Here is a 72089-nt window from a genome sequence, read left to right as displayed (position 1 = left end):
TTGCCTGTTGTTAATGTGCGGCAAGGAAAGCGGAATTGCGTAATATAAAATATATGTTCCATAATATTTTACCGAAATTCAATGACACCCCGACCTTCCTATGGAATTGATGATGACAAACTCTATACTAGGTGAAAGATTTATTTTTACACAATAGTCTGACACCTAAATCTTGCTTCTACATTAATAAACGGCTGAGCTATGTCATTCCGAACATATGCATGTTTCCAGGAAGTACGTTCCATTTCGCATATAAGGTTGAAAAAAAAATGACGATCACAATAAAACCTTGCCTCGTGGAAATATTATATTATTATTATTATTATTATTATTATTATTATTATTATTATTATTATTATTATTATTATTATTATTATTATTATTATTATTATTATTATTATTATTCAGAATGAAAAGATACTTAGACTTGGTAACTTTGTGAAAGAACTTTTTTTCTCTATTTTTTATGAACCAGTGTAATTAAACACATATTTCAGCATTTTTAGATGTTTAACCTAGATGGGAAGAAAAAGGGGCGGATGTACTTCCCTAAGATGCCCATGCGAGACCTTCGAATTTTGTGCGAAACTTCGACTTCAAAACGAATTCTATCTGCAAGGTGTAGAATGAAGAACGCCAAAATAACGCCCACAACATCACGTGGGGACATTTGGTAATAATCGCAAACGTATTAAGGAGTGTAACAGACTAACCCTATCATAGAAGTTAATCTTTAATGTCGGTTTTTGAAATCATGAAACAAAAATGAACTGCAAACCAAACCAAAGATCATCAAACAGTAAATAGAAAGACGTGTACCGGTGTTCAACCATGCTAAATGGAAATTTAAAAAGCTTAAAAGCAATCTTCTGTTAAGTTACGTCAGAGTTCATATTTACTTTTATGAGTTCATTCTTCCTTGTGGGATGATGATGTTCGGTTATCTATGAATGTCACTCTTCGAAACAGCTTACACAACGGTTTCCCAAGGGTGACTTTTTTTTTCTTTCTTTCTATAATAATAGTATAAACATTAAAAAAATATATATCCATTAAAATAACTGTTCTTGTCTTTTCAGAGGTAGCAAGAACTGAGTTCCGTAATCTTTTACCGCAAAAGAAACCATTGTAAGTTAAGTACTTTACAGAATCAAGTTAACTACGCTTTCCATAACCATACCATATTAAATATATTGGACTGCTAGCTGGTTACTGTATATATTGGAATACTAAGCACTTTCTAAATCAGTCTTAAAAGGCTATTATTTTGCATTTATAAGTGAAACCTTAAAAATGCATCAACCTGAACCGTTTTAACTCTTTATGGGTTATCACAGATTAATCCATTACAATTAACTTTAAAATCCTTTAAATAATAATAGAAAAGAAAATAACATCGAAAACATTTGAAGGTCATTTTAAGCGTTTTTATTCTTGGAACCTTAAATGCATAATCAGCAACATTGGACCCGCGGACAGAGTTAGCAGTTGACCTTTTACATTATTTTGTGACGAATATACAGTGTGGGCTAAAAATAAATAATCTGATGAAAAATATTATTATTATTATTATTATTATTATTATTATTATTATTATTATTATTATTATTATTATTATTATTATTATTATTATTATTATTATTATTATTATTATTGTAAAAATACTTGTATTAATGATTTTTCATGAAAACTGTGTTTTAATTCTTATTCGTAGAATTTTAACTATTATTATTTAAGAGTGGAAGAATGTAACTGAAAATGATGCAAAATCCCAACTCTGCATGACCATAGTAATGCTCACCAGACGAGAAATGACGTTTCCTCGTCTCATTTCGTAAATTTTGGTACAACTATCGTTTCGTATGTAGGTCCGAAGAATTCTTTCTCGTCTTGTTTATATTCTCGGAAAGCTTTTCTCGCCTCATTTTGAATTTTTTCTTGTCCCGTTTTGTGAAAATCTTTCTTAATTTCATCTAGGGGTTATCAGAATCCTTCCGCGTCAAGAGAGGACAGCGTCAAAGGGTGTTATATAACAACATTTAACTCTTTTAAATTATGATGGCACAACACCTGTGCCATGGCGTCGACCTTCGGAATTTGGTTTATAAGTCTCTAGTAAAGCTTTTTAGACCGAGTTTTTTTTGCATTCATTTAAATATGGAAGCATCATAGAACGTATTTTATGGGCATTTTGCAGCCTCGCGTGTTCTGTCTGGGGGCTGTGACGTCACAAACATGGACGATGCGTTTTAAAAAAGGGTATATTTGAGAAGTTTTTTCAAAAAATCCCTGACACATTACTATTTACCCTAGAATCATGATTTGTACCTCGTTGGTTTCGTTATGAGACAGGTTTTCGAAATGTACCACTCAAATTTCCCTATCGTGTACCAGAAGTGGGAAAATCTCGTCCAAAAGAGGATTTTTAAAAGAAAAAATTTCCCTTTTCCCCATTTTTTTCGTCACAGGTACACGATAGCGAAAGTTGAGTGGTACTATTTGAAAAGCTGCCTTACGCTGAAGAAAATGAGATATGACTCCTGTTGCTAGAGTAAACAGACGTGTGTCAAAAAAATCTCGATTTCTTTCTTTTTTTTTTCATTTTTTACACATTTTTAGTCAATTACTTTAGTAAAGTATCTACAGTATTATCACTATTTATTCTAAAGTCATGATACGTACCTCGTTTTCTTTGGCATGAACAAGTCTTTCAAATGGAACTACTCGCATGTCTCTAGCATGTACCATAGTGGAGGGACCCAAAATCGGAGGAAAAGGAATTTTTGACAAAAATTTCCCTTTTTCGCGAATTTTCTCCACTATGGTACATGCTAGAGACATGCAAATGGTACCGTTTGAAAGATTGGTTTTGGCCAAACAAAACGATGTATCCATCATGTATCTATGATAATTAAGGCTGAGTCAGGAAATTTTTATATAAAAATGGGTTATCCATTGCTCACATAGGAGAAAGCTGATACTGTTTGCACATGGGGCATATTTTTTTCCTCCCTTATTTTTTCAAGATATAACATTGAAACTTCGTACAATTATTACACATAGAATGTAGTATGTTTGAGATTTTTTGGGGCTCTGTAGGTTGACACAGGGGCCGGCCAGAGGGGCCCAAAATCGGGGGAAAATTGATTTTTTGAGAAAAATTTCCCTTTTCTGCTAAATTTCTCCAGTATGGTACATGCTAGAGACATGCGAGTGGTACCGTTTGAAAGACTAGTTTATGGCAAAGAAAACGAGATACAATTTATGTTCCCACAATGAACAGTCTTGATGATGATGATGATTGTATAGAAATTCACTAAAAGTTATTATCAAGGGAAAATATGTAAATCGGCTGTAGCATTAAAACTATTGATCCCAGGGCCACTCTTTGTATCTCATTCTCTTCACCATAAAGCAAAGTTTTTTTTAGTAGCATTCGCATGATCGTATCCTATACCAAAGGGGAGATATTCGCGATAAAAAAGGGATTTTCAATAAAAGAAAATTCCTTTTTCCCACTTTGAGCGGAAATTTCCCGCATTTGGTACACTTTAGGGAAATTTTACGGACGCAGTTGGAAACACTGTCTTACTAGAAACAAAACGGGATATGAACCATGATCCTACGATAAATAGTCTTGACGCAATAGATGATTGAGTGAAAGTCTACAAAATACCTCAAAAAAGCCATAATTTAAAAGGGTTAAAGCATATGTGTATTTTGTAATGACTTCGCGTCTCTTTAAATGTTGATGTCTTTATTATGTTCGTGTAATTGCTTTAACCATTGATAGCTTTTACACTATGAATCATGCAACATTAAAACTAAGGCTCAGGTAAATTAGTATTAACCTACGAGGCTTGACAAATTTTTCGTCTTATGGCCAATACTTTGCATATGTGAGCTCATCTGGCTTACTCGTTACGATATATGACGTTTAATGGTGCAGGTGCAAAGATGGTAGCAAAGCATGTTATGGACCTGGCATCCAAGGGCTATTGAGATAACCAGTGTTCGAAGTGGAGAAAAAAGAAGAGGCTGTATTTTTCATTACGATTTTGACTTTACATACCGACTATCTAAATACTGAAATACAGTGAGGGCATACTGCTTAAAAATTGCATTTCTATTTACACAATTGCTCAAAAGCATGGGAGAGCTTCTCCGTACTTACGGGGGGGGGAGCATGGAGACGCTTTGTTCTCCGCACCGAACTCTGAGATTAAAAAAAAAAAGATCCCCTTACGTTGTATTGTAGATAATTATACACGAAAATGCTCAAAAACCTACTTTTTACATGAACAATTTTTCGAAGAACTCTCGAACCCCCTACTCGACTGAGAGGTATTCCAGACCCCCGGAAGGTCCACCCCTCATATCAGACAACCTCTAAATCCGACCATGCTCAAAACATGGCATTTATATGCATTAAGGCAAGAAGACATACACATACATAAGACAGAAACAGGTGAGTGTGACATAACAAAATATATACTAGGTGGACTTCTTTGTAGACACCTTATTTGAAAAACGAAAGGTAGGAAAAAGATAATAAAAATATTGGAGTTGCCGACTTAGAAATTATTTCTACATAAAAATTTTAAAAATTTTCATGCGAAGCTATTCGTCAATTACTGTGTATATTAGTTTTATTGAAGATATATTAGCATCCATTTTTCAGTGACGGCATGTGTTGATTACTGAAAAACCAAACCTGGTATGTCTTCATCAATGAAAAACCAGAGGCAGTATGGCATACCATCGCATACCGCCTCACTTCGACCCCTGCAAAACTATTCCAAACTTAGGAAAATAAAGTATATGATTAGATAACATCGTCAAATCGATTCATGCAATGTTTATATAAAGTTCTAATTACACTCTTTGCTACTTGTTTGTCAGATATGTCCAAATTCTCTAGCCTTGCTCTGGAGCTCAATAAATGAGCATGAGGCCGTGGGAACACGAATCCTCCTATGTGAGTAACGAGCCCTAGCGCTAGGGGTTGCAAGCCTGAATAAGGCTAATGAGCGTGAGTAAGAGCCTCATTAAGGATAGCGCGAAGCCGAGCTCTAATGAGTGCGACTTTGAGTTAGCTTTAGCCGTAAGCCTCATGAAGATTAATGAGTCGAGTCCCTTTGCGAATAGTCAGTCGAGTTTCTGAGCCTGCGCGAGCCTAAATGAGCTCTAGTTGCAAGATAATCATTTCTGCTTCTTTCTATGGGGCTGGTATTAGGGCTATAGTCGTTAGCGTATACCTTCTGCTTCAAGGCGTGTAAGACTTTTGTTTCTTTTATATTTGTTTCTTTATTTACTTAATCAGGTCATGACTGCAGTGTTTAAGTAAATATATCACTTTCTTTTCTACCCTATTTTTGGACGTTATTCAAGTATATCGATCATACGAAGAAACCGTTTTTCCTCAGTGCTCTGCGATCATAAAAGAGATTAGACAGATAGGATTAGAGTTTAGTGTCTTTTCCAGCTTCAAGGAACTGTATGAGACGTCGACCCGCAGGGCGTCGGGCGTCACTTTGGTAGAGGACGGAGAGTAATTGCCCCTTCCTGAGATGTAATATTTTAACTACTAGTATAGTAATATACTAAAGAAAAACGTGAAATTCCATTATAACGGTAGAAAACCTGAAATAACGCTACTAGGTAGAAATGCACAATGGGAGAAATATGGAAGATGGACTCAGTCATCATCGTCATCATAGGTATTCTGTCATTATTGGCAGGTCACTTCCCGCAGCTGAGAAACTTCCATGCTCCACGGTCTTCCGCTAGCCTCTTCGTTTTCACGTACGATTTTTCTGTTTTGATATTGTCCATTAATTGTGGTCTCCTTTCGCCCTCTCCCTCTCTTTCCTGCCAACATACCCTGTAATACGTCCATTATGATACAGTTCCTTCGTAGCCAATGTCCCAACCTGTTTCTCTTAAGGCAGGGCGTAAATCAAACTTATGGTCAATCCGATTTGTGCTCGTAAGATTTCCGGAAATGGTAAAACCTCCTTTTCAGCATTTCTGTCAGTCGTGTCATTATTCTTCGAGATAATGAAGACGTTATTCTTAATCTTGTTACGTAATGCAAATGCAGCTCTTTATAACATTTACTTCCACAAACAAAAGTTTACTGTTGCTTTTCATAAAACATATTTGGTTGGTAAATTTTTGTTTATTTCTTAATTGGACTTTCAAAAGAGCGTATTATCTTGAGACTTAGAGTAGAAAACAATAGAATAGTGAACCTACTCTTATTGCTTAAAATATATTTTTTCAGTACGAAGTTAATATTTGTTAATGTATTTCTCTCGATCAGTCAAGGGTCAATTTAACATTTATGCTAAGTTATCGAAATGAAGTTTGCTCAAGCAGATAATACACAGTTGGCTGAGATACATTAATTGTGTGCCCAAAATAAACAATCCTTAAGCTATGATTTCCACATGTTGTATTGTAATATACTGTAGGTTAAGTACTATACAATAATTTCTTTCGTTGTACAAAAAATATCTGTCACCCCCCCCCCCCAAAAAAAAAAAAGTATCTGCCCCTTCCAAGAAATTAAAGCTGGCGTCGTCACTGATGTAGAGGGAAGTTATGTGGAAAATAGTTGCCATACAAGCACTTCTCTGTAGCCACTTGTAACTTATTATTTTCAAATTCGGGTTTTCGTGTTGCACCCAGTGGATTGTATATACGAACTGCAAAGTGTTTTACAACGTTGTTATTTTATTTTTAGTAACGTAACGTTATACGTAAAAGAGAAGGTACACATTCCCATTTGTAATAGGCTAATGCCCTTCCTCCCCCAACAGCACACTTAGATGACCCTACGTACCTAATGGTATGGCATAACTTGAAAAACGTCAGGCGCGGCTCGTAACGGAAGTCACATTAGTAAAAGTTAAAGTTATATCACTTAGAACTGAGGATATAAGGAAATCTAACGTATTAATTTTTATATACAATAATTATTGCATTAAGAAAAGTTCACTTCTTTTACTTTCAAGCGGAAAAAAATACCGGTGACTTTCTTCAGGAGCTGGCTCTGAAATTGAGAATTACAAAAATAAAGTTAAAAAATGTTTGGTTCAACGTAGTTCAAAGTGTATGTGGGCCAATAAAATATTTGCCGACATTTATCCAACAGTTTAGTCGTCGTACAATCACAATTTTACTTCTTTCGTAGGGACTACGTTGGCAATTGTTTGGGATAGCGGCTACTTACGACGTATGGCACCGTTGACAGTTAGGTAGCCTACCGGTGCCGGTTCCTATACGGCTAGGGCCATGAACAGTGTAAAATAAGGCTTCAAATTTTCATTACTTCTCTCACAAAGAAGGTGATCTGGTCAGCACGATACTTCGGCTGCTGTTATCCTCCAGGTTTCCCCAATTATCAATTTGGCTGAAGCCTGGGTAAATCTACAGGGTGCCCAGAAAGTCCCTTTACACCTACACTTATTTCATTTCTATAATAATAATACTTGAAGTTATTTGTCCAAAACTTCCGTGTCATCCTTGCATTTGAAAGAGCAAATGTGAGGGTGCACATAGCCACGGTAACACATGTAGCGCATGGTGTCAGTAACGTGGTTTTAAAAAGAAGGGTAAAAGCGTTACATTCTAACGTATACTCGTATTAAAATTGATTAGTTACTAAGGATGACCTCACATACAGGCTGTACCGATAGGTATGATTAGAATGGAATGATTATTTTCTGTTATTTACTGTACCTCAGTCCTTCAGCCAACTCGCGATAGTCCAACGCCCTCTTCAGCCACAATGATATATAATGGTACAATATCCACAATTCATCACATCATTCAATAATTCAATAGTACACTATTCCAAATTACATTCGATGCATTTCATCCACTGGAAAAATAGTATGCTTCCATGGATAACTTCCTTCTTCTCTTTGGTTCTTCCTTGTGATTGACAAAAGAAAGAAAGAGTCCATACCTTGTTCTTTGCTTGAACACCTTCAGGAATTCCCTACTGCCACCTGAAGCAATGCGCGATAGGAACTTCCAAAAAATCAGAAAGGGTGGCTAATGTAATGGTGCAGCCTACTACATATGATGCTCCGGTAAGAGTGGATGGTTACGAATTCATGAGTGCTGATGACAAAGTTCCCACAGTTATACTGAAATACGCAGGAACATATAAAAATTAAGAAACTAGTCACCAATAACACTTGTAAGCAAATATGAATAAGAACTATTAAGTAGTTCTACTTTTATGAGTCCACTGCCTTATTCGTTTAGTGTCTTGTGACTGTTTTCAGTAGAAAACATTTCGAGGGTCTTTTACGTATACATTCACATTTTTTTGTTTTGTAGAAGGAATATTTCAGGAACCAGTTTCGTACATATTCATTCTTGCAAACACAATTACAGTTGCAAAGTACTTCCAGTTGATGTACTGAGCAGGGGCGGATCCAGGACGGACTTCTGGGGGGGGGGGCGGTCGGCGGTAATACTGCTACTTTTAAGAGCTCCAAACTTGTTATGGATGGGTTTATTTATATATAAAATAAGAAAGTTTCCTCTTGTGGGGGGGGGGGCGATCGCCCCGATCGCCCCTCTCTGGATCCACCCCTGGTACTGAGTCAGGTACACACGCAAAGGGTAAATAAAATGTAAGATAGTTATTAGCTTCCTTAATAGGGTTATGGCCTATTGAAGGGTTTTTCCTTTTTTAACAGGCTCATACATAGTTCATGCCGGAAATCCACTTAGGAAGGGACTACAGTTCAAACACGCAATCAGGAATCTTCAAAGGATACTAATTGCGACTTATTGTAGTTTTTAACACTAATAAATATTCGTCATTTTCTTTTGAGGTGCACTACTTACAGATTCGGGCGACTCCTGCGAGTGTCATTTTTGTGTGGATTCAGGGCTAAAATATTTGGAAAAATCTAGAACAAAGGAGAACAGGAAGGTGCATCATCTACAGTGGCATCCGTTATCTTGAGTTGTTCTTTTAATTTGTTAGTATCCTCTTCACTGAGATGACAAAATAGCAATTTCCAACCAAATTGCTTTAGTCTGTGGAGTTAGCAGCCATTAATTTTAGATTCTTAATTGAATGAATAGTAATCGACTTTCCGAGCAATGGATCTCGAAGTTCAAATGCCTTTTGTCCTACTGGTCTCGTATAAATGTATGGTCCCCGATATAATTCAAAAAATTGGAAATCCGGTTGTCCACAAACTTATTAATGCGGTGCTGCCTAAGATCAGATCGTAAGTTTCTATAAATTTGCTTCTTGCTAACGTCCTCATTGAATCAATCAACTCTACGTCTCAGTATTTGCTTTCTGAGCAAATCCGCCATTATGAGTTTTCTTTCCCAGTCTTACAACTCATCTCAGAATTTTCCTCTAATAAATGAATACCAAAATTTTTCTTTATATTAGCACTCAGATCAATATTTAGATGAAGTTCTGTGAGAGCTAACAAGAACGAAGCTGAAAAGATTGGTTGAGTAACGTTTATGCAATGTTTTTTGAATAAGATTAGATGAATTTGAAATCTATTTTTCTCTATTCAATTTTCTACTGCTAGGTGGGAAAATAATGCCAGAATTGTTAATTTGACTATCATCATTAAAGTATCTTTCTAGATACTAAATAACCAAAGAGAACTGTGGATATAACCGTTGTTGTTTTGCGAATTCCTGTACTGAAATATCAACTATATCTACACGCAAAGTATGCGATGCCTGAGTACGCACAACTTTGTGCTCAGGGGACGGTAAAACACGCGTCAAATCATTAGAACTTTTATTCTCTGATCCAGGAATAAATTCAATTTTGTAGTCAAAGCGCTGTAACTGTAGGGACCAGCGTAAGAACTTTTTATTGTAATGGCATATCTTCTGCAGATAGACAAGACTCTTATGATCACATCTAATGGCAAATGACTGACCTAAATACATTTCCCATTTTTTTTAACAGCATATGCTATACTAAGACACTCAAGTTCAGTAATTGTATAGTGAGATTCACAATCTGATAGCATTCGACTTACGTATTCTATTACACGCTTTTCCTACTCATTATATTGATAAAGGACAGCTCCAATTGCCCGTGGATTTGCATCAAAGTATACATAGAAACGTAAGAAAACTCAGGAAAGAATAACATCACGTCCTTGATAGCTTCCTTCTTGAGAGTCGAAAACGAAGATAATGTTCATGTGTCCATTGTCACTTGCATCAAGCTTTCAATAACTGGAACAATGGTGAAGGTATGATGGAAAATTTGTCAATGAACTTCCGGTAGTGAGAAGAAATTCCTAAAGTATGCTTGAGCTCCTTTATGTTTGCTGGAGAGGGCAAATTGGTGATGGTCTGCACATTCTTCGGATCCTTGCGAAAGCACATTATTGAAATTATAAATCCCAAAAATTTTGTTTCTGTAACAAAACGTGAACATTTCGACAAGTTAAGTGCCATGCCTGAAAGCTTTAGTCTTTCTAACAGCACGTCTAAATTAAGTAAAAGTTCTTCAGCATCTCTATCAGTAAGACATAGATCGCCAATGTATCTCACTATATATGTCAATAAATCAGATTTCAGTACTTTCTGAAAGCAACTATTTAAAGCACCCAATCCATTTTATGCATAATGTAGAAGTTCCCCTTGGAACAAAATGCTGTGAATTGACGTGAAGATTCCAGTAAAGAAACTTGGAGCTACGAATTAGAAAAATCGACAGAATTAAAGAAACGGTTAACATAGAAACGTGTAAGTAATTCTTCCATCTTCTCGGAACGTACATACTGAAGCAGCGTAGCCTACCGCTACCATTTTCTGTATTGCTAGGGACATGTAAGGTCTCAAATTTTCGTTACCTCTTACATAGAGGAGGTGATCTGGTCAGTACGACGCTTCGGCCGCTGTTAACCTCCAGGTTTCCATAGTTAAATTTATCCATTTGACGGAAGCCTACGTAAACTACGGGTGTCCATAAAGTTCCTTACACTTACACTTACTTCATTCCTATATTATTAGACCTAATATTTGCAGTTATTTGTCCAAAACGATAATGTCACCATCACATTTGCCCAAGAAGAAATTTGAGGGTGCACGTAGCTACAGTAACACATGTGATGCATGGTGTCAGTAAAGTGATTTCAAGAAAAAGGAAAGGTAAACATGTTAGCTTGTAATGCATATTAAAATTGATTAGTTACAAAGGATGACCTCATACAGACTGTACAGAGGTATAATTAGAATGGTATTATTATTTTCTGTTTACTTATCTCAGTCCCTCAGCCAACTCGCGATGGTCCAACACCCTCTTCAGCCACAATGATATCGTATAATGGCACAACGCCCACAATTGCTCACATCATTCAATAATTCAATAGTACACTATTCCAAGTTACATTCGATGCATTTTATCCACTGGGAAAGTGTTGTGCTTCCATGGGTAGACTTTTTTCTCCTTTTCGGTTCTTCCGTTTGATGGCCAAAAAAAAAAAAAAAAAAAAGAGAGAGAGAGAGTCCACATCCTGTTCCTTCCTTAAATACCCTTTGGTATTCACTCTTGCCACCTGCCGAAATTCCTGATAGGAATTTCCAAAGATATTGGAGAAGAGTGGTTAATGTGGTATCGCTGCTACCACATCCGTATATGCACCTTCATTATCCCTGCAAAGCTTGATACGCCTCCAGATCCTCATCATCGGTTAGTTCTTTGATGGCTATTAGCCAAAATACGGGCAGGCCTAAGTCCATTTTCATGAGTAGCTGCATTGTGCTTCTTGCCATTCCAAGTTCTACAGAACGCTTGCTGGTCGACTTCTAGCGTGAACATGTTACTAACGCACTAATTTCTGTGCATGTTCCCTTTCGGGTTGATGAACAACCAGAACGAGAGGCATCCAAAACACTACCCAGTCTAAAAGTTTTCTTCTCCCACGTGATCACAATCTGAGGACTTGGTATGTCCTTACCGAACTGTTCACGAAACCTATCCATCACCTGTGGCATATTTTTGTTGTGCTTCCGTTCATGGCCTCACACACTTGCCACTAGTGCTCCTCCAAGGTGAAGTCACTGGTATCTGCCATTGTTGTTTATCAAACACAGAAAAGTGAAACAATGAACTAGTCAATACAAAGACTTTATTCTCCTTCCTCCGCTCGGGCAGTAACATAGCAATTTACGTGAGGAACACTGCGGCCATATCAATGATCGGGATGAAAGGTCCCTAACTTAATATTTTACATTGTTAATGCATTTAGTTCGGGTCTAAAGGGACCTTCTGGCCATACTGTACTAAACCACTTATAAACAAGAATAGAACGAGAGACCCCATGGGTCAGCATGACCACCGATCCTGAGGGCCGATGTGCCCAGGCTCCCATGAAATTTACTTGGGCCTACGCAGTTGTAATAGAATCTTCATTGGTATCTTCCCCATGCCGTAAATGTCGGTGGACCACCGATGGTCAACTAGCGACATCTCGTCAAAAATTGGCGGCTCCGCAGCGACGATCCACGGTCGCCCCAATACCATTTTGAAAACTATACCACCAGCGGCAGAGACGCGACAAAACGCCAATGAATTACAAAATTACTCCCCCAAAATATGTTAAATCGCTTATATGTATGATCTGTTTACATTAAGGTGAATCAAAAAACACTTGAAAAAAGTATCCCGGGTGGGCGCGAACCATCAACTTCACGATTACTAGGCGCGTGTTCTTTCGACTTCGCCACAGAGATGATGAAGAAAACCTCTCTTGTAGAGGGATAAATCGTTGATTTCTTTTTAATTTGGTCAATTAGAGTGCTCTTTTAGCTGTGTATATCTTACGATAACCGTTTGAGATCAGATAAAAGGCGTTCACCTGTAATTTTATAACAAAATGACGAACGTTTATTTACTTTATTTTATAGTTCTCCCATATTCACTTTCTAATGATTGGCAACAGTTGCCATCTAAATTCATACTTTTATACGCACTTATCTCAAGGTTTTTCACTTCACGATGTAGAGGCAGAGGTTATTCTTGACCTCTGGAGTTCACTTTAGGAACAATTCTTCAGGAATAAATAATATATAATAATAAGTGCATGCACATGACTGGTGAGAGTTTTTTTTGGTCCCTTCGCGATTCTCTGCGACGAATTGAAGTAGAGCGGACCAAAATGAAGTTCTCGCTGCTACGCGGTGGTAACTTCAACACCCCCACACTAGATATCTGTTTCGATTCTACGAAACCCTGCCGCCAGTGGCACACCAGCGGCAATCTTTGGAAGCGTAGCTATTTAGACGATCAGCGACGCAAATCTGTCTTCAACATTGGGGGGGGGGGGGAGTAAGTCTGTTCCCATAATCTTTTTCTTTTTTTCTTTTATTTTTTTAGCCATGTTCAAAATATTTATGAAGTTTAAAAAGAATGCTGTGGAGAATCAGGGGAGCAGAGTTGTCTTCAATATTGGGAGGCGGGCAGATTTGAGGCTTATTCTAGGGAACATCAATTTCATCTAACTTTCCTTTGTGACAATCGCACACAAATCATCACATTTCTCCCCCAAAAAACACATTTCAAATCGGATTATTGGGGGGCAGTCCCATCCCGTTTCAAGATTGGAGGGGACATGTCCCCCTTATCCCCCCCCTGGGATTTGCGCCAGTGTCGACGATCGAAATTTACCGGCAAGTGGACCAATAGGTGTTGGCGACGTTTATGGTATGAAGTTGTTAGATGACGTGAAAAACCTGAATGAATCCTCCTATAAGTTATACAGAAATTGGTGTCACTGCCGGGTGATCTGATTGGTAGATAAACACCTAACATATTTCGTACCTATTTAGAAATTCATATTATGAAATCTTTCAGGATTTTCAATGTTCCAGAATACTTTTCATTTTTGTCCTTAAACTAGCAGTGGCTTCCATGTCCAATTTTATTCTGAAGTCTGAAATCCAGTAAACATAAATTTTAAAAAAATGCATTAGCGATGGACAATTACGGATCGAGAAATGTAGTCTTTTCTGAAATGAAATGAAATGAAATCTTTGTTTTACGTCCCACGGTTATGCCGGTTAGGCTAAAGGAGACGGTGATGATGACTAATGAATGAAATGGTGGAATGAAGAAAGTGGGAGGAAACGGGAGAACCCCGAGAAAACCCACGCACACGGTGTTTGTCCACCACAAAGTTCACTTGGCGGTGGCTGGGTTTTCTGAAATGTTTATGTATATAAGCAAATATATAATACCTTGAAATCTGAAGTTAATCCTGTTTAAATTACAAGAAACCCATAATAGAAACACAATTAATTATTTTAAGAGTAAATACACTTGAATTTAAGGGAAAAGTAATATCTATTTTAATAAACATGAGCCCGAGCACTGGGAAAATGTATGCACAAACACACTCGAACAGCGTGATGGGCTTTCGGATTCCAAAACAGCATTCGAATTTCGGGACAAAATTCGCTCGAATTTTTCGTTCGGATTCGAAGTTGTTCAAGTTGTGGAGAGTTCGAACTCAGTAGCGTCATTTCCCAGGGAGAAGGCAAAATTGTCCACCGACATAGGAGTTTCATTATTTTTATTAATCAATTTATTAAAAAGCATGCGTTTCTCAAACTCAGAAGGAGCGATTGAACCTTGCCCTCCTCAAATGACGCCCCTGTTCGAATCCAGGAAACAGTACTATATTTTCGGACATCTTCGTTGAAATAATTTCTAATTCCAATCGAATGTGAGGGAGTTGTGAGTTGGATCTTTTTAAGTTTTCTGCTCTGTTTCACCACCAATGCTATACGAGAAGAGCACCTATAGAGTGACATGAGATCCGAATACCCAATTATTCAATTTCGATATTCGAAGATGTATTTGTTATCAGAATTCGCTGTTAGAACTCATATAGTTCGGATTAGTGCTGTTAAAATTCGAATATTCCGTTATTCTAATGAAGTTCGAATAGTGGATTCTTGGAACAAAATCCGTTATCGGAATAATTATTAATTATCTGAATAACTAATCTAACAATTATCGAAATTTATTCTAATGATCGAAGAATCCATTATTCGAGGTTTTTTTTTTTTACAACATTATGGATTATTCGAATTTTAACAGCATTAACCTGAACTAGATAAACTTTTACACCGAATTGAAACAAGATATAAAAATAGAATCATTTATAGCCACGTTCTATCCCCCTTTTTTTGTATTGTTAGTTTTCTTAGGGTTTAACGTTTCGTACATCATGGCACACTCCTTTTGGTTGGCACACTCCTTTTGGTTGGCACATTCCTTTGAGATATGGGAGGTTCAATCACTCCATTCCAAAAACAAAGTTATCTGATAATTACAACTATTTTTCATCATTATTCTATAAATCTAACACTTACTGCCATTACAAATTATAACTCCTGGTTAAGATCCTGACATACTAAAAATAATACAAAAAATTACCATTTTTCTTTTGCTTGTTTTTCATAAGTAAAAGAATATAATGAAATGCAACTTACTACAATCATAGATAATGTTATTCTGAAACAGAAAATATGAACCTGAAGAATTTTCAGTGTTGCTATCCATAGAAATTACAGTGTTGCCAGAATAACATTTCCCCCAGAATCTAAGTTAAGGCACCGACTAGAGAAACGAACTCAACTGCATTTGATTACATACCATGTTGCCTTGAAATCCTGTGAACTACTTTTTAAATAATAGTTGTATTTAGTTTGTAATAAACAAAAGAGTTTTAGCATGCAGTTATTAAAATTAAATTATAATGTTATTTTAAAAGTAGTTTACAGAATACCAAAACAACATGATACATAATCAAATGCAGTTGAGTTCGTTCCTCTAGTCGCTGCCTTAACTTAGATTTTTGGGAAATTATTATTCTGGCAACACTGGAATTTCTATGGATGGCAACATTGAAAATTCTTCAGGTTTATATTTTCTGTTGTAGAATAACATTATCTATGATTGCGGTAAGTTGCATTTCATTATCTCCTTTCACTTATGAAAAACAAGCAAAAGAAGAAATGGTAAATTTTGTATTATTTTTAGTATATCGGGCTCTTAAGCTCACTTCTTTCAATTTTAGTGAATTTAAAAAGACAATGAAGAATATTAGAAACGTAAAAAGTATGCCAGGTAGTATCTACAAAATGTTTTACATGAACTAATAATTATTTTCAAGAGCTTTCCTATAGAGTAGAAATGTGGCTGGCTAACAACTATGACGTCAGAAACAACTCATTCAAATTTCTGGTCCGTAAGAAAAGGTTTCCAAACGGTTATAGTTTATACCTATTTCATTAAAAAATCAACTTTCTTCTTTTCCATTAAAAGTGCCTTAGTGTACTAGCTAGAGGTCAAACCCATCTGTCAGTGACACTTGACAGCAGTAGTGTTGCCAGCGTGGTTTATATTATTGTAAAAACAAGGATTTGTGAATAGCTCAATAATACACGTGTGCAATGTTTGTAAGGCTTCATCAACGTACTTTTTCTGTCAAATTCAATATATGGTAATCCAGATTGTTTGGTAGTATTGAGAAATGTTGAAAAATTTTGCGAGTATGGCTCCTGTGATTCAGCATAATTGGTTTGCAATTTTTTTTCCGACTCTGGCAACATTTTTAATGTTTATTATTAAATCATGCATGGGTTTAAATTTTCTCAATATTTCTGTTTCTAAGAGCGTTCCTTCTCATTTTTTTTTTTTTTTTTTTTAGTTATACGGTCTTAAACATCGGGTTCGGTGACTTTTGGGACACCCTGTATCTGGCTAACTTTCTATATTCGTATTAATGTTCCTCATTTGTCTTTTCAGTTATTCACTAAAATAATAAACAAGCAAACAAATAAATAAATAAAAAGTTGGGATAGCCTTAGAGAGGAGCTTTAAGTTCCAGTAGTAACATTAAAACTGTTCAAACAGACTGCAGAAGTAAATTTGGTTGTTTGTTTGGATTGGAGTTTAATTTCCTTTGCAGCACCAAGGCTATATGAGACGTAGACCTACAAGTTTAAGATGGAATCCGAACCATCATGATGTAATATATTCAAATTTCGAAGCTCTCCCACCGGTAATCGAACCTGGGTCCCCCGTACACCAAAAGCATGCGCGCTAGCTACTTGACCAGAGGGGAGGCAAGTTTTACTAAAGAAGTAAGTTTTATTCAGTGATTATGTGTATGGAATTCTGTCTGCGTTCCTACTGTAAGAAGGAAGTATCAGTATCAAGAATTCAATGTAGGAATTATGCACACGGAAGAGTTTTCTTTCTTTCTTTCTTTCTTTCTTTCTAATTGTAAAACAGACTGTAAATATTCAAACTTGGTTGCATAAACGTGCCGGTGTACTTTCTCAGATCACGAATTCACTTCAAAGAAAGCGCGAAATTCCCTCTCACTTTGAAATAAAGACAGGGTGCTGGGAATCAAATCTACGGTCCATTGCTTATGAGAAATTATGCATTCTAGAGCAGCCAAACTCATGTGATAAGATCACGTGATTTCTATAAGAAAATATTGTTATAGTAAATATATAGAACACAAATAATTTTTCCAAAATTTCAAGGTCAAAGCCATCATTTTCCCTTGATACATAAAGTGCATGATTAACATTTTTTTTTTTTTAATTTCATTGCATTTACAGTTCACATTCACATTGTGTCCGTCCCTCACGTCTTCCGTGACACAATTTTTTTTGGAGTGCCCACCACTAACCGGTACTGTAAGACCTGACCAACACAATCATTGGATGACGTAAATGCTCACCTAAACACCACCTCCTCCTTTAGCTTTGTGTTGAAGAGTTCAAGTTCCGTTAGAAATCCTTTTGGGTTTAAATTTCAATGCCAACGAAAAAGATGAGCCAGTGTCTGTATGTAAAATGCTGCTTCTAACATTGCTACTAGCTGCGTTAAGAGGTAAGTGACCGCCTCACTGGAATTTTTACCTTCTTTCAATGCAAGCTTCGTGTTGATTAGGGCAATTGCCTGTTTAGATTACGCAACTTTTCTCTGGTTCAAGGTGAAGGAAGAATATATTGATGCTTCTATACGTGCTTCCATTTTTTTTCTTGTCGAAGATTCTAATTAAGTAATAATATTGTAATAAAATGGGAAAAAATGTCACGAAGTTGCCAAGCTTTTTATAAGAGCTATGTCAGATATTTCACGCAAATCTGGTTTAGCCAAAACGAAAATCAGTGCAACTGGAAAAATATGTCAGTATTGTCCCGTTGAGATCAACATTTCGTTGTTTATATCCTGTAGGCTAATAGAAACGAATAAACACAATTAAATGATTTTGAAAAGAATTTGTGGGAAACTGAGAGAAATGAAAATATTTCTGGGACGCAGAGAAAGCTCACTGAGGTGATATTGTCCACCTTAAATTTGTGTTCTCAATGGTAGAGCGTTCATCTCTGGTGCAGGGGGTCCTTGGTTCGACTCCAGTCCGCGCCAAGTGAGCTTTTGTGGTGGGCAAACACCATGTGTGGGAGTTTATCGGGGTTCTCCCACTTCCTTCATTCCATCATTTCGTTCATTTCTCATCATCACTGTCTCCTTTAGCCTAGCCGGCATAACCGTGGGAAGTAACACTTAAAGATTTCATTTCATTTAATTTGAAATCGAACTGAAATACAATAGGACTTTTTTTTGTTTTTTATGTCCTTTATGCAACACCAAGCTTATAAAAGATTGTACCTATCATTAGGTGCTACGAACTATAGGAGCCTTGAATCCGATACAATTGACGGATACACAGAGACCGTCATGCAGGATCAACTCACACAAATGAAATGAAATGAAATCTTTAAGTTTTACGTCCTACGGATATGCCGGTTAGGCTAAAGGAGACGGTGAAGATGAGAAATGAATGAAATGATGGAACGAAATAAGTGGGAGGAAACGGGAAAATCCCGAGTAAACCCACGAGCACGATTTTTGTCCACCACAAAGTCCACACGGTGCGAGCTGAGATCGAACGAGGGACCCCAAGCACCGGAGTTGAACGCTCTACCACTGAGCCATCGCGCCCCCCTCAACTCACACAGTATAGGTCGTTCCCCTCTATATTATCTCTCCTCCATGTATTGGCGGATCTGGGCCGGGGCTAGGGAGGGCATAGGCCAGTTTTTTGAGTGACAAAAATAATTGAATTTATTATTTATATACTTTTGAAAGTTTATAGTAAACTCATGATATACTTATCAAAGTCTGGGTTCTGGCTGGCCCCTCGGTTTTACCTTCTAGATCCACCACTGCCTCCATACAAGCTGGATTACGGGACCACACCACTAACCCCCCAACCAAATACAATAGTGAAGCCTACAATAAGTACACAGCGGGTCAGAGATCTAGAAGGTAAAAACTGGGACCTACAGATCTTGCATTCATTTAAATGTGTACTGCAAATTAGTATATTTAGCGAATTCTGGTCAATTCAGTAAAAATATCATTTTTCTCATCATTTGTGGAATACAATGATGCAACAAACAAATCTAAAATATTAAGTAATGTAATAATCTGCAACATTCACTAACAATTTTACATACTCGAATACTGCAATAAGTTGTTGCAATAAAATCTCTACATAAAACAAGAAGTCTGACTAACTGATCAACGCCCAGGTCAGATAGAAATTTGAACTTTGATCAGTCCATAGGATTTGTTCATAAGTTACCCCTTAGAGATGATTTTTTTTTTTAATTCGACGCGACAGGGAATGACGTGTCCAAATTTCTGAATCCATTAAGGTTAGAGACATGAAATTTTATATTTGGATTTTTCACTTAAAATAATTAAATACATGTCACAGCATTTACAAAAAATTGACGTAGAGTGGAAGAAAAAAGGTGGGAGTTTCAGTTGATGTCTAGATCTTGGAATTTCTTAATTTAGAGACACAATTTTGAATTTCAGCTTTTCATTTAAAATTAGACACTTGTTTCAGCGTTTATAAATATTTTACCTTTATAAGATTTCCAAACTTTGCTGTGCATAAGTGTCGAAAGAATTATACAGGGTGTTTCAAAACAACACCAACAACGTTTGGGAGGTGATTCCTAACACCAAGATAAGATAAAAACTATAGATCAACCTGGATGCACAAATGCTTCCTTTCGGAGTTATACGCTGCCGAAAATATGAACATGTCTCCAAAACTATGGGACCTACCATAGTCGAGTCAAGACTTTATTTAGGAACTAGTATGTGCCCTAACCAAATATCCATATTTCAGAATCCTGTGGTATTTCAGCAACAATTTATAGAGGTAGTTGGTGAGTACTCCGGATTATATGCCCGTTGCCAAACTCCCTCTATAAAAATTGTTATGGAAGTACCGCAGGATTCTGAAACATGCATTTTTGGATACCGCAAATATTAGCTCCTAAGTAAAGTCTTGACCAGACCTACGGTAGGTCCCATAGTTTTGGAGCTATGGACCTTTGAAGTTCATTTTTCATGTTTTAGACAGTCTATAACTCCAAAAGGAAGCATTTGTACACCCAGGTTGGTCTATACTTTTTGTCTTATCTTGGTGTTAGGAATCCCCTCCCAAACGTTGTCGGTGTTGTTTTCAAACACCCTATATAAATAGAATGGGCTTGTCTATACGTTCGTTTGTCTTTCAACAGATACTAGAGCAAAATCGGCAAAATACATCGAGAAGAGTTCTTTTGTGATTTATTCAATGTCCCAAGGACAGGTTCCATCTCCTTCGTTAACCAGCTATTCAAACTGAAAGTGGTAGAAATCAATCGATTCTTGTTACGATTTTAATAGCCATAGAATAAAAAACTATATATAAAAAAGGATAGAGACAAGCGTTTTTTTTTTAACCAATTCAACATCTTAAGAAAGATTACCATTTCCACCGCTATTACTTTACTAAAGCCAGAAGTGGTCAAATTTACTAGTACTTCCACTTTCAACGTTAATCGCCACACAAAAACGGTAATTGATAGCGACTAGATGTTTCATGAAATCAATTGAGTGTCTCAAGCAAACATATCGGAATAGAATAGTAAAGGTAAAACGGAAACAAAAAAGATCGTGTTTATCATTGAAACGAAGCCATGAAATCAAGGTTCCTAACAAGACACTTACTCGAGATGAGACTGAAATCGATTCGAAACGAGACCAATCAGTCTTGAAAATTTTGATCTGATGATATCGAATGATGACAAAAAAAAAAAAAAAAATACTAAAAAAGAAAAAAAACTTTACTCAAATCCTTGCGATGTTAAGTTCTACGTAAAATAGTGGAACGATTGCTCTTGGATGGTCGCATTCATGGGGGGGGGGGGGAGATCAAATGCCAGCTCTGATTACTTGTTATATCGAAAGTGATCCGATTGAAAGAGAAACAACACACAATTTTCGATTTAGATTCAAAATGTTTTATCCTCTTAAGCCTACTAATAATTTCAGTTACTCAAAGAGCATGCTATTCAACCTGTTCCGAAACTTAATTTTGTTAAAGCAAACACGTAAGCTTACTATTATTTTCACACAATTCAAGAATTCTACAGAAATAGATTTTCTTGTTCGTATAAAGCGATTCTACCGACTTTCCTTTGAAATTGAGGTGAAATTTTCAGATTGGAAAAGAGTATGAATAGAATAGAGAAGATCATGGACATGTGAAGAAACACCAAATTAAACTAGAAAATTATATAGAAGTGCCAAGATGCCAAAATTTTAAGAATAAAAACGGGTTTATAAAATGCATATTAATATTTCTAATAAACATTCTTACTATCAAATAAAAGTGCTTTTAAAATTCTCTCTGTGTTTCTCTCTACACGGACTGCAATTTGAGATATAATCTAAAGATTTGTAGTAAAATTAGGACTACTGTGTTAGAATCCTCGAACTCTTTTACTACACAGTATGGTAATTTTCATCAAGTATGACTCTGGTTGCCCCACTCAGAGACGACAGCTGTAGCCTTCTAACATATTTCTTTGTTTAAAATTTATTTATTTACCTAAATGTTTAAGATAAAATGCCTGTATGCTAATAAAATGGGGCACTCTGATTCGTAACATTTTCAAGGTGGATGCCAAAATTTCCCTACAATTATAAATTTATTTTCATAATTGTAGAATTTAAAAGGTGAATTTAATTTTTCCAAAATTAACTGTGTAAAAAAAATTAAATTATTACTTAATTATAGTGTTGCCCACGATGAAATGAAATCTTTAACGTCCCACGGTAATGCCGGTTAGGCTAAAGGAGACGGTGATAATGAGAAATGAGTGAAATGAAGAAAGTGGGAGGAAACGGGAGAACCCCGAGAAAACCGACGAGCACGGTGTTTGTCCATCACAAAGTCCACACGGCGCAGGCTGGGATCGAACCAGGGACCCTAAGCACCGGAGGTGAACGCTCTACCACTGAGCAACCGCGCCCCCGGTGTTGCCCACGATGTGAGACGAGACGAGAACTAATATTTTCAAGTATCATCTCGTAACTTTTGTAAAAGTCTCGTTTCATCTCGACTCTCTGGGAAAAACTTTTCTCATTTCGTCTTGAAAATGTCATGTTTTGTAAATTTATATGTACACGCATGTCCAAAATTATTGTCGTATATCTATAACTGTCTTCTTGTACGAATATAATTTGATAATGATTTTGCAGGGTACTTTTAATACTGATACTATGTGTATAATCGGAAAATATATAATTGTGGTAAATTTCATAGGAAAAGAATTATAAATGCGAAAAATTGAATGAGTAAAACAAAATGTTGCTAAATAGACAAAAAAAAGTTTTATTTTCGTTTTATTGTTCTTATTTACTGCTCTTTTGACTTGAAATTTGCCAGATACATGCCTTTGCCGATTATACACATACTAACATTATAAGAAATACCGGGCAAATTCGTTATCAAATTATAGAACAATATATTTATAGACATGCGACAATAATTTTGGACATGAGTGTATAGTACAAAATGTATTACCTTATTTTTCTTAATTTGATGTATACAAGTTATTCTTCCGCGTTACGAGGGGTCTGTAAAGGGTGTGATTAACAAATCTAAATTAATTCACTTCATCAATTTATAGTTTTGAACTCCCTCATAGCTAAGCGGTTAGCGTATGCGCCTTCCGAGTCTGAGACCTGGGTTCGATTCTCAGCGGAAATTCTAGAATCCCACATTAAGCTGTAGGCTCACGCTTCTCATAGTTTCGCTGCTGAAAGGGATATAGTTTTTATACTATGAGTCATGTCATACTAAAACAATGTCTGAGATCTAAGACTTGGGTGAACTATCGGACTGTACCGAACGTACCAATCTCGGGACTCAAACCACGGTTCACGCGCACTGGAGGTGAGCCTCATAGCCGCCTTTCACGCAAGGAAGGAGCATATCGTGCATATGTAAGTAAATTGTTTGTGTGTTGTAGAACTCCACTACCATATCAAACCCACTTTATATCAAAAATTAAACATGTTCAGACATACGAGTGTACTATGTCTGTTTGTTATTCATTCTTTCAGTCAACATTCACATTAAGTAACGTTTGCGCAGCGAAGAAAGAAAGCCGAAATCGGAAATCGGTTTTGAAAACTGAAAACCGAAAATCAATTTTGAAAACTGGAAACCGAAAATCGATTTTGAAAACAGGTTATGAAAAGTGATTCTGCGTTATCTAGTATTTGATATTCAATAACACTAATTCAATTAAACTTAAAGTTTTTTTTTCTTATCTGATTTCGTTTTAGTGTAGCGTTTCTTTCAGCAGCGCGGCTATATGAGATCCGGACCTATAGCTTAATGTGGGATCCAAACCACATGAGCTTTCATCGGGTCTCCTACACCAAAAGCGCATGCGCTCACCTGTTAGCCACGAGGGACCCCTAAACTTGAAGTTAATTCATTAGAAATTAATGTTCCTTTTCAGCACCGAGACTAATGTTCCTTTTCAGAACTGAAGGGATACACGTCCTACATCTGTTGACGGCGACAAAACCGAGATGGAAACAAGTATTCTCTACCAGAGATCAAGATAATTATTTTCTACTAGAGACGAGATAAGAAACATCGTAGTCTAGTGGCTAGAACATTGCATTCATGTCCGCGTGGTTCTGGGTTCTGTTCCCGGCCGATACTTCCCGGGGAATTTTCGACGAACATCCAGAGTCGTGGAGTCACATTAATAAAAGATGTGACAGTCACTAGGGTTAGAAAGCGAACGATATGCTGGTTAGAGAAATAGGGTGACACGGTGCGCTGAGCACGCGTTCGTCGCTAGGCTGGACGTAATGAAACCAATTGCTGTTAAGTCCTAGGCTAGTCGAGAAAGTGTTACCCCCTGTAGCGAACGCGGCCAAAGTGGCTATTCAGTAATTTTACTTTCACCGGATGTGTAAATCATACTGTGAGCCAGTCAGGGTTTCCAGGTCTTTTTGCCAGGTCCAGGTGTGTAATAGCAGAGTTCCAATACTCTACACAAACCATCTTCCAAGTCTTTCCTTTTTTTCCCCCTTCCTTTTGAAATCTTTTAAACAGCAGCCGGTCTATTGTTCCGACCCGCACCAAATACGCTCGAGCTGACGTTTTCTCAGCGATTTTATTACTTTCGCGTTTATGATTAGCTATCTACACTTAAATACATGGTCAGCGTATTCCAAGAGTACGCGTGAGCAATAAATACGCTTTGCGATCGCCTCAAATAGCCGGGTACTAACAGATGACATGGAGTGGCTCAGGCCCACAAATCGGGCCGTTAAGCCAAGTGGTTTGGTTTGGTTTGGTTTACTAGAGACGAGATGCAAGACTCAAACTGCTATTTGTCTGGTGAGACAAAAACCGAGACAGTATAAAATCTCATCTCGATTTCGTTCTTTAGTTCCTAAGGCGGAAAAATGAACAAATAAATAATAAATATCCATTTTTGCAGTGGCATCGAAACTGATTTTTGCCGCCTCCCACAAAACAAAAAAAAGCCGAAATTCGTAACTTGATGGATCCCTAAAGTTTAGGACCCCACCGGCACTGGATATTATCGTCCGCACTGCACTTTTGGTTAAACACTCACATACAATATTACTTGAATGTTAAAGTTATTATTTTACACCATTACTACTTTCACTTACGGTTAAATATACAGGACTTTTTAAGGAGAATGGATGAACAGAATATTTTGAACAGGATTAACATCATTAATATATCAGAAATATCAAACTTTCGATTTTGTTTCACTTCACAATTTTTCAGTTTAGCTTTAAAATAATCCTCTTTATTTCCTTTTTAAATTTTTCGTATTTACTTAATGAATAACAAGAAGTTGATTTTACTCATCCTTAAATTATTTACAACAATGGCAATTGTAACTTTCTCCTTTTACATATTTGTCATTTCAACCGTCCATTATAAGGGTTTGCATTAACAGGTTTCCATTAACAGGTGATCCACGTCACCGGGAAGTTTGATAACCATTACTCCATATAATGTAGTTTACGCATTCATATCTATAAACATAGTCCATAGCATGAGTGTGCAAACACTATGTTATTTATGACAGAGTTTTTTCTTCTTTATTTCTCTTTTATGTTGCTGATAACAGGAAATTTTGCTATCTCATTCACAGAGTTAATTTGTTAAACGAAGTTGGTCAAGGACATGCAAGAATTGATGTATCATGCATGAAAGCAGCAATATAGTCATTGAAAAGTAAATAAAATATAAACTAGTTTTCTGTGAAGTTGTTTTTGTATCGCGCAACTTGAAATCATGATTAGCTTGTAGGTTATCCGAATTTTGCTGGATTTTTTGATATAAGCAGTGACGACGCTAGAGGAAGGGAAAGGGGGCGAGCAATCCTCTGGTGATATCGCCTGTCCCCACAGACATGTTATAAAATAGATCAAGTTATATAGGACTATTATTTTCGGTATACAAAAAATACCTACTCCCCCAACAAATGAAAGCTGGGGTCTCACTGACAGTGAGAACAAGGAAGTCAAAATTAAAAGTCGAAGTCTAGTTCCCTGAGTCAACTTAGTGATACTCATGAAAAAACAATTCAGATGGAGGAAAAGTTTATATATTCTATTAGAGTAATCCAAAGAAGGAGTCATGACGAACAGCGCGTCACTGAAATTTTAAGTTGTAAAAAATTAGTAGAATAATTAAAAAAAATAATTAATTAATAAGGTTAACAAGAATTTTAGGAATGATCCACGAAAATACATCAAGAGATTGCAATCTTGGCCAATAATTAGTTTTGTAACAGAGGCCACAACATTTTTGAACGACCCTAAATCGAGATTTTTTTTTTTTTTTTGTTTGAAATAAGCATATCATACTGAGTTAAGTGGCAGATTGAGTTTGTCTACACTATATGCAGTTCTCCAGATATAAGGCGTACTACAAAATTTTAGATTGAAATATGAAATATGTCGAGAAGTTTTAGTTTAAAATTTTTGAACGGCTATTAAATCGATGCAGTTCTCCAGATATAAGGCGTACAACAAAACTTTGCCTGAAATATATTGGAGTTTCAGGGTAAGGGGCCACAAAATTTTTGAACAGACACACACACACACACACACACACACATATATATATATATATATATATATATATATATATATATATATATATATATATATATATATATATATATATATATATATATATATATATATATATATAAGTTTAAGGAATTTTGAAATATAGACATCGCATTAAACTTGGGTTTAAATATTATCGGGATTGTCGCCAACCACCTTAGCGACATCGAAAACTACAGTAAATTCAGTCATTTTGGATATTTTATTTTTCACCCCTTTCTTCTTATAGCGATAGGGGCTGAAATTGGACTTAAACGGCATCGGGTGTGTCACTATTCATCTCAGCGACCACGAAAACTATGGATTCGGCACTAATATCAGTCGTTTTCTATTATTTTAACATGTCACCGCTTTCCTACCACCTTAGGGTACGAAAAGTATCTTATTCACACAGTACTTTTTTTTCAGATTGTAAGTCATCAAGTTTAGTTGAAATTGCTCCAGGTATTCCAAAGTTATGCGCAACACCACTGGCGCAAATCCCGGGGGGGACGAGGGGGACATGTCCCCCAATGTTGGACCTGGGGGGGACAGTCCCCCCAATAATCTGACTTAAAAAGTGCTTTTTGGGATAGCTTGATGATTTGTGTCCGACTGCCACAAAGGAATGTAAGATGAAATTGATTTATCTTGGCTTTTCCATTTTTAAAAAAGAATCGTAATCTGTAGTATTTCAAACTGAACTTCGTGCTGTAGTGCGTTTAGTAGTCTCATCAATATGTATTAATTCCACTTCCACTCCTTGGGCACAAATTGCAATAAATGCCAGACACTAGCGTGCGCAGGACATTGGGAATGTGGGTGCCAGATCTAAAGTACCACCATATGGAATGTCGTCCTCTCCCCCTTTCCCCTAAGAAAAGATACCATCATTGCATCTGACGCTGCGTCGGCGACGCACGGCACACATGCAGTCGGGAAATAATTCACACGTAATCTTTTCTCAGTTTGTAATAATTCTACATAAAAAAAGTTTGTCTAATGGGGGTGCCAAGGCACGCATGGCACCCACGTTGCGCACGCCTGTGATGCCAGGGGAGGATATACCCCTCTCCTCAAGTTGTCTCAGCTGTAGGTACGGGCACAAATTGCAGGAAAATGGGGATACATGTCCCCCCCCCCCAACATTGGAATTGGAGGCTCTCCCAATAATCCGATTTGAAAAGTGCTTTTTGCAGAATGTGTCCGATTGCCACAAAGGAAAGTGAGATGAAATTTGTTTCTCTTGGCTTTTTCATTTTTAATAAAAATTAAGGCGTGCGACTGTGCGTGACGTAACCTGATATGAAATCTTCTCTCCTTTTCTCCCCTAGGCCCGAGCACACGAAGAATATATAGACTATCCACTGTCAGTAGAACCCATCTTTTCAGTAAGTGGGAATTTAACCTATTTGTAGTATCAGCCTAGGCATCTACTCATGCTTCGTAAGCTAACTAACTCTATAGCCTATGGAACCCGGAGGTTCAATGCCGCACACAAAAGGTCACAAAAGCTCTTCACTGACTTCTATCCTTAGCCAACTGGATCCAGTTTTTACTTTGTATTCCTATTTCCTATTTTTGCGAGATCATCTTAATATTGTCTTCCCATCTGCGCCTAGGTCTTCCTAATGGTCGTTTTGCGATTGGTCTTACCGCTAACACTTTGAAAGCGATCCTACTTTCTTCCATCCTGGCTACATGACCTGCCCACCTAAGCCTCCTAGACTTGATGACCCTAACAATGTTTGGTAAATCGTATAAATTATGTAGTTCCTCGTTATAAAGTTCCGCCATTCTCCATTCCCTTTCCTCTTGGGTCCGAATATTCGTTTCACGATCTTGTTCTCAAATACTTTCAGTCTATGTTCTTCCTTTAGAGTAAGCGACCATGTTTCGCAACCATACAGAACAACAGGTATGATTATAGTTTTATATATTTTAGGCTTCAAATTCCTCGACAGAATTTGCGACGACATGCGATTTGAACCGAATAGTAACACGAATTCCCTGCTTTTAGTCGACATTTAATTTCTTCGTGAATATGATTTTCGTCTGTTAACATTGATCCTAGATATTTGAAAGTATCCACTTTATCAAAATAATTATTTAATATTTTAACGCATCCATAATTTATCGTATTACGGTCCCGACGCACTTCCATGTATTTAGTTTTATCTGCATTCTAAACCCATGTCCCTGCAAGCGTTTAATAAGATCTCTGCATTTCTTTCTATTATTCTCCTGTGATCCCCTATTAAATTTACATCAGCATATGCCATAACCTGGTGAATACCGTTCAATTCTAGGCCCTGGTTGCTATCTTTGATTTTCCTTATAGCGTATTCCAGCACAAAATTAAATAATAATGGAGACAACGCATCTCCTTGTTTCAGGCCATTCTCGACGGGAAAGCTCGTGGCCAAAAATTTTCCTACCCGGACTTTACTTTGGGATTCATTTAAACATGCCTTAATAGATCTAATTAGCTTTTTCGGTATTCCAAATTCTGTAAGAACGTTGTACAATGTTTCTCTCCTAACCGAGTCGTAAGCCTTTCTAAAATCAATAAATAGTTGATGTACCGGGGTATTGTATTCCCACTTCTTTTCGAGTATTTGGCGAATGGTAAATATTTGATCGATAGTTGATCGATTTCGTCTAAATCCACACTGATAATCTCCAATCATTTCATCTGCGTATGGGGTCAATCTTGCTAATAGAATGTTTGAAAGGATTTTATAGGATGTTGACAGAAGAGAGATGTCTCGATAAGTCAGTTTTGTCGCCTTTCTTGTGGATTGGAACAATGATTGATTCTTTCCACTCTTGTGGCAATTCTTCCTTGTTGTAGATAAGGAGAATGAGTTTGTGTATCTTGTTCCAGAATTTTTCGCCTCCAGCTAAAATTAACTCAGCCGGAATTTCGTTTACACCCGAATATTTGTGTTTCTTTCATTTCTTTATAGCGATTTCTACTTCTATTCGGTTGGGTTCTGGAATATACGTTTCTGTGGTGTGTATCTCCCTTTCTCCACGCACATTAGTTTTTGCTGCGTGTTAAGCAAATCGTTAAAGAAATCTTTCCATCTTTTTACAACACTATCTGTATCAGTGAGAACTGTTCCATCAGCTTTCTTTAATATAAGCACGAGGTTGATAGCCTTTCTTAAATTCGTTGATCCCTTTATACATGTCCAGAATGTTTTTATTTTTACTATTATCTTCAAGTTCCTAAATTTTAGCTTTCAAAAAATTGCGTTTCTTTGTTCTAAAAGTTTTGGAAGTTTCCCGCCTGATGTCTACGAAATTTTGTGTGGTTATTTCATTCGGATTTTGTAGCCAACGTAATTTTGCTTGCTTTCTCTTTTCTGCTCGTTCGAACCATGGTTTGTTGCTACGTATTTCCGCGTGTCCCAATTTTTCTTTTGAGAGAGGATGCTTCGTAAGCAAAGAAAAGAATTCAATTACTGGAATATTTTTCTCCAGAATCTTAAGGTTACATCTGTTAACTAAAGAGTATATGACATGCGTTAGATTTCTGAAACGATTTCTTTAATGTTATTGAGATCAAGGGGGCCGATCCTGGGAAGTCGGAGGCCCCCCCCCAAAGCTCACGTGGACCCTCTGTATTTTTATCAATATGTATTTTTATATGTATTTTCTCTTGTTATATGTATTGTTTCATGCATTTTTTTATGAATGCCCCCCCCCCAAAGTTACAGAGAAATCGGCGTCCTTGATGGAAATTATCATCACTTTGCTCAAAGAGTATTGTTGCGTCATACATAATTGATATTCTTTCTTCATAGTTTTGGTGAAGTCATTATTTATATTATTATAAAACAATTTTAACGTGGATCGTTGTGGATGCCTAATTAGAAACATGCAAATTATAAAGATGCATGTATTCAGATTTCAGGATGTGTTCACGGTAGTGATTTGTATTTTTTCTAATACTGATATGTACTACTACTTCATCTACATCGCCTAATATATAATATACTTTACAACAGTTGATCAGATTCATCTACCGTAATATGAGTTTCATCTCCCTTCTCTAGAATAAGCCTCAAATGTGCCCACCTCCCAATGTTGAAGACAGCCAATGGCGTATTTAGGATTTTGTTTCGAGGGGCTATGCCCAACACAAGGAAGGAAGTGGGCAATTGCCCACCTGAGTTTGAGAATTAAATATATTTTAATTTATGCATAAATTGAAGTTATAATGGCAAGAATTGCAGACCGATAAATCCTATGTGATATGATACAAAAATTTAGGAGTGAATCTAACCCTTTATTCTATTCATACAAGAAAAAGAAAGCATCCTCTTGGCCTTCCAAATTTCCCGGGTTAATTATTCCCCCGTTTTGATTTTTTTAAAATTCAAACATTTCCTTCTTTTAAAAATAACTAAACGATGTAATTTTTCCTTTGTTATAATAACTAAAGTCCTGTCATGTTGATATCCGCGCAAGTTGATGTGGAACACCAGTTTCGCTTATCAACTCCTCTTAGTTTTGGTGTTACTGATGACGCCCGACTTGAATCAGAACTGACAATGGTCGATAAAGTATGATAGACGAAATGAAAGAAAGTAACGTCAAGAAAAAGAAACAGAAAAGTAGAAAGGACGAAAGAAAGAACAAAAGGACGCAGTTCTTACATGGAATGAAATTTGGCAAATACAGTATTATTTCTGAACAAATAGCATAAGAAAATGGAAAGTCAATGACATTCTTAGAAATGGTTAGAAGAATTATTGTTGTACTTGGAATGCGAAAAACTAACAAATTTATTTCAGGGGGAGCTTGATCCCGATAGCCTCCTAAATACGCCATTGAAGACAATTCTGTCCCCTGATTCTTCACAGCATTGTTTTTCAACTTCATACATATTTTGAACATCGCTTACACACACATACACACACACACACACACACACACACACACACACATATATATATATATATATATATATATATATATATAGATAGATAGATAGATAGATAGATAGATAGATAGATAGATAGATAGATAGATATAGATATAGATATATATATATATATAGATATAGATATATATATGGGAGCGGTCTTACCCGTCCCTAGGGATGCATTCGAGTCGAGTCGAGTCGAGATTTAAGCCTGTCTCGACTCGTCTCGAGAAAATGTTGTCTCGACTCGAAAATATGTTTCTGTCTCGACTCGTGTCTCGACTCGACAGTCTCTGTCTCGACTCGACTCGAATTCGAGACGAGACGTCTCGAAATTCGAGTCGAGACAAAATGTATGAGTTAAAATATACGCACACATCAGCCAGACCATCATGACTACCTACCTAATTGTCAGTATGTCGACTTTTGGCATGGATAAAAACGGCGACACGTCTTGGCATACACGCAATGATCCTTGATAGCTCGCTGGAGAGAGCTGGCACCACATGTGCTCACTCAGGTCACCTAATTCCCGTAAATTCCGGGAAGGGGGGGCGATGTGTTCTGACGTCACGTTCAATCACATCCCACAAGGGACATCACTCAAATGTACGGCTCCAATTTCAATGAAACTTTTTTTTTTGCTGATAGAAGGCATGTATGCATCATTACTTGTGATGACAAATTTTTGCCATGGTGCATGTTTTCTATTTTTTTTTTAAAATAACTTTTAAGAGTTGTGATGTGGTTATTAGAGATTACTACAGAAGTCCCTTACTACCCTTTGTAAACGGAGCGTTAATGAAGAAAAGTGAAGAAAAACCATGTGGATACATATAAGTCCTGGGGGGGAAGTCGTATGGTAGATATGTCCTTGATGGCAGCCATCTTGAAATCCGCCATTTTGAATTAAGGTCAAGTTTTCAAAATGGGAATAGGGTAATATGATACATAATTTCGGGCTAGAATTTAATTAGAAAAATAATGGTGAGGTTAGTTTTAAGATACACCCATTTGGGGGAAAGTTACAGGCATACTGTGTGCGTAAGGCCCTTCTTACTTTCGTCTCAAGACCTGTAAATCGATCGCAACGGCAGAGCCCGGTTTCGCACTAGTGTTTAGAAATCTTTAAACTCACTTGAGGCAATATTTGTGGATTATTGTATTGTATTTTGCCTTTAATTAAATTTGAACCCACTTCATGATCTTGTGTAAAGTATCGTTAAAAGATAATTTCTATTTTTATGGAGAACGTAAGCATAGCAATTATAAAAGGTGAGTAAGGTGCGTATGTATTTATAAGAAAGTTTATTTTACGAGTCCTTTGTGGTTCCGCCAACCTATTCTTTAGTTTTTTTTTTTTTAAATACTCATATCTCATAAATAAAAGAGCTATTATAAAATCTCTTACCACTATTCTTTAATACTTATAAAATTTTATTTATTGTAAAAGCACTGGCGAAATATTTCTTATCGCCCACTAAAATTATGGTGGAGCTCCTTCGTGGCTAACGGTTAGTATACTTGCCTTTGGCGTGGGAAACCTGGGCTTGATTCCCGGTGGGAGTTCATGTGGTTCGGATTCCACGTTAATCAGTAGGTCCACGTCTCACATAGCCTCGCTGCTGAACGGGACGTTACATTGACTACATTATAAAATTGTAATTTGTGACGACTAAAATATCAGAAATTAAAGATTATTCTTTGGGTTTTGGAACATTTTGAAAAACGTGAAAAACTGGTACTGCACCAATACAACACACCTTTTGGATTTGTCATTGTGTAAAGTGATACAAACTAAAGAAGAATTACAACTTTATGAAATTGTATTAGGACTTATTTAGAAATAAACACCAAATAAGTGTAATAGTTCATATCCGTATCAAATACCAAGTTTATGATGAATCAACTACACAAAGTAGGATCCAAAAACGCTCATTGCAATTTGTTCCATCCTTCAGTCGAACCAGGAACTGAAACATAAAGAGTGACATTTTCTTTTTAAAGATACTTTGTCCAGCTAAGTATTGTGAAGGTTTATGTCAGTAGAAGGAATTGCATTCCATTATACAAGCGCAATTTCACAACTTTATGTACACATTACTAAATATCGAACACCCTTGTCCATATGACTAGCGTACGCGTCTTTGGTGCGGGAGACCTAGGTTCGATTTCCGATGGGAACTCCTATGGTTCTGAACCCACGTTAATTTGTAAGTTCACGTCTCATATAGCCTTGATGCTGAAAGGGACATTAAACTCTAATCTAATACTAAATACAAATATTTAAAGAAAAATGATGACGAACCAAGATGACGTGAATTTGGCTATCAAATCCATTTTATGTTTTCAGTTATTTTCTAGTAGTATTTTTTCTAGGCATCCTTTCAAAAGACAGTGATGCAAATTTCGTAACTGCGAATTCCTGTTAGAAGCCATGAAATTATCCGATTAGATGCAAAATTTCCCGTCCACTAAAATAGATACCGTAAATTTACAATATCTAACAATAAATAATTTTGAAAGATATCGCTTTCGAGGGAAAAAATGAAGTGAAATCTTTGAGTTTTACGTCCCACGGTTATGCCGGTTAGGCTAAAGGAGAGGGGTGATGATGAGAAATTAGTGAAATCGTGGAATGAAGAAAGTGGGAGGAACGGAAGAACCCCGAGGAAACCCACGCACACGGTGTTTGTCCACCACAAAGTTCACTTGGTGCGAGCTGGGATCGAACCAGGGTCCCCAAGCACCAGAGGTGAACGATCTACCACTGAGCCACCGCGGCCCCGCTTTAGAAGGGCCACGACGTATAGTTGAACTCATTCTCGTAGTATGAAAGGCATTATTTATAATTATGCATGATAGGATCACAAACAAAATTTAAAAATATTATGTGCACTTTCTTTTAACAAACATTATATTGTCTTTTATGGTGTGGAAGGGAATGTTATGTTCGAAAAAAAAGTCCTTAACACGATTCTTGTTGCTACACACTGCATGTTCCTAGCCACAGAAAAGATGCAGCGATAGGTAGGCTATTTTTCAATTGCTTTGCATTAGCTTGATGTTTCAAGTCTTTTGTGTGTTTCTGAAGTTCACTTTTACCACAAAATAGCTCAATATTGACATGTCTTACATAGCTTTGGTTCGATTCTCAACACGCACTGCAACTACCCGTTAAATTGTGCATCCGAAAGGCACTCTTTGTTAAACCTCGCTTATCACCGCTCATCTTAATAATATATATAACTTCACCGCGAAGCAAATGTTGCATTTCTCTCTTTCATCCTAACACAAAACAAAACTAACCACAGCTGTGACACGAAGGAGCTATTTCGAAAAGAAACAAGCTGTGCTTCATAGAGATGTGTACCAAATGATAGAAGTATAAAGTATTGTTTTCTTTCCTGTTTATTGATATTAGTTGGTGTTCTTAATGAGTTTACTCATTAGTTTAGAAATAGTATATATGGAATTTGGACATATGTTGTACGTATTTTCCTGAGAAATTGATGAGACCAGAAAAATTATAAGGACAGATGGAATAGGTTTAAGCGCATCTACGTGACTTTATCAAATATTTATTCTCCATAATGGTACCACGCGGAAAACTTGGTATACTATAATCTTTGCCTCCCTCTGTTAGCTGTTTCGTATCATATATATTGGATGGTTTTGATATTTCTTCTAATCATTAAAATATAGCAATGGTACCTGTGTGCGTGCAGAAATGCAAAAGCACAAGGTAACTTCCTATTTGTTTTGGAAACAACAACACCCATTTCACGTATGCGAGAGAAATTGAGCACAGCGAGATCGGGTGTTTATGTTTACTCACGGTCAGTTCGCAGCAGGAGTCCATGGTAAAAGATTTGGCTAACTATCTCTTCATATTGACGTGAAAACACTCGCAAAACCCTACAAATACAAAAGAATGCGCTTCAAAGAAAGTTTAGACACAGATGTTTCAATTTTCTCTTAGCATCTTTCTTCAGCAAAAGAGTCGGTTCATTGTATTCGAAAAAGGGAAGGGAGAAAGGGTAAATTTATATTTTATGGGGGGTAACATTGTAAGTAGTATAAACAATACATACCGCTTCCGACTCGACCCTCATCCTACCTCAAGTTGTAAAGTAGAAACTACTAGAAAGGGTCAGAAGTATTCAACATGACTGCGACTTGAGTTTCAGTTCACAATACTAAAACCAGTGAGCAAGTAAACAGTCTTTTGTAGGATCGTGTTTTACTTCTTGAATTTATTTTTGAACATTTCTGTGAATTCAACAACAGAACGCAGTAGAAATGCGGACTAGTTTTTACTCCAAGCATTACTTTCGCTCCAACCCAGGGATGCCACATTTATGATTTCGTATAATACTAGATTTAGTGATTTTACTATTGAACTAGTGATCTAGTACGTACTTTGGGTAAATAGGCACATTCTAGTGATTTTTTTTGCATTTTTTTCTGATGCAGACAAATGACAAGGAAATGGTTCTTAAAATAAAAGGAAGAAGTATATTGCAGTTCAAAACAAATGTAGAAACTTTAAATTATTTTTTTTCTCTCTGACTGAGTGAAACCCCTGCTGTGTAACGGCCTTAGGTAAACAACGGCTATCTTTGGTCCGCTACCTCCTTTTGTTAGCCGACATGAGATGGGTTACTTTTTTTTTTTTTTTTTTTGAAGAAAGTGAAGAAATAATTATCCAGTACATTTACGTTTTGTCAGGCACACAGGCGCAGTCTGTACTTGTTTCCTAACGAATTTTAGCAACATAAATGAAACATGTGTACCAGAAAATAGAGGCAGTACAAACGGACATTTTCATCTGTGACACATTTGATGAGAAATATAGTTAGATGTCACGTGCAAGCACTCTAAACATGTCCTATCCTTTAATTCTATTCGTATGTTTATGTAGGTGAGACTGAGAAATCAAGAAACAATAATAACTGGTTTTCTTCCAGGGCAAAAATCTAAATGTGAAGGGGTGTTACACTGGGACTTTAATTGCGTCCTTTGTACAAGATTGACAAGTAATCGCAATTTTACAAGATTAACAAGTAATCGCAATTTTTTAATTTATTAGTTCTTGGGGAGAGGAAGATGGAAGCGAACCCTCGTAAGGACCTCTGCAAGAAAACATGAATACTATCCGCCACTGTTTGTTACATTACACAAAATAGTTATATATATACAGGGGCGGATCCAGGATATGATCAAGGGAGGGGCTAGACCATATTTTTCCGTTTTATCCAGTGTAAAGCAGGATTGAAGTCCATTTTATTCTGTGTATACCCGAGCGTCAAGGGGGGGGCTATAGCCCCTATAGCCCCCCCTTAGATCCGCCACTGTATATATATATATATATATATATATATATATATATATATATATATATATATATATATATATATATATATAATATTGAGTTTTAGTCAGGGTTTTCATTCTGCAGGAGAGGGGAGGATAGTAATACCTGGCGAACATTTTCTATTCTCAGAGTGTTGCAAATGATAGCATTTCCTTCATTATAGCTTGGCCAAGTTAGTTGCATTATATATAAGGATTAAGTTAGCCTAAAAAGCTTAAATTTTTATGGCAGTTTTACTCTGTAGCCATGTTTCTCATTTTCGGTCTACGGGACTCTGTGTCCGGAAATTTTCGATGGCTTCCAAGTCGGAAAATAAGTGTATCAAAGACATATATATTATATATATGGTTATATGAGGCATGAATCTACAGTTTAAAGTGGGATACCGGTAACAACTTCATGAGCTTCCACCGTAAATCGAACCAGAGTCCCCCGCGATCAAGGTGTATGTGTTAACCATACAGCCACGAGGAAATTCACATAAGCACACACACATATATATTGTTGAGTTGATTTTGACTTTACCGTCTCTTTCAGCAGCGAGGATATATGAAGTGTAGACCTACTGATTAACGTGGAATCCGAACTACATGAGCTCGCGCCGGGAATTGAACCCGAGTCTTCCACGACAAAGACGCGTACACTAGCCACGGAGTTCACACACACACACACAGATAAAGAGTCCTCAAACACCAAGGGTGAAAGCTGTGCCACTGAGTCACAGCAGCCACGAGGCTAGGTCGAGTCCACTTTACGTTCATAGTTTCTTAGTACATAAATGTTACGATTATGAAATAGATTTTCCTTAATGAGCTGCATATAAACAAAAGCTTTCGAAATGTATTAAACAATTAGCTCGATTTGAGTGTGAACTTAAAATTATATCAGAGTGTAAATACGGATACGCACCAAAGCTCGAAAACTTAATACACTATTTCTCCTATATAGTCAGCATGTACCAAGCAATCATTCAGCATTCATTTGAGAGGATGGAAATCGAAGGCTCCTGAACAACTATGTTACTAATGTGCGGAATGTATTTATCTTACAGTGAACTGCTTCGATGCCAAGTGGCCTAACTCCAAAATTGAAATTTTCCAGGAGTGAAAGTTGAAGTTCAATATCTCATGAACAATTCATATTTCTTTTATGTTGGGAACCAAAACCATAACTACTGTATGTAGTTCATTGTTTTATAATTTAGTGTTTACAAAAATCCTTAAAAAAAATACCTATTCACAGAAGTGAAAGGTACTTATCTGTACTAGTTCTTGGCATCCAAGCAGTCCATTTATTGTAATACTAGCTTAATATACCCATTCTTCGCATGGGGGCTGTATTTGGAAGTCAACACCTGTGGAAGTATCACCATTCATTTCAGCGACCGCGAAAACTATGGATTTGACACTAGTATCAATCAATATGGGCTATTTATACATGTCTCGGTATTCCTCACCCTCTGACACCCGGCCCGCATACAGTGGTAGCTGAATTTGCAAGTCATCGCTGATGGAAGTGTCACCATTGATCTCAGCGACCGTGAAAACTATGGATTTGACACTAATGTCGATCAATTTGGATTACTTTTACTACATGTCTCGGTAAACGCCCCCCTGAGACCCCCCTGGTTACAATTTTGACAAAAACGCTTCGCCTTAGACTGGGACCTGGACCAAGGTATCCGTGACCAAAATTTGGTAACTCTCGGTCAACTTGTCTGGTCCCCAGGTCGGTCCCAGTAAACGTCCCCTCCGAGACCCCCCTGGTTCGAAATTTAAAAATAAACGCTTCGTCTTGATCTGGGACCTGGACCAAGGTACCCGTGACCAAATTTTGGGAACTCTCGGTCCACTCGTCTGGTCCCCAGGTCGCACACAAACAGACAGACAAACTCACAAACAAACTCTTTATTTTATTTATCTTATATATAAAAGAGAACGTACAAATCCTTTGTTCCCTCATCACGCTAATACGGCTGAACCAATTTCTTTCATTTTTGGGGGGTTATTAGGATTTGGACCCTAGATGGTTTTTATCATATCACTTTAATTTTCAATTACCAGTGTCTTGAGATAATTGACCATTCAAGTGTCCATAACGTACAAATCCTTTGTTAGTTCATCATAGGTAAAAATAAACGTATTTATATGCAACCCGCATGACCGTGTCACTCGGCGGGTTAACATAAATGACAGGCGATATAATGTTAACATTTACTGCAATTCATATCACTTGAAAGCGAAAAAGTAAAAATTATCTAAGTAACAAAGTTTATTGCGTTCCGGGGTGACCGCAGCGAAGCGGGGCGGGTTAACATAAATGACAGGCGATATAATGTTAACATTTACTGTAATCTTCTATGGTTTTTATCATATCACTTGAAAGCGAAAAAGTAAAAATTATCTAAGTAACAAAGTTTATTGCGTTCCGGGGTGACCGCAGCGAAGCGGGGTGAACGCTGCTAGTATTAGATAAGATATACTATGTGAAATAGTCTCGTATCACAATATGTGATGTACAACAAATGTTTCATTATATATTATCCGTAGTTCTTGATATGCTGCAACATATTAAAGCCTCAAAATAGTTGGGCAAGCGAATAATCCAGAAGTTACGTAACCCTATTGCGTTCATGGGAACAAAAACAATAATTATAACTATGCTAAATTACTATAGACTATCAACTGCTCATTCAGAGAATTTATGAAGTTCACTTTATCGCAATAGTTTTATACAAACTAGATTTAAACTACGGATAATAGTTTTATACAAACTAGATAATCAATTATTATTATTATCATTATATTTGCAGTACAACCAAATACAACAACATTAACTATTAGTTCTAATTAACTGAATTGAGCTGAAAATTAAATCTTGATCTTTAAAGATTAACTATTAATTTTATGCGTTCTGTACCTTTCTGAAGGAATAAAAGCTGGAATTAGTTTCAAGGCTGTTTCTGAGTGAATACTTTCTTCAAAATAATATTAAAAATTATAGAAAAATTTTCGAGACATTCGAGTCGAGTCGAGATTTTTAAGAGCCGTCTCGACTCGACTCGTGTCTCGACTCGAAAATTCGAGTCGAGAAATACGTTTGTCTCGACTCGTCTCGAATTTTACAAAGTGTGTCTCGACTCGAATCTCGACTCGAATTCGAGTCGAGTCGAGTCGAGATTCGAGACATGTCTCGACTCGAGCGCATCCCTACCCGTCCCCCCCAATGTTGAAGACAGATTTGCGCCGATGCGCAACACATAATACATAATGCATTTTTATTTGCAGTGATATAGATTATTAGCTTCTAGAGTTCACTTTAAACGCAGCCATTGTGTTACAAACTAACTATAAGTTTACTTGGTACATGATATTAACAATAATGAGCTAGACAATTTTGCTTAATTTCTGAAAGTAATGCAGAAAACATTATTATGGACAGGAATTATTTAGAATTTTATCATAAAGTTAATTAAAATGGCTTCGTAGAGTACGGTATTGCTAAATGTAATTCCATATTTTCAAGATGCTAATAAGAAAACAACTACTGTATAATACTAACAAAATAGTTCTTGGCTCAGTAACCTTTGGCTTTATTAAGATGTTCCCTAATAACATACCGATAAGAAATTGTGTTTTATGTATTGAAAACCTGTGTAGATAAATTCTTAACAATATTGCGGTGTTCACTTGACACATGGCAATCTCTTCGATAAATAATTATTGTGATATCTTGTATAACAGTAAGCTTTCCATCTACACAGTGCATCAGGAAAATATAGCAAGGCAGCTCTTGAATCTGCAATAAAAATGGGGTAACTGATTATCAGTGGCTTATTTATGAGGGCTTCCGGACTTAAGCCCCCAGAAATTTAATTTACTATTTTAAAGTAAATGAAATATCTTGCAGAATTTTCACATTTCCAGGAATAAAGTTGGCGAAGCCCCCCGAAATGAAATCGTAAATACACCACTGCTGATTAACTCCACATTAGTACAGCAGATGCTTGATAAAGCATGGGAAATATAATTATACATAATTTTCATTTATAGGCCTACATGAAAAAAAGCACGTTTATCAATTATTATAGAAGAAAGTGTTTCATTAACAAACCCAAGACTACGAATGCACCTAGCAATAAGTAATTCATTTTATGCAGAAAAGAGTCTAAATTTAACTTAATTTGGGACATAACATTGCAAGAATCTTCCTTTGTAGTTTAGTATTAATTATAAAATTCTCTACAACGTTCTGTTCTATTTAGCGTTCTGTTATGGAGGAAACGTTAATATAAGTCCCAATACCAATACGTAGTCTTTTTCTTTTCAATTTTTCTTTTTTGCAACATTTCATTGAAAAGTATAACATGTAAAGTATATGATTCATTCTTATTATCAATAAAACATATGATTCAGTACATGCCATCTGGTGATGTAATTTTGCAACTTGACTGTGTTAATTTTCTTTTCTTGTTCCATATTTCTTTGTGGAAAAAAATGAATTACTCCCAGAAGCGACAGTCCTATTAGCGACAGGAACTGTTATCTGTCCTATGAGCGACCGATTCATTTACATTGAGAAGGTGGAAGATGATATGGTTCCCTCTCGTAAAACATGTTTGCCTCTGGCGTTATTAGCGTCCGAACAACTTTGCTATGAAAAGTCTACGTGCCAGTGACACTGTTCGTCAGATATATTTTCCCTTTAGGCCCTACTGTGAGTTCAAATAAAACTTATGTTAATTTTGAATTAGATTTGACATAAAGTATATCAAATAACGAGGAGACAACAGGGATATTTCCATGAAAAGTATGTTCCTATGTAATTAATTATTGAAAATCCAATTGTAATATCCCCTTTCTTCAAAAGCTCCGCTTTCTGTATTTAATTTAATTCAAATCTAATTACTCACTAAGCAAAACAATATATTTTATTTTGGAAAGCTTAAACCTGTAACAGTTTCGCCAGTTATCTACTTTTTAGACTTCCTAAGACTCTACGAATAAAATGAGTAAAACATTTCAACAATAAAAGACAGCTTTTGAGATCAATTTTATCTGATTGGCTATTCCCAACCAAGCCCACCAATTACAATGCAGTTGACTCTAAACAATCCAAAAGGTAAACAAACTCTTTAAATTACCTTCCCTCCCTCTTGTAAGCTACCAAAACATAAACTAATTGCTTAATTTGCCTTCCTCCCTTGTTTTGACTTATACATAAAAGCTTGTCGTATAGCAATGTGATAGAATCCCTTATAGCTGGGTGAACTGTTGAGTCCTGCGACAGATTTGAACTTGTGTAATAATTTCTTCGAATAAAGTGTTTTTAGATTTCTTTGATATCTTCAAGTGGTGAGTACCCTGTTTTCGATTTCTTTCTTATGCCACAAATATATCCAAGCTAAACGTATGTTCCGTATCATTTTAACATGCAATTTTTAATTACATTAGAATCATAGACAGAGGTGGAGCTACCCTAATTATTTAGTTAGTTTTTCCCTTGATATAGTCAGTGTACTTATAGAAATGAATTAAAAAGTATAATATTAGGAAGAACGTATAGTGCATGGGGTCGCTGGTTCGATTCCAGCTCCCGGCGTGTGCACTTTGTGGTGAACAAACACCATGCTCGTGGGTTTTCTCGGGTTCAGAGGCGTCATTTCAGACTTCGCTTAGGGGGGACAAGAACACCAGCGACATAAGACGTTCACGGAGTACATGTATTTCTCAAACTCTTGGGGGAGGCAATTGCCCCCTCCTGTCCCTTCCTAATTGACGCTTTTGCTCGGGTTTCTCCCGTTTGCTTCCACTTTCTTCATTCCACCATTTCATTCATTTCTCATGATCACCGTCTCCTTTAGCCTAATCGGCATAACCGTGCGACTCAATCTTAAAGATTTCGTTTCAGTTTTATATCTGATTAATTGTTAAGGATGTTTGTTAAGAAATTGTTTATGTCCACATGTTGTTTATTTGTAAAGGTATGTAAAGTAAGGGAAGGGACTGAAGTTTTTCCTGTAGGTATCTCATTAAGTTTTTTTTTTTTTTTAATTGTTAATTGTTACAATTAATGCTCATTATAATTGTGAAACGGCTGGAAGAAATGAGAGTCTAGGAACGTAAATTTTTCATAGTATATTTTGTTTGGTTTTAAATCACACTAGCGCGAAAGAAATTAAAGAAGAGGGAACCTTATCTTCTTCTATTATCTTGGTATGAACGAATCGGTGACTCATAGAGCAGTTAACAGATCGAATCGGTCGCTCATAGGACAGTTAACAGTTCCTGTCGCAAGTAGGAATGTCGCACGTGGGACGACACCGAAAAAAATCAACTTAACATGAAATGTAGTTAAGACATTAAGTTAACATCCTCATAAAGATTTCTGAACCATCTTTTACGCACAACAGAATGTATGTGTAAACAAATTATCTCTTATTGTGTTACATTGTTGAGTTGAGTTGATTTTGAGTTTAACGTCCCGTTCAACAGCGAGGCTATATGAGACGTGGACCTACTGATTAACGTGGAATCCGAACCACATGAGCTCCCGCCGGGAATCGAACCCGGGTCTCCCACGCCAAAAGCGCGTACGCTAACCGCTTAGCCACGGAGGAGCTGTGTTACATTCTTTTTGTATCACCTTCACTTCCTACAATTCACAAGTTTCTCAAGTGTACTAACTACCAAGATTCTTTTATTTAAAAATATATATATATGTAAGGATTCAGATAACTTTTCTGGCAATTACATATAGCGTACCTTCCTTTCTTTAACCCGCCTTTACGGGTGGTATTGATTGCATTGTATAAGTATGATAAGTATAAAAATCATTACCATACATGGGCGCCCGAAGAAAATTTTCTAGGGGGGGGGGCTCAAATCCCTGGATGCTATATTACGTTTGATATTTTTTATTTGTATTAAGAAAATCTTAAGAAATTTGATACATTTTCGTGAACCAGGGAGGGGTCGGGCCCCACCCTGCCCTCCCCTTCGGGCGTCCATGTTACCGAACCCTTTATTATTGTGTGATATGAAGCTTAAGTCTTAATGTCGCAATGTGTAAATTTAATTTTGACAGTGAAAGAAATCTTGTATAGAATAGTAACGGCTTTAGGATGAAGGAGTCAATAACGGACTATATAGGCTTTGTTGTACTGAAAAAAAAAAAATAATAATAATAATAAATTGGCCAAGATATGAACTTAGTCTGCGTGTTCTGTCTGAAGGAAGGTCTAGGTCCCACTTACCCTAATATAGCTGGGCGAGTCCACTAAGCCAGTAGAACAGGGAAAGGGTGGCTAGTTTCTTTACCCTGTGTTTCAACAATAGTTATAGCAAACTCAAAATTAAGAGCTGAAGTAGAGAAACAGGATATCTTTGTGGCATTAGTGTAGTGAAAATTGTGAAACGTTTCCTGTCTTTTGCAGAAATAAGGTTTAAACCATGACATTCACCATCCTAAATCCACCCAAGTCGAATCAGCGAGCAGTATCCAGTTTCTGAGTGCAGAAGGATGTCAACTAGCTGAGGTTCTCCGTTGGATGAAGGACATTCATGTAGATGCATGTGTATCAGGGGTAACCGTCGTGGGCTGGGAATGTTTCGCATACTTCGAACAAGAACAAACGATTTTTCCGTCTCGGCCGAGCGCATGTTGTTTGATCTGTGAGTAAGGTTTGTGCATAATTCACGTAGGCCGTCTCGGCATATGCATCCTGGAAGATTCGTTCATCCTAGGAAACACTTTAGCCCGCTGACATTCCTCTGCACGCAGAGACTGGATGATTACTCGCTGATCCGACTTGTATTTGAGTGGTGAATTCCATGGTTCAAATTTTATTTCTACAAAGACAGAGTACATTTCACAATGATTACTACACTAATGTTAGTCTACAAGTATATATATTACTACATAACACTACAATAATAGGATTCAATCCTATATCATCGACTGTTTCACCAGGGGTGCCGAGCAAGTTTCATTTGATCACCCCTTCCGTTGTCAATATTAAAGTTCAAATAAAATGACCAAAACGGTTTTAATTGAATTTGATTATTCAACCTTAAAAATCTTTTTTAAAAAAAATATTGAGCGAATGAGAAACACATGAATATTAGTTTTCTACATAATCTCTCACGCTTGATACAAGTTTGACATTACTTACGAGGTGCTTCAATGCCTCTATAAAAAAAAAAAAAAAAAAAAAAAAAATGGTTGGCTGTGAAACCAGCTATGCACCAGAGTCAACCACCATTCGTTGCACCTCTTCATGAGATTAAATTTCTTTACCCCTAGTGCCTCTTTAAGGGGTCTAAATATGCAAAAATCACTGACGTGAGATTAGGTGAGTCGGGACAATGATGTAGATATTCAAAATGAAGGTCTTCAATGATCACAGGCGTTGCACTAATAGTACGAGGTAGGGCATTGTCACACTGCAAGAGGACATTTGTTGTCAGTGGGCCGTGTTGCTTGTTTCGTAATACGAGACATTGTTAACTGTACGTCCCTTAGGCATATAGTGCTCTAAAATGACGGATGTAGGACCCAGAAGAGAGTTAACAATAACTTCCCTGCAGATGACATGTTAGAAACTTTTTGAGGTTGAATGATGATGAACGTATTCCAAGGTTTATTACTCAGTAACGAGATCGTCAGAAAGTCGTTAACTTTTCGTTTAAAGTGGAGTTCTCTGGTGGCTATAGAGATAGCGTAAGTGTCTGTGGTGTGAGACCCAGATTAGATTCCCGACGGGAGCTCATGTGGTTCGGATCAGGGATAAAACTGAATCTGAAAAGGTAGGAGCACGCATGACGTCACGCCGTCCCTCGTGCCTACCTTTGCCCGTTTTATTTTTTTTTTAGGAAGTGGGGGACGCCATAGATATTTTTTGAAAGTGAGGTAACGGCGTCTACCCGCGTTCTCTCTCATTTTTACCCCTGGTTCGGATCCCATGTTAAGTAGCAGAACTATATCTCATATAGCCTCGCTGCTGAAATAGAAGTTAAACTCAATTCAAATCCAAATCATTTGAATCGCCATAAAAGTTCTTCACATACTTCAACACGTCACTGTTTCAGCTCGTCTGCCAGCTGCCGTGTTACCCCATCTGGCGGCACTATCCGAAGAAAGAGCACATCGTGGGTATGTTATGCGCTGTACTATATGACTTATGTCAATTACTGTCGCTACTTCATCCACAGTCTGTCGGCAATTGTCCCTTATTACAGCTTCAATCTTCTCCGGTGTCACAACTCGAAATGCTTGTTGCTTCAACAGATATTACACCATTTAAGAATTTCCTACTGCACTCATAATCTTGTTGCTGTGACAGACATGCGTCGCCGTACTGTACCTTCATTCTCTGATGAATCTCGATAGGTTTCGCACCATCGCCCGTCAAAAATCTTACGACAAAGCGGTTTTCCACCTTGGTGCATATTGATAGTGGAACGACCATGTCAACTTTCACAACTATAGCATCACACTTCAAATTTATAATAAAGTTTTTGGGCTTACATTGAATTAATCTTCGTATATTTAATGATAATTTTAAAAAAATGCTCATAGAAGAAAGCATTTCGTTGTCCATACAGTGATCATTACCGAACATTTATTATGTTCATATATATATATATTTTTTTCAGTGTGTCGTGGGACTCTATTCATGATTTTTTTTCTTCGGAATACTCTAGTGTTGGAGGATTCCATCTATTGCTTATATTATTTATTATAACGATAATTTATTCATGTTGCAGTGCATTTAACAAACGATCATGTCAGACGTCCTGCACCTTGGGCTACCAGGTCTTCTCAGTCAGCTGTGCAATTTTATTTATGGACAAGGTAAGTTTCAGCACATTCTGAATTCTTATTAAATATATAAAACCTTCGATAAAAAGAAAATAGTGTATATTTTATATGTAATCTGGATATAAGATTTTATATTTTCTGTTTGAGTTAGGTAATTCTCATTTGATTATTGGGATTCTTCGCTAAAGAAGTTGTTAGCTGAGTATTCTTCATGGCCTATGTAGGAACGTAGGTTGAACCATGTATCTGTGCCAATTGATATAGCATATATATATATATATATATATATATATATATATATATATATAGCTTTCGAAATACTTTATGTAAAATGAAATAATTGGATAACTAGTACCATGGGAAAAGTTCAATGAAACCTGTACCAGTACCAGATAACGTAATTTTCTACGCATACTAGACATGGATGCTCAAGGTCAACGAAATATTAACACTGAAACCACAGCAATAATCACTTAGAACCAATAGGCTTAATCTCAATATTTTATATAAAATATAATCTCACAAAATGCTTATTATCTATTAGACTATTAATCTGCATTACCGTTTCGGCAATATATCAAATATATCATTACTTTCATCAGACATGTTATTATTATCGTCAGACACATTATTTCAATATATATTGACCGACCAAAGTGTAACACACATTAGTAATGGTAAGAGTGTGCTTTTATCATATTTTTTTTATTTGTTATATGTATGGTTTCATAGCTACAATGAACAGTACTCATTAACTTATTGACACACCACCACAACTATATATTTGTCATTTTCTTTTATCGATGACTGTATAGCTTTCATTATAGTTAAGTACCCCTTAGAGTTTCTATCTACGTAGTCTTTAAAACAGAACAAAAATTGAATTATTTTTTTAATAACATCCCACAGTTATGCCCCTTAGGCTAAAGGAGACGGATAATTAATAAAAAGTAAAATATTGTAAAACTAAGTTTTGTGTGCCCTCTCGCCAGGAATCGAACCCAGTACCACGTGCGCCAAAGACCTACACGCTTAACCACTATACAGTGGGTATGGCTGGAAACAAAATTAAATTCTTGTCTTTATTATTATTATTATTATTTGTAGATTTCTGGGCCTTCGGCATCTAAGGCCATTTAGCCCTTCACGATTTGAGAGATGACGTCCCTCGGCGAGCACACTATCCGGGAAAAGGGAAGGAAGAAAGGATTGGGGAAGGAAGGAAGCGGCCTGGGACCTATAAGTTAGGGACCACCCCGGCATTTCCCTGGTGTGAATGTGGAAAACTCAGGAAAGCCTCATTCAGGGTGGCTGGCCTGAAAAAGCATGTTACACTTTTTCGACCGAGTGACCCTACCGGGAATCGAACCCGGACCGCTCGCACCGAAGGCGAGAGTATTAGCGACTACGCTACTTGGGGCCACGTAGCAGTAGTAGTAGTAGTAGTAGTAGTAGTAGTAGTAGTAGTAGTAGTAGTAGTAGTAGTAGTAGTAGTAGTAGTAGTAGTAGTAGTAGTAGCAGCAGCAGCATACAAATTCATATTACAGGACATCGTTGAAAATGTAGATTTAAAGCAAAAGGAAAATACAAGTAAAAGTTTTAGGGTTCAAATTAAATTATTAAAGTTAGTTAAGTTTAAAGATCATTTTCAGCACCAGAGCTATAAGAGGTGACGAATGAACTTACACATGCAGAATCCAAATCACTCTCACAGGGTAAGAAATGCCAGGATACAAAAGAGTACAAGTTATGTGGTCAATTAAATTGATAGATTGAAATTCAAGGTCATTTTTCAGCACTGAGGCTGTATAAAATGGAATCCAGTACTTAAAATGACAACCACACTACTACTCTGGATTTTACCCGAGGCTTTATGGTCCCACCTTGGATCCGAAACAAAGCAGGTTCATAGGAAGCATGGGCATTACCAACTTAACCATGAAAGGCACATGCCCAATTATAATACGAACATTTTCTCTCTGTATGACAGAAAACAGGGAAATAGTAATATTTTCTAACTAGACTGAGTAATTAACGGTCTTTTCTTTATCTTTAATGATCAAAAACGACTGGAAGTTTTGGAAATGTGGGTGTGGAAAGTAATGTAGAGAATTAGCTGAGTCGAGCGGAAAACGAATGAGAGAATATTAGAAACGATGGAGAGAAAGAAACAACAATTTTAAATGTTATTAAGAAAAGGAAGAGAAACTGATTGGGACAATTGGCTACGAAGGAACTGTATCATGAGGGACGTGCTAGAGGGTATGGTGGCAGGAAAGAGAAGGAAAGGGTGAAGAAGACTGCTATTAGTGTACGATATCAAAATAGAAAAATCATACTTGAAAACGAAGAGGTTAGAGGAATTCCATGGAGCATGGAAACTTCTCAGTTGCGGAAAATGACCTCCCAATAATAGTAGAATATTTATGATGATGATCATCATCATCATTAACTTTCAACTTTATTTTGCAAATTAACAAATTGTTGTATTATATTTCAAGTTTGTAATAGCTAGGATCCAACAAATAAAAATATATTTTAGAATATATACTGCGAGTTGTTCTAACTTGGGTTTGTCATATTACTATGCTCTTCATTTCAGGCAAAACCCAACAAAGTACCAATTGGTCCACTCAGGATTACAACCAGGAATCAACTGTACCAATTTCAACCCAGACCACCCGACAAAAATTATCATCCATGGATACCAGGACAACGGGAAAACCAAGTGGGCACGCGACATAAGGGACGGTAAGTAAGTCTTGTTTAAAATAAATAAATAAATAAATAAATAACAGCCTACAAAGAGCATTGCATTTCCTCGTCTGTCCAAATTTGGGTGATTTTGGGATATGTCGTAGCTGAGGACCCCACGGTCAATTGTTTATATGGGGCCAACTCCTTATGACCACCCCTGTAACCTCCAGAGGTCACCAAAAGTCACACCGTACAAAAAGCATAGCATTTTCTCGTCTGTCTCATTTGGGTAATTTTTGGATATGTTGTAGCTGAGGACCCCACGGTCAATTGTTTATATGGGACCAATTCCCTATAACTAACCTTGTGACCTCACCTCCAGAGATCACCAAAAGTCATGCCGTTACGTGGACTATCCTCATTTGCCGTAGCCCAGTATAACACACAACTATTTTTTGTATGCCAAGTTTGAACCAGCGTGACCTTTGGTGACCTCTGGAGGGCACAGGGTTGGTCATAGGAAGTTGACCCCATATAAATAATTGACCGTGGGGTTCTCAGCTACAACATATCCAAAAATTACCCAAATGAGACAGACGAGGAAATGCAATGCTTTTTGTGCGGCGTCCTTTAAAAATAAATGTTAACCAATTAAGTTATCCAGTTTCTTTTACATATCTCTACTGTAAAGGTTCTTTAACAGAAAAAATGCGAAACACTAATAGCAAATTCTTTTCTACTTGGTTACATCTTTTTACCTTATTCTACTACCAGCACTTTATTATAAACATGAGGAAAATGTACCAAAGAATTTGTATTATTATTATTATTATTATTATTATTATTATTATTATTATTATTATTATTATTATTATTATTATTATTATTATTAAAGATTTGACATCTAAAACCATTGGTATTAAGACACTTGTCATTTATGACGTTATAAACTGCAAATAAAATTCTCGTCTATACATTTTTTTTTAGAAACTATTACTATATTAGAAATTATTACTATAGAAATTATTACTATATAGAAATATAGTACTATAGAAATATAGAAATTATTACTATATTTAATAGTATTTTGTAGATATTACTTGGCTTACTTTTTACATTATTTATATTCTTTATTGTCTTTAATTTATTCACTATTTTTTTTTTTTTTTTAAAAAGGGGGGGTTGAGGCTAGCGTAGAGTCTTAACAGATTTTGTGGTTGGATCTCATAATATATAGTGTTTATTTATACCAAATTGCACGTAAGTGTTCATTTTACGAGAGAGGATCAGAAACTAAGGTTACAAGGCTAATATTTTTGGAGTTTCGTCTGTTAAAGAGGAACGAGGAGTGTGCGGTAATTTTAATACACGGAGTTAGTAAAGAGTTTCAGCTACCTACGGCGCTAGTTGCATCTAAACACAAATGACGACTCGTTTGGAAAACTGGTGTTGCAAAGTCCGCTCAGTTATTCTATTTCTGTGGGTGAAACGTGTAACCAGAGCTGAAATTCACCGGAAGCTGGTAGATGTTTACAGAGAGACTGCAATGTTTCGTCAGCATGTCGCAGAATGGGGTCGACAGTTTGCGGCTAGTAGGGAAAATGTCACCGACGAGGAGCGCAGTAATCGACCCAGCACAGCATCAACAGGTTTGAAAACAGCTCGCGTAGATGAACTGATTCAGGACAACAGGAGGATCAGATCGCAGAACTGGAAATGTCGATCGAACGTGTTCGTCTCATTGTGCACCTAGGAGGCCGTCGTTTCAGACGAGGAGGTGAAATACTTCGTGACAATGTGACTGAACACATGAGGACAGGATTTTTACTAGGAGGGATTCTTCAAACTAATCCCACGATGCGACAAGTGTCTCAACCGATGTGAAGACTATGTCTAAAAATAACCTAAGGTATGTACCATGTATTGGCTGTATTGGTTGTATGAAATAATTTATACACGTTTCACTGCAGGCTTTGTAACCTTACTTTCTGATCATCCCACGTATATTTAAAATCGTGTTAACTTTTGGATTATGTATATATTAATGTTTAATAACTTAGGTATGCGAGAGAGTACTACTATGTTTATTTTTCCAGCTTACTAGTTGAGAGTGAAATTCTGCAAACCTATAAAATATGAACAAATTTATGAATTTTCTGAAAGAGGATAGTGGGATTTTGCGAAGGTATCTGCATAGTTTTTTAAAAAAAAATGATATTTTTGCTTCTCATAAGAGTATATCTATTTCATCCATGCATGGTCATGATCAATATCAGGAATTGTCCATTCTGCAGGATCTCCCTTCCAGTTAACTGGAAACAAACATTTTCTAAACGACACTTCTCAGATATAATTGAGAATGCACAGAGGTGATATTTAACTTTATTAAAATCAATTTCTATATCTGGTAACTTTCAGAAACACCAAGTATAGATTTAATGCAAAAGATTGGAAGTCAAAGTTAAGGAATAATGGTATTGTGCGAAAGTTAGAAAAAAGTTTCGTAAATATGATTTAAGAAGAGGAGGGAAAAGATATTTCCAAGCTGAGAGGAATTGAACATAGAGACAAGCAGTGGCGTATTTACGATTTTGTTTCGGGAGGGGCTTTGCTAACTTTCGGGGGGGGGGGCTTTGCCTAGAAATGTGAAAATTCTGCAAGATATTTCATTTACTTTACTATACTAAGTAAGATTTCGGGGGGGGGGCTTAAGCCCGGAAGCCACCCCCCTAAATACGCCACTGGAGACAAGGAAAGAAAAGTTTAGAAGGGGAAGAATTTTTATATAGCATGTATTATGATTATTATTACTCTGTGGTTACATATATATGCGACAATCTAATTCCATAATGGCCGTCACTTCTGTATGATGGCCAGCTAATAATAATAATAATAATAATAATAATAATAATAATAATAATAATAATAATAATAATAATAATAATAATAATAATAATAATAGATACAGTGGCGGCTCACGAAGGAAATCACATCGGTAAAAAATACAATTTCATCATTATTGTTTAAGGGAAGAAAACTTGCCGTGACGATGTAATTTCCCTCATGTTTTGCCACTGAAGAAAAAAAAATATCCATCCACACCTCTCTTAAAGGCATCCTGTATTACAGTAGTAAATCCTTTAGTAAAATTTAAAAAGAATAATAGTCTTTTATTGATAGAAATGTGAAATATGTGGGTTCTTTTTAAAGAGAGTTGGATAACTGTCATTTTTTTAAAACATGGCATAATTATATAACATGTTTCTATTACTCCTTTTTTTTCTACTTTCTAAATTCTTTATAGAGTATCTAGCAAGAGAAGAGATGAATATTGTGTCTGTGGATTGGTCTAACCTCGACACACGACTCTTATATGACGCTGCAGCGAATGCGAGGAAAGTAGCCGCGCTGACTGCCAATCTTATTGATGAAATGTATGATATGGGAACACCGCTTGAGAATATTCATGTCATTGGGTTTAGCCTTGGTGCTCAAGTGGCTTCGTTTATTCAGAGAAATATGAAGAGCGGGAACTTGGAACGTATAACAGGCACGTAGACAACATTTGTGATGCAATAAGCATTATGATATAACTGATGCTGTGTCAACAAAATAACAAACAAACTGTCATTAAATAAAAGAATAAATAAGTATTTGAAATATTAACAGCAATAATAAAATAATACATCTATTTGTTCAGAGAACTGCTACACAATTGTTTTCTCCTTTTACTTAGGTATGATACAACGATATCTGTATATAGTTTAAGTATCGGTATTGAAGTGTATAGTATTTATCTACCCAATTAACCCTAATTATTTTATTATTAACATTTAGTTGACCATTGGTGTATTGCATACGCATTAAAATTTGATGGGCAAACAAGAGAGATTAGGCTTTATAAAGCAATTGAAAGGGTGAACGAATACTGCTTTTGGATGTTTTCTGTATTTTCGGGTAGTTGAATAGAAATCCTATATTCCCTGAAAAGTAAAGATCCCATTGAATACGGTAAATCAATTATTCCTAAGTAAAGAGTACACATTCAAAATTACTGGTCAATTGACAACGATATTGTTATTTCTTTGGTGAGTCTAAGTGCAATCAAAAACAAATTATGACTTTTTAAATTTAAATCTGAACAAAAATTCATGAAAACATACCTTAAAATTGCCAAAATTTTTCTAAAATAAGTATTTTTTTTTTAAATCATTAACTAACTATATTTTCTAAATATTTGAAGTTTTGTAAGAAATTACATCCTGAATCATTTCTTGCAGCCTAATGTTGTCAATCATACGAAAGTAGTCTAGCCTACGTGTATTAGGTAAATTACTTCAAGCCATCGTGTCCGTGGGTACTCCTGTTTCCTTCCATATTCTCATTACACCAAATATTCCATCACCATTCACTTTCTTGAATCATCCTTCTCCCTTAGCATAAAGGATATAATTGTGGGACATTAAACTGAAAGATTTCATTTCATTTACTTCATAATTTATGCCTTGATCATTAAACATATAGAGATATTTGAAATAAAAATTGCTAGATAAATTGCAAAGAAAATGTGTTTTATTATACAGAGTTATGTAAACAAGTTAATAAATTAGGCATGGAATTAGTTTCTGGGTTTGATTTGAGTTTAGCGTTTCTTTCCGCAGCGAGGCTATACGAGACGTGGATCTACTGCTTAATATAGGTTCCGAACCACATGAGCTCTCACTGGGGATCGAACACGGGTCCTCCGCATCAAAGCGCGTATGGTATGTAATTAGTACCTGGTACCCTAATAGCATAGAAAGTAAGACAAACATTGGGGAAAGATAGGCTAACCGATTGCCAATGTTGTTTATATGGTATAATTGGACGCTTTGTTAAGCACTAACCAACCAATTTATTTGGTATTGTAAACCCAACAAGAATTTCATCTAAGTTGGATTTCCAAATTTTAACCTGCGCTGGACTAATTATATTTTATGCATAGAGAAACAGTAACTGGGAGTGCGGAGAAAAAACCATTGGCAAATGTTGGCAAATTGTTAGTTGATCAACTTACGCTTTAAGCTACGTTTGGCCGACGTACGAGTATTTTCTAACTTGCAATGTCTAATTCTCAATAATGGCGACAATTGGCCTAGATAGGGCCACACTAGGATATACGAGGGCGGGGTGAAAACTTCTCGGTCTGACCCAGAGATGGCACTCCAATCAGCAAAATTTTGTTGTTCTTGTCTGGGGGCGCTTTTCAGTTGTTCGTATAACAAGTGTCAACTTGTTCTCTCAAGTAGTTTGTCTACAGGCATTGTTGCAATTGGACGTCTTGCATGTTAGTTGTGAAAATGGATAAACTTGAATATCGTGCGGTAATCAAATTTTTCGTTTTGGATAGATTAACCCCCACGGAAATTCATCCGAAGTTGACAGAAGTTTACGGGGAATCTGCTCCTTCCATGTCAAACGTTAAAAAGCGGGCAGCTGAATTTAAACGTGGTCGCACACTCCTCGAAGATGACCCACGTGAAGGAAGGCCGAAAACTGCAACCACACCGGAAACAATCGAAAAACTGCATGATATCGTATTGGACGACAAGCGAGTGAAGGTGAGTGAGATAGCTGAGAGTGTGGGGATATCGGAGGAACGGGTGCGAAACATCTTGCACAAAGAACTAGGGATGCGGAAGCTCTGCGCAAAATGGGTGCCGCATTTGCTGACTGCCGACCAAAAGCAAATGGGAAAACGATTTTCGCAGCAATCTTTGGGCCGATTCAAAAGGGATCCGACCGATTTTGTGCGGCGATTTGTGACAATGGATGAGACATGGGTTCACCACTACACGGCAGAAATGAAACAGCAGTCCAAGCAATGGGTTGGAAGCCAGTAGTGCAGCGCCGAAGAAAGCGAAGACGACCGTATCGGTCGGAAAGGTCATGGCCAGTGTATTTTGGGATGCGAAAGGGATCCTGTTAATTGATTACCTTGCAAAAGGGAGAACAATTACAGGCGAATATTATTCCAACCTTCTTGACCAGCTGGATGACAAAATTCGTGAGAAGAAGCCTGGCTTGAAGAAGAAGAAAATCATCTTTCACCAGGATAACGCACCTGTGCACAAGGGTGAGTTGGCGATGGGAAAACTGCGGGGTTTAGGGTAGGATTTGCTCGGCCACCCCCATATTCTTCTGATTTGGCACCATCGGACTTCTATCTGTTCTCAAACTTGAAGAAATTTCTTCCTGGGAAGCGCTTCACATCGAATGAAGAAGTTGAAAGGGTCATGGATGACTATTTTCACAACCTTCCAGACTCACTTCCGGGAAGGAATACTGATGTTGAAGAAACGCTGGACCAAATGTATTGAAATTAAGGGAGATTATGTGGAAAAAGAAAATAATTTTTGAACTGAAATTCGCAGTCTTTCATTGTCAGGTCGAGAACTTTTCACCCCGCCCTCGTATGACTAAATTGAAAGCGAAAGATTATTTTTGTCCTTTAATTATTGACCCTTTATCATATAATAGGAAGTCCAAAAGTACGAGTCAATTATGTGGTAGAATGCAGTCGCATATGCAATCAAATATTGATTATGAATATAAAATGTGGGAAAATGCTTCTGGCTCCACATTCAAATGATTTCGAGTTCCAATCCTGCTGCCATCCATTCTGAGTTTTTTTTAGGCCTTACCTCAACACCACCAGATGAATAATGGAATAGTTTCTTTAGTAAAGATCAAATCAATTTCCGTTAATAATAGCTTTTTGTGTTTCATTATTAATTGTTTCTAGTGAAAAGTGGCACCATAGCTATAGAGACTTAGTTAATTAAAATTAAAACTGAATAAATGATTTCTTGAATTTATTGACGTTTCTCATACTATTTCTTTTAAAAAAAATAAAAGGATTACTTTCCGCTCAATACAGCAGTTCAACGTCAGTTTACATGTTTGATGATTAAGTCTTCGCTGCGGATTTAGCTGATACTTTGTTCAATTCAATGTAGCGTAATTATTTTTCAATAATAATAATAATAATAATAATAATAATAATAATAATAATAATAATAATAATAATAATAATAATAATAATAATAATAATAATAATAATAATAATTGATGTTGGTGAAATATACGTCCTTCTTTTCTTCCATAGGCTTGGATCCAGCAAAACCTTATTTTGAAATGTATTTAAATGAATCTGAACGATTGGATGCATCTGATGCGAATTTTGTTGACGTCATTCATACAACAAAGCTGATCCAAGGTTATAGAGAAAGCATTGGACATGCGGACTTTTTTCCTAACAACGCGGAAGTTATGCCTGGGTGTGGAGCTGATGTTCTAGGTAGGTTAACACAGCAACATTCTCACTAAATCGCTAACGCTCATTATATACAATGGAATAAATTCTAGGAATTTTCTTAGAAGTTTCCTTAAGAATAATATTTATGAAAAATATTAGAGTTTACTGTCCTTGAGTACCACGCACGTAAAGATTTCCTTTCTGATAATGAGTGTCACTGCCAATGTAACTCCCCAACTAATTTCGGTGAAAATCAGTAGCACAGACAGATATTTGTTTCAGGGGCCTTAGTGTTGTTATATGTTACTAGGTATATGCGCTTGTATGCATTTGTCAAAGAAGACATTTAGGATGAACTAGTAATAAAACAAAACTAATAAATTTATATAAAATGTTAAACTGCATTTGACAAGTAACAGAAATAACCACAAAAGAAGTCCAAAACTCTGGTTTTGATAAATGAATTAAAACTGAATAAACAATGAGCAACAATCGAACCTACGTAAGTATTCATTAGTAATAAATGGCCTAAAAGTAAACAAAGGATTTCCAGATTCGGAGTTGTTGCAATACAAGATAAGAACTTATATATATATATATATATATATATATATATATATATATATATATATATATATATATATATATATATATATATATATATATAAAACTAAAATAGAAATGGAACAAGTACCAAACTACATTGTCGGAACTCTTTGAAGTTCCCCCTTCCCTACGCCACTGATGAAACTCGCGGAGGAAAGATACACCAATTACAAATCTATATTATAAAAGAGAACGCACAAATCCTTTGTTAGCTCATCACGCTAATACGGCTGAACCAATTTCTTTTATTTTTGGGGGGTTATTAGGATTTGGACCCTAGATGGTTTTTATCATATCACTGTAATTTTTAATTACCAGTGTCTTGAGATAATTGACCATTCAAGTGTCCATACGTACAAATCCTTTGTTATTAGTTCATCATAGGTAAAAATAAACGTATTTATATGCAACCCGCATGACCGTGTCACTCGGCGGGTTAACATAAATGACAGGCGCTATAATGTTAACATTTACTGCAATTTGAAAGCGAAAAAGTAAAAATTATCTAAGTAACAAAGTTTATTGCGTTCCGGGGTGACCGCAGCGAAGCGGGGTGAACGCTGCTATCACTCGGCGGGTTAACATAAATGACAGGCGCTATAATGTTAACATTTAATGCAATTTGAAAGCGAAAAAGTAAAAATTATCTAAGTAACAAAGTTTATTGCGTTCCGGGGTGACCGCAGCGAAGCGGGGTGAACGCTGCTAGTCTATTATATAAAAGAGAACGCACAAATCCTTTGTTAGCTCATCACGCTAATACGGCTGAACCAATTTCTTTCATTTTTGGGGGGTTATTAGGATTTGGACCCTAGATGGTTTTTATCATATCACTTTAATTTTTAATTACCAGTGTCTTGAGATAATTGACCATTCAAGTGTCCATAACGTACAAATCCTTTGTTAGTTCATCATAGGTATAAAAATAAACGTATTTATATGCAACCCGCATGACCGTGTCACTCGGCGGGTTAACATAAATGACAGGCGCTATAATGTTAACATTTACTGCAATTTGAAAGCGAAAAAGTAAAAATTATCTAAGTAACAAAGTTTATTGCGTTCCGGGGTGACCGCAGCGAAGCGGGGTGAACGCTGCTAGTGTAGCTATAAAAATGTACTTGATTAGACTTTTTCTTACTTCGTGTCGTTTAAATTATCAAAAATTTTCCAAATAGAGCGTTTTGAAGAATAATTTCGTACCGTATAATGTAACGCCATACACTTTGATATATTGATACTAGGGAAACAATTTCTAGGACTTATTTCGTCGTGTGTAGCCTCACTCAACCACATTTATAAAAAGTGATGTGAGTCTCTCCTCATTCTTCATGAGGATCTGTTATTACCTACTACTCTTCATTACACAGAGGAAATTTCTTTATTTACCCCTTAAGACCCGCTGCATATTGACCTAAGTAGGGATGGCCAACATTTTTCGGAATCCGGAAAATTTGTTTTACAGAATCGGAAATTTAACTTTCCAGATTTCGGAAAAATTCCGGAATTCAGAATAAATCCGAAATTTAGAAAATTTTGGAATTTTTCCAAAATCGGAATTTTCGAAATTCCCGATATTTTCCAAAATCCAGAGTTTTTCCGACATCGGAGTTTTCTGAATTCCGAATTTTTCCGATTTTACTTTCCGGACTCTGGAAAGCAAAAATTCCGAAATTGGCCATCCCAAGACCAGTCAGGACAGCCGAGTCGAGGCAGAGGGGAGGTATGAGAGGATGCAGAAAGAGCCCTCAGTGCATTGACTGTGTATCTCATTAACAACATCGGAGATTCCTTTGCCTAGTTCGTGCTCAATTGAATATTCAGCACGAGGCTTTGTTGCATTGCTCACAATACTGTCCCTCGGCTTGGCTGTCCTGTCTTCTTGTCAGTGTAAGAGGGCCAGACATGACACACAGAGAACAACAACATAAGTATGATATTACTCTTAAAACCTCAAACATAAATATTTAAAACTGTTGAGTAATAGATTATTACTTCATACTTTACAGTACAATATGTAAATTTTGAGATCCCAACAGTGTTGATGTTATTTGCAGTAATCTACAGGAAACAGTAGTGATATCGTTTCTACCTAACAATTTACTGCTGGAGTACCTAATCTACAGTACATGTAATTGTTTAATTTTTGTTTTGATTTGTTAATTGTAGGAGCTTGCAGTCACAGAAAAGCACATGCATATTTCATAGAGTCTATAAACTCTGATGTAGGATTCAAAGCAGTCCGTTGCCAATCCTGGAGGAGTTTTACCATTAATAATTGTTCCGAAGAAGAATTTGTTCTTATGGGAGACCGTTGTCCAAAAACGTAAGTTATTCTGTAACTAATAATGAGTGTCATGATTAAATTACAAGTAAAAGTTGCGAAAAGAGTATTTTGCGTCACTGTTAGGAAACGACAAAACAACAATACATTGGAATCTGCTAATTAATTGTATTTTGGCTACATATGCAGTACATATACTAAATAAATAAATAACCATTTCTACCAACAAAATCAAAAATTGTCAATTTAGCTACGGACGAGATACTTTTAGCGCCACGATTATTATTTTTTTTTTTCAATTTTCTCAAAAACTTTACAGGAGATTTTACCGTCAAACTATGTTATCTTGTTCAGTTCGATGTGGTCTATCTACTGATGATATACCCTACATTTGAACCATATTTTAGTTAAAATTTAAAAAAAAATGAAATCTGTGAGTTTTACGTCCCACGGTTATGCCGGTTAGGCTAAAGGAGACGGTGATGATGAGTAATGAATGAAATGGTGGAATGAAGAAAGTGGGAGGAAACGGGAGAACCCCGAGAAAACCCACGCACACGGTGTTTGTCCACCACAAAGTTCACTTGGCGGGGGCTGGGATCGAACCCGGGACCCCAAGCACCAGAGGAAAATTAAAATTAAAATTTAAGAGTTAATAATAATTTCTAGGTTACATCTCATTAACTATGCTACTTAGCGTATAGTTTGTTTCAACAGAAGTGCAGTTCGTATATTTTCTATAAAGGATATCGCCTTCTACGTATGGTGGCTTGTGCCATACATAACTCATCGCCCGTGGGAACTTACGCAAAACACCCCTGATAGCTAAATGGCCAACCAGTCCAGAACACTCATTTCAAACAATTGACAACCGCTTGTAAACTCCACGTGGACTCTTAGTTGCCACAGTTCCATTATAGGGGATTGTAGCAAAATGTGGAGGCCCTGGGAGACCATAGTATTGGGAATGGGAAGAAAGAACAGACACAGTGAGTCTTAAGACATTGCAACCCCGCAAATACGATCAAAAGAGGGATGGAGGGAAGAAAGGATACTGTTGTAGAATTCAGCATGGGAACTTCAAAAGCAGTCGCCGAACTGCACGCCTAATGATTGAACACAATATGCGTCATCTCACTAATGACGTAATGAAGAGGTTAATGATGAGAGTATATTTCATTGGCAGTTTCATGTTAATAAATGGCATGACTAGTAGCCTACATCATCAATTTTTAGGTTTACAAACTCGTTGTTGTTTCTGTGTCCTCCATTTTCTCGAAAACTACGCACTATCATTACATTCACACGTCATTTTGTTCAGCATAGTAAGATCTATTGACTGGTAAGCCTACATGGCTCATCTCCGGACTCTTTCTCGTTAAACAATTGTATTTTAAAATTTATTGCTTTTCTGAAATAGACATTTCTTGCTTTTTAAAAATTATTCTTTGGGCATAGTAGAGTGGTGTTGGTGAGTGATCTTTGACGTATCTGACGTGGCTTTAGCTTTTACCTCATTTTGACTTCGATTCATATAGCCTCGCTGCTGAACGGGACGTTAAACTCAAACTTATTTTGACTTCGAATAATTTAAATCATTTCTGTGATCATACTACATTCGCTGGTTTCCGCTTTTGGCCTTGTCTATACGAATCTCAATCAAATTTGCAAGCCGCCAAATTAGAAACCTGCAATTATCTTCATGTCAATTTTGGTTCAAATTGGTAAAGTAATTATAATGATAGCACAAACTTGGTTCTCGCATGGTTGACACGCTTAAGATTGTGATGGATTGCCATAGGAGCTACAAATTATAAGTTTCATATGCTTAACGAAGCTTGTGGTCCTCCATAAATTATTTAAATTCGAACAAGACTGCTGGAATTGTGTCTATACCAAAGAAATTAAATGCGGAATAATGCGCAGTAAAAGTATACCTCGTTAGCAGTGGCGGAGGGGAAACAGACCCAGGGTGTCCGGGCACCCAAAAGGTTGGGATAATGCACTTTGGTAGGGCCTACTTGATGTTTGTAATTTTTCCTCGGAAGAAACAGTATACTTCATTTCGAAACAAAATATGTCACTAAACAGTTCCTAGACACTCTGTGTTCGCCAACATCATCTTTATTCTTTAAAAATGTTTGCATTTGGGTGGTATAGAAATCGAGTTTTCCAGGAATCCCTGTTATTCAAAGAGAAGAAAGGAAAGAAAAGAAATGAAATATTTAAGTTTTACGTCCCACGGTTATGCCGGTAAGGCTAAAGGAGACGGTGATGATGAGAAATGAATGAAATGGTGGAATGAAGGAAGTGAGAGGAAACGGGAGAACCCCGGGAAAACACACTCGGTGTTTGTCCACCACAAAGTTCACATGGCGCGAGCTGGAATCGAACCAACTACCCCATGCACAAGAGGTGAACGCTCTACCACTGAGCCACTGCGACCCCGGAAGAAAGGAAAGAATGAGGGCTTATATGCTTATGGTGACCTTCAAGTTATTGTTTTACTGTTTGACATAGCAATGACCACAGTTTACACGTCCACCTTCTTTGACCCAAAACTTTTGCAGACTGATCCAGGCAATACTGAAAAGAATCAGTTCCTTTCTGATCATAAAAGGAGGTTCCGAAAAAAAAAATAACTTTACCTTAGTTGAAGCAATGAACATTTTTGAGCCCAAGAAATCATTGACCTCGACAAAAATAACAAAACATGTGACATGTCATCGACATTTTAAATCATTCACCGCCATTTCCAATAACATTAACTACAACTCTAGCCATCAAGGAAAGCGGTGATCAATGGATTTCGATAAATGCTCAGCAGCTAGTTTCCTTAACCTACAAGGAAAAAAGAAAGGAGAGGAAAAATAAAGATTTTCCTTTGTTGTTTTGGTTTCATTTAATGAAAAAATATTTGAGGAAAAATTGTTAGCAGGAAAGGGTGACTTGTAGCGTGTAACTATCTCACAGCAATTGCAAAATATCGCAAAGCGTTTTACAAAAGTGGTTATAGCGGAAAAAAGACAATTGTGTTAATTTCGGTTAGGAAAATGTGCAAACAAAGGAACCAAAAAACCATGGAGAAATCTAATCAAGATATTAATTCAGTAAGAGTGGAAAAACGTTTTAGAAAAATGGATAGAACGGAAAAAAGACAATAGTGGTGTTAATTTTGGCGAAGAAAATGTGGAAAAACAGCAATTGAGAAACAACGAAGAAATATCTAAAGAGGCCAGTACTTCAGACAAAGATGTAAATATTATTATTATTACTATTAAAACTAAACATTCTGCTGCAATAAACGCATATACCGTATATATAAAAATCCTGACTACGTTACTGCTGGTTAGGTTGTTAGGTATACTATTCAGTTAGGTTAAACACAGTAAAAGAAATCATATAACCAGTGGCGTATTTAGGGGGTGGCTATCGGGCTCAAGCCCCCCGAAATAAATAAATTTATATATATTATAACTGTATACCTACATAGACCCAGTATATATACCCACTTAGGAGAATGTACACTCATGTCCAAAATGATTGTCGCATATCTATAACTGTCTTATTGTAAGAATATAATTTGATAATGATCTTTCAGGTTACTTTTAATACTGCTACTATGTGTATAATCGGGAAATGTATATTTGTAGTAAATTTTATAGGAAAAGAATTATAAATACGAAAATTAAAATGAGTAAAACAAAATGTTTCTAAATGCACAAGAAAGATTTATTTTCGCTTTATTGTTTTTACTTACTACTCTTTTGACATGAAATTTTCCACATACATGTCTTTACCGATTATACACATACTAACATTATAAGAAATAACAGGCAAATTCGTTATCAAATTATATTCCTACAACAACATATTTATAGACATGCGACAATAATTTTGGACATGAGTGTACATAGCCCAGCCGAAAAAATCCTAAATACGTCACTGCATATAACTGAAACTTTTTACACTTTATATTTTATTCTTCTTTTAGTTTTGTAAATTTCCAATTTACTTGTATATTAGCAATTAAGGAAAAATGATTTATATAAAGGTAACCGAGAAAGTTCTGTCGCTTTTGTGGAGGTTTGTGTTCAATTGACCCTCACACCGTGAGTTGAATGCGAATGGAGATAAGGTGAAGGTCCTGTTCGTGTGGGTATATCCAACATATTATCTGGTTGTGACAGTTCAGTTACACCGTGAACTTCCGTAAGGACAGAGTGAACATGAGAGCTCAACAGAGCTTCATAAGGGAGTGTATGCTGTACGAGTTCAAACTAAGGTCAAAAGCCGCTGCAGCGGGGCGGAAGATACATCAAACTTTTGGTGATGATGACGTGACTACGCGAACAGTGCAGCGGTGGTTTCACGAGTTTAAGGACGGTGACGAAACACTCGAAGACGCACCACGTGCCGAAAGACCAACACATGTACAGAATGAAGATCTTCAGGCAGCAATTGAGGCGAACATTGGCCAGACATGTGAGGAACTGGGGCTACAATTCAGTGTGAGTGAGAACACATTCGGCAGCTTTTCCATCAACTTGGGAAGTACTACAAGTTGGGTCGATGGGTTCCACATGATTTAACTCCTGGCCAGAAGGAAACGCGAGCAACACTTGTGTTTCTTTGCCATCTCATCCGAGGAAGGAATTATTTCTGGACAGGAAGTTGACATTTAACATCCCATGAACAGGTTCCAAATAGCCGAAAGCAGCACTGATCCTGCTGTGTGTTTGATAGACTGTTCGCGGAATCGTGCATCGGGAACTGCTACCAGCTGGTCAGAGAATCAATGCATCTGTGTACTGTCAGCAGTTAAGCCGTGTTCAAGAAAAACTGAAAACTCTGGAGCCAGCACTTCTGAATTGCAAAGGGATCCTCCTGTTACAGGACAATGCTAAGTCTCACGTGGCTAGGATGACCCGGGATACTATTCTACGCCTTGGATGGGAATCACTATTTCATCCACCATACTCCCCGGACATTGCACCGTCCGATTGTTACCTGAAGGTCGTCGATCTGATGGGGACTATTTTTGATCTTCCAGATACGTCGTAGCTGACATATTGATGTTCCAAGGTGGTGAGTGAAAAAGTCACAGAACTTTCTTGGTTACCTTTATACTTATGAATTAGCAATTCTTCTATTACACATAAATTAATAAGATTTTTTAATGTTCTATTTTTAAAATTATTTTTCAGTGCTCGAGGAAACTTCTATCTCTACACCAATTCAAATTCGCCATATGCAAGAGGAGACAAAGGAATATTAAGAGCCAGATCAGGATAAAGGTTGCGAACAAATAATTTATTAGTACAGCTAGATATTTTTAAATTACACTAGGATAATTTCCGAATTTCAAGATTTAAAAAAAGGTCAAACCGCTTCGGATAATTTGTGTAATTTATTATTAAGTACAATTGTCATATCCGCGTGTATATGTATATCTGACGTCAGAGTAAGGGGTATTCAGCTATTTCCTACAAAAATTGTACACTGCATTTTCTCTTTACTGGTACACATCTATGGACTGAAAGAAAAGTCAGTGGTAGAAGACCAGTGTGAAATCAGCAAATTCTGTTTTATTATTAATAGACTTATTTTGTAAAAATTGCTGTCATAGGCCTACTATTTCTTTTTCATTATGTTCTAGAAAAACGGCGGGAAATCAGTGATTTTCTTCCTTAAGGGAAATATAAAATATTGCCTTTTGTTACCTATCAAATTTTGATGAACAAAAAGTTACCCTAATATGTAATGTAATGTAACTTCTATCTAATGATTCTTCAAGGTATACTTTAAAAAGTTGGATGCCTCCATTCGGAGCTAAGATACATTAAATGGCGATTACAAGTGCTGGGCGCATATTGTAGCAAATAGTGTCCCAGTAAAGTCCCCTCACATTTTGATTTTGTCCACCCCTGAAAAAAAAATCTCTAAGAAAGCCTGCTTCTATCTGTACCCAGGAACTTTTTTTATTTCACAGATTTGGAGGCTTTCTCTATCCAAATTTCAATCCGATTAAAGAGTTGCGCAAAAGTCAATTTACTCACACGCCGCGCCGTACACGCTTGCTTGAATATAGCAAAATCCCCATACTAAAACAAACTTGAACCTCAATTGTCGAACGAGCACATTGTTGCAAAGGTGACACGACAATGTGACTAACCCTATTACGCAAATATATCACTTAGCACGAATGTGTAATTTTAATGTGTTACTCTGCGTGGAAATAAATATAAAGTTAGGACCCCGACGCACCATGGCGACTGAAATACTAGTTTGGCGCCCAGCTATTTTGAGTGGTTGTCTCAATTTACCTGGCAGAACTGGCATCAGTGTTGCCAACAAGTTGATACAAAAAGTCGCTAAATAGGAGATGAAATGACTCCAATTTTGGGTGAAAAGTCGCTAAAAAATGTTCGTGGAGTTTTACCTTTATATATATTGTGTATATGTGTGTGTGTGTGTGTGTGTGTGTGTGTGTGTGTGTGTGTGTGTGTGTGTGTGTGTGTGTTTGTATGTATGTATGTATTAAATACGTGATCAATTCAAGCCATAGCACTATATACTCTAAAAGAACGTATATGAAATACTCATATACAGGGCCGGATTTAGGGGGTGCAAAGGTGCACGTGTATTCCCCCCTCCCCCTTCGTTGTAAATATACACTACCTAAAGTGAGAAGGCAGCAGTGAAAATAACAACAATTTCCAAAAATGTCTGCTGTCATGTTTCCGTTTGGGCTTAAAACAGAGGGAAGTTTTGCAAAATCGATAGTTTAAGTCAATTTTCTAAAAGTTGGAAGAAAAGGATTTACCGAGAACAGACACTTAGTATTTCCAGGGCATTTCCTCACTCATACTACAGATGCCTAAAGGCATTTAAAAAATTCCAACTCAATTCAAATGTACTGGTAGTTATTGGCGCAATATATATATATATATATATATATATATATATATATATATATATATATATATATATATATATATATATATATATATATATAATATAACTTTATGATCAATTTTGCTTCAACGAAATCAAAAATAAGATTAGAAAAGGAACAAAATTCAAGGTCTAGGAAAAATCTTACTTCAGTTCTACTCACGCTTCTACAGATAATCTGTTTGCTATCGTTAATGAAATATGTGTGCTTCTAAACGGAAGCTCTGTAAACTAAACGACATTAAAAGCTGGAGTTGGTCCCCGTTAGAAGGTAAGAGATAACAGCAATCGAAGCGGGAATATGGAGATAAATGTTGTGTACTTTCCCAGCTCGTCAGCATCTGCACTGATTCAAATAAGCAAAAGGAAAATAAACATATATCTGAACTGATTCGAGCTAATAGTCCTTATTTTATGATAAGTTGTTCGCAGTACAAAAGTCGCTAGATTTGTAAATAAGTCGCCAAATCGTCATTCCAAAATCACCAAAAATGTCGCTAATCGGAAAAATTATTTTTTGTCGCTATCCTGGAATGCGAATCCCCTAGATTTAGCGACTTTTTCCCCAAATTGGTAACACTGACTGGCATCAAGGTTAGAAGAATCTTTGGGGAGTCCTGTATTGAGTTATCGCTCAATTCATCAAATCGACCATTGAAAACAAAAGAAAGATAATCTGTAACAAAATCCTGTGGTTTATTAATAACCACCATATAAACGTAACTGTTCTGTTTTCTGCTTAATTTCTTTGTTAAACGTGTTCTTCTATATTTAATTTTGCTAGGCAGTTTAATAAAAATGTGCAGATTGACGTACTTAAGTATCAAGAAACAATGAATATCTAATTAAGAGGCCTCATCACTGCGAAATTAAAATACCGCTAATTTTACAGTAATTATGTGATATCTTCAAATAGATAAAAGATAATCGAAAAGTGGAACAAGATCTCCCTAGACAATATTATTCTGCTTGAGATACCATTATCATGACCCATTTATCTGCTTTCGATTTCCAGACATTTAGAAAATCGGCATTTATTTTCGCGTTTCTAAATAACTGCAAACGGAAAGCTACTAGGTAACTCGTAATAACGGCACGTCATGCAAAATAACATCGTCTAGGGAGGTCTTGATCCACTTTTCGATTATCTTTTATCTATTTGAAGATATCACATAATTACTGTAATATTAGCGGTATTTTAATTTCGCAGTGATAGGGACTCTTAAACTTGAAATCGTACTTCATGTCAGAAGAACAGTGAAAATACAATAATCTTTTGTCCTGACTATTAACTTCTGCATTGATTTTTGTAGTTTTCCGACATAATAGCATTACTAAAGAATTTTGATCATCCAGTGACTGAAATTCTGATAAGAATGTTATCAAAAGTAACCTTTCGCTTGTTTTATCATTATGTGTTTTTGAAACATAATCCAAAATCTCTTTTAGTTAATTTCACAAGAATCTAAGAAAATTGCTCTAGAAAGCAAATGTGGAAGGTAGACAATATGTTCCCTACTAATGTATGCGCAGTTAATGAAATAATGAATGTTTATAGAGGAAGCTTTCAAATAAGCTTATAACTAACTAAATAGTTAACTAATCCTCGACAAAATTCGAGGCGACAATAAACATTGATACTAGATGTTTCAAAATATCTACTTTGTCGAAAGTATTATTTGATACTGTATTTTGACACATCTATAATTTCCCGTATTACGATTCCGGCGAACATCCATGTGTTTTGTTTTATCTGCATTTACTTCCAAACTCAAATCCCTGCAAGCGTTTAAGAAGACCTCTGCATTTCTTTACACCATCCTTATCTTCGGTTGGGACATGTACATTTAGAACAATAATACCACACCACCTATCCTTAAGAGTAATAAAGGAAAGTCTATCATTAACAAATTCAACCCGTTTAATTGCAGATATTATTCGTTTGTGAACGGAAAAACCTTGTTCCTATTTGGTAATTTCTATTTCCTCCTCGTAAAAGATCGTAAAATTTCCGTACTTTGCTGTTCTTTTTCCTTCCCATCTAACATCCTGAACTCCTACTAAGTCCATCCTATATTTCTCTAACTCATTTAACGCGCTTGCCCTACAAAGACTTCTTATAGTCCATGTTCCAAACCTCATATCCATTTTACTATGCTGAGGTCGTGTCAAGTTATCAGTCCTGGTCCGAGACTTCTGTGAATGTTTCTGAACAAGTGCCTTCTTTTTTACGAGATAAGGTTGTTAGCCTCACGCCAAACCCCCAATCTGAAGAACTACTCCTCGTCGTCTTTTATTCAATTTATTTGCAGCTAACCTCTGTATCTAGAGACCTTCTTGATCCGCAACATGAGAACGCTCCAGATCTTAATGACAGGAATCCACATTACGTGTTAAATAAGTTTATATTAACACATAGTAAATAGTGTGTTTTTTACGTGTAAATATGAAATGAAAGCATCACAGAAGACACATGGAAAAGTTATAGTAGATATCTAACTTAACATCTGGTTCAAGTAGATATTAACTTACAGTGACTCACATTAATATTCGGACACCATAGATATTACACATAATTTGCTTGCTGTACATGGAAAAAAATAATAAATGGGAAACCAACGGAAAACAAGCATAAAGGCAATGGTTTGATCTAACAAATATGCTATCAGTTAATTAAATTATGCAAATTAAGTCTACTTTATGAGCACGCAATTATAATCTATCGTATTTTGGACGCCACTTTAATATTCGGACAGTTGTTTTGACGTTTGTTTATCAATAGTAAGCGAGACAGCGGAAGAGTTCCAGTTGCAGTTTAAGTTGTCCCGAGACAGGACATGTATACCTGCTTCGTTTATGAGTGATTAGTGTGACCAAGAGAAAGCATAAAAGGAAAATGGGGCGGAAGGGACCAAATACAACGTTTAAGCAACGGCATTTAGTAATTTTTCACTATGCGAAAGGTCTATCGTACAGGGAAATTGCAGATCTACTCAATATTTGCAAAAGCACCGTTTTGACATTGTGCAAAGACTTAATAGAGAGGATTAGGTCGAGTCAGAGCCTCGAAAGGGTCGACCTGTGAAACTGAATGATGGAGAGAAACGCAAATTGATTCAGAAAGTGAAAACAAATTCCAGAATAAGTGCGCCGAAATGAACAGTAGAGCTGTATGAAGACACAGGGAAGACAGCGCATCCTGAAACTGTGCGGCGAACGTTGTGAAGTGAAGAGTTTAATGGGAAAATAGCTAGAAAAAAGTACTTTTATTAGTAAAATTAACAAAGATAAAAGAGTTAAGTTCGCTAAAGTTCATATTGAGAAGCCCGCAACTTGATGGAATGGCGTGTTATTCACGGACGAATCAAAATTCAATCTCCATGCGTCCGATGCCAAGGTAATTGTGTGGCAGAAACCAAATACAGAGTTAGATCCTGCAAATTTTCAACCTACCGTAAAGCATGGAGGAGGAAGTGTGATGGTATGGGGGTATATTTTTGCATCGGGAGAGGCAGAACTCGTGTCTGTTGAAGGGATTATGACAAAGGAGGTTTATTTGAATATTCTCTGGCAAAATCTCCACCAAAGTGTTGAAAAATTAGGAATTATGGGGATGTTTAAATTTTACCAGGATAATGACCCGAAGCATGAAGCGCATGTGGTGCGCGAATGATTGCTGTATAATTGTCCGAAAGTGTTTGAAACACCACCGCAGAGTCTCGACCTTAACCCTTGGAGACCTTAGAGAGCATATTTGGGAAGAGCTACAGCATAAGGTCAAACGGGTACCAGTAACGTCACGAGACGATTTGAAAAGAGCTCTCCGCGCAGCAAGGGATGACATATCGCCCCATTCTACCAACAAACTTGTTGGAAGCATGCCCAACCGTTTACAGGAAGTCATGAAACGTCGTGGGTTTCCCACTAAGTACTAGTGAAGCGTTTGTGAGAAAGAAACAACACACACAAAACTTATATGTAGTAGGTGTCCGAATATTAAAGTGACGCTGCAAATACACAGTGTCATCAGTATCTGTAAGTTCTCTCTGCCTCTTTCGTTCAAGACACCGTATTTGTACTTCGTTTCTTTCTGTAAATATATGAATATCTAAATACCTATTTTTTTTTTCACTCACACGGCTCTAATTTATTTCATAAACCTTCCTACTTTTAAGAAAATGCAAGTGTCCGAATATTAATGTGAGTCACTGTATGTAGTGGCGTTACACCAGCTCGCGTGGCGGCCTTTTGACCATCCTTATGATTTTAGTAATTATTGGAACTCAATATCATGAAAATTTAAAAAAATAAATAAATAATGAGGTCGGCAATAGCTGTTGTGTTAATAGTTAATTAGAGAAAACCTTACCGTGCTGTCGATCTACCAAGTAGATTGGGATCAGACACATATTTTTCTGAGAAGGCGGTGTTAATTCCGGCCATGTGAACGCACGAAAGTTAATGAAGATGATCAACAGAGGCAGAGGAAGGTAGTGTATATTGCATCCCTAAAGTTTTATTCCTTCCTAGACTTTCATAAAATTGTCTTTGTACCCCTCCCTCCGAATTAGCATTGCTTCTACCTTCCTGATTATGACAAAGCAAATAAGAGTTACAATTACATTGTGTGACTAATTGAAGCATGCACTTATCTGAATGAAATCAAACACTGTAAGAATTGTATTGTTTGTTACAATGCATTATCCTATTAAGAAAAGACTCTGTAAATGATGTTAGATGTTGTTGTTGTTAATTTATTGAGCTTAATTAATTTATTGTGTAAATTATTTGTTGTTTAATTTTATATTTTGTTTTAAATAAAAAAGTGATTAAATTAATGTTGTTTTGTCTTATGATTTCAATTATCGATATGCACAGGGTATAAGAAAAATAACGTATTTTGAAATAATAAATAACTTTAATAATATTACTTTATTTTAATGTAAAAGTTGCACATTGCACAGTAGAATGGTACAATTTTACTTCGTAGTGAAAGTTCCTGTAGGCATAAGTGTTAAAATTCGACTTAAGAGAACTGTCCCTCGTGGCTAAGTGGTTAGTGTACGCGCCTATGGCGTGGAAGACCCAGGTTCGAGGAGCTCATGTGGTTCGGATTCCACGTTAAACTGTATCCACGTCTCATATAGCCTCGCTGCTGAACTGAAATTAAATGACAAATCTACTTAGAGATCAATAATATCCATCAGCTTTGGCAATTGTCTGTTAACATCCTCGACTGATGTCAACAGAAACTCATTGAAATGTCCACCAGAACTTGTCGAATGCGTGCAAAATGAGGAGAGGCACCATCTTGCATGAATATTATATCATTGAAGTTACCCCAACTATAGATAGTAAATTACACGTGTTTCTCAACGATTTGCATTCATTCTTTTTTTTTAACTGGAAGTATGCTAAACCACACTGTAACATGAGTTTTGAATAGAAGTTTTTAATGTTAACATGAAGCACGACGTTCATGAATAATCTGAGCTGCTGTTATCGCTATGAAGAGAGAACAGAAAT

The 72089-nt window shown here is 36.5% G+C and overlaps 1 protein-coding gene across 1 annotated transcript; it reads left to right on the top strand.

Moving 5' to 3' along the window:
• Window positions 1-17799: 17799 nt before the first annotated feature.
• On the top strand, window positions 17800-66536 carry LOC145684692 (pancreatic triacylglycerol lipase-like). Its single transcript, XM_081757073.1, has 7 exons — window positions 17800-17938; window positions 46668-46755; window positions 49325-49473; window positions 52724-52969; window positions 56567-56758; window positions 59492-59648; window positions 64814-66536. Exons 1-7 carry the CDS (start codon window positions 17902-17904, stop codon window positions 64899-64901), a joined length of 957 nt encoding a protein of 318 aa, XP_081613199.1. The 5' UTR covers window positions 17800-17901; the 3' UTR covers window positions 64902-66536.
• The last annotated feature ends 5553 nt before the right edge of the window (window positions 66537-72089 follow it).

Source organism: Thermobia domestica, chromosome 5 (assembly GCF_964235325.1).
Source record: "Thermobia domestica chromosome 5, izTheDome1.hap1.1, whole genome shotgun sequence".
Taxonomy (NCBI): Eukaryota; Metazoa; Arthropoda; class Insecta; order Zygentoma; family Lepismatidae; genus Thermobia; species Thermobia domestica.
This window is presented reverse-complemented; position numbering and strand designations above follow the sequence as displayed.

Excerpts from the sequence above, each read along its gene's own strand:
- LOC145684692 (XM_081757073.1), top strand. The coding sequence starts at position 17,902 with ATGCTGCTTCTAACATTGCTACTAGCTGCGTTAAGAG. Across the intron at positions 49,474-52,723 it reads GGCACGCGACATAAGGGACG|AGTATCTAGCAAGAGAAGAG; the intron begins GTAAGTAAGTCT and ends AATTCTTTATAG. Across the intron at positions 59,649-64,813 it reads GGAGACCGTTGTCCAAAAAC|TGCTCGAGGAAACTTCTATC; the intron begins GTAAGTTATTCT and ends ATTATTTTTCAG.